This window comes from Oncorhynchus mykiss, chromosome 1, assembly GCF_013265735.2.
Source record: "Oncorhynchus mykiss isolate Arlee chromosome 1, USDA_OmykA_1.1, whole genome shotgun sequence".
Classification (NCBI taxonomy): domain Eukaryota; kingdom Metazoa; phylum Chordata; class Actinopteri; order Salmoniformes; family Salmonidae; genus Oncorhynchus; species Oncorhynchus mykiss.
The window spans coordinates 1,007,343-1,079,431 of record NC_048565.1 but is presented as its reverse complement, the minus strand read 5'-3'; the positions used below and the strand labels follow the sequence as shown (position 1 = coordinate 1,079,431).

General features: G+C 47.9%; 1 protein-coding gene across 1 annotated transcript; it reads left to right on the top strand.

The window, feature by feature from the left end:
* Positions 1–39,375: 39,375 nt before the first annotated feature.
* chst7 (carbohydrate (N-acetylglucosamine 6-O) sulfotransferase 7) lies at positions 39,376–63,690 on the top strand. The gene is made up of 2 exons (XM_021584115.2): positions 39,376–40,743; positions 63,235–63,690. The coding sequence occupies exon 1, from the start codon at positions 39,465–39,467 to the stop codon at positions 40,710–40,712; it is 1,248 nt and encodes a 415-aa protein (XP_021439790.2). The 5' UTR covers positions 39,376–39,464; the 3' UTR covers positions 40,713–40,743; positions 63,235–63,690.
* The last annotated feature ends 8,399 nt before the right edge of the window (positions 63,691–72,089 follow it).

Here is a 72,089-nt window from a genome sequence, read left to right as displayed (position 1 = left end):
AGGGGGGTGAGCAGGGGGGTGAGCAGGGGGGATGTAAATATTCATTATGGAAATGTTCTGCCCTTGTGAAGTACCATTAATTATAACAAAGCGACCAAATGTATCTTTCACACAATTCAAGACCTTAAGTGGTAAGTTATTTTTCACCAGAATTGCTACACATCTACTTCTGGATGTAAATGATGAGAAAAACACTTGATCAAACCCCCCTTGTTGTAATTTCAGGTGCTCCTTATCATCCAAATGAGTTTCTTGCAACAGGGCAATATCAATATTTTCTTTTTTCAAAAAAGACAGTACCTTCTTCCTTTTAATGGGGTTATGGCTCCCTCTAATGTTCCATGTACATACACGCAGTCCGTTACCTGCCATTGTGTCTTGACCATTCAATATCCAGACTGGATCCTACTGTAAAAGTGGGGTGGTACCTTTTTCCATGTGTTGAACTCTCCTCTATCTCACCGAGCATAAACAAACGATATGAACCCTGAACTCAAACTGTACTAAACCCAAAAATGAAACATGTAAAGATCCAAAAGGGGGTTTTCCCACTAGCTAACATGCAGGGGATTTCAACTCTCCAATGTAGACTCTTAAGTCCGCATTGCCGCTCAATAGCCTCATCCTTTATATGTATGGAAAAGAAAATCAATAGAAGAAGATTGAGGCTCTTCCACCTAAAACCAAACCTGGGCACCAATATGGATTCACACATATCTCAGCCTGAGCTATAGCGGCTATTACTTTAGCAAGAAAAATAATAAAGATACAAATATTACTGAGCCGGAGTACGTGAGGACTCACGTCACTGTTTCATGATCAGATTCAACCAAAAATAAACAAAGTTATCCAATGCTGCTGAGGTGCAGCTTAAAAGTTATTTACCCGAGAGAGTCAATAAACGCAGCAGCCTCTTCAGGTGTGTAGAGCTTTTTAGGCGATCCGTTGACCATAATCTTCAATGTGGCCGGGTACAACAATGCGTAGTCCATTTTCATTCTCCTGAGTCGAGCCTTCGCCTCATCAAACGCTTTGCGTCTTCGTACAACCGCAGTGGAATAATCATTGAAGAATGAGACCTTTGGAATTTACGTTGACTACCATCAGAGCCGATGTTTCTAGCCGCGTCCATGGCGCTCTGCTTGTCGGTGAAGTTGTGGAACTTTATAACCACTGGCCGTGGGCGCTGATTGGGACCGGGTATCGGTGCTTGAGAGCGATGGGCTCTGTCCAGCTTCACACGGCCAGCCTTAGTGTCCATTTGTAGGTAGCCAGGGATCCATTCCTCAAAGAATTTTACTGAACGTGTCCCTTCAGAATTTTCCGGGAGTCCCACAACACGAATATTGCATCTGCGTCCTCGATTATCCAAGTCGTCAATGTGCTCCGCCATTTCGCACACCTGTTTCTCAAGTGCTTTTATCTTCTGGCTGCCCCCAGGTGGTAAGGATAGGTAACAACACATCCGCCGTGCTGATTCTCAACATGGGGGCCCCTCAGGGGTGTGTGCTTAGTCCCCTCCTGTACTTCCTGTTCACCTATGACTGAGTGGCCAAACACGACTCCAACACCGTCATTAAGTTTGCTGACGACACAACAGTGGTAGGCCTGATCACCGACAACGATGAGACAGCTTCTAGGGAGGAGGTCAGAGACCTGGCAGTGTGGTGCCAGGACAACAACCTCTCCCTCAATGTGAGCAAGATAAAGGAGCTGATCGTGGACTACAGGAAAAGGAGGGCTGAACAGGCCCCCATTACCATTGACGGGGTAATGGGTAGAGAGTTTCAAGTTCCTTGGTGTCCACATCACCAACGAACTATCATGGTCCAAACACACCAAGACAGTCGTGAAGAGGGCAAGACAAAACCTATTCCCCCTCAGGAGAATGAAAAGATTTGGCATTGGTCCTCAGATCCTCAAAAGGCTCTACAGCTGCATAACATAGTTGGTCAGAAGAACGATCAGAATTATCAGTGGGATCAGTGACCCTGCAGGACTCCTGGAGATTCTCTGTCCAGCAGGCAGGAAGAACTGCTTGTGTGTGTGTCTACGTGTGTCTACGTATGTGTTTTACATACCTTCACCCTGCCTGAAGCCAATTTGCGTGGTCACCTGGGAGAGGCTGAGCTTGTTGTGTTTCAGTCCATTACTTTTCAACCACAGCTGAGGAGATCATGGTTTACACTTCCTCCTCCATATTTCCAGACCATTACACAGCCACCGGGCTATGCAATGACCCTGCTTGTATGGACAGAGGAGGGGGAGAGAGATGACAGGGGAGGAAAAGAAAGGAGGGGGAGAATGGAGGGTAGAGGAGGGAGAGAGAGTGAAGGGTGAGAGGAGGATTAGATATACCGTAACGTTATATAGAGAGAGAAAAGGGGGAGAGGGGGCTAGAGAATATACTGTAACGTTATATATATAGAGAGAAAAGGGGATTAGAGGATACACTGTAACGTTATGTATATAGAGAGAAAAGGGGATTAGAGAATATACTGTAACGTTATATATATATAGAGAGAAAAGGGGGTTAGAGAATATACTGTAACGTTATATATAGAGAGAAAAAAGGGGGTTAGAGAATATACTGTAACGTTATATATAGAGAGAGAAAAGGGAGTTGGAGAATATACTGTAATGTTATATATAGAGAGAGAAAAGGGGGAGACGGCGTTAGAGAATATACTGTAACGTTAAACAGTATATATATAGAGAAAAGGGGGTTAGAGAATATACTGTAACGTTATATATAGAGAGAGAAAAGGGGGAGAGGGGGTTAGAGAATATACTGTAACGTTATATATAGAGAGAGAAAAGGGGGAGAGGGGGTTAGAGAATATACTGTAACGTTATATATAGAGAGAGAAAAGGGGGAGAGGGGGTTAGAGAATATTCTGTAACGTTTTATATATAGAGAGAAAAGGGGGTTTAAGAATATACTGTAACGTTATATATAGAGAGAGAAAAGGGGGAGAGGGGGTTAGAGAATAAACTGTAACGTTATATATATATACAGTGTCTTGCGAAAGTATTCGGCCCCCTTGAACTTTGCGACCTTTTGCCACATTTCAGGCTTCAAACATAAAGATATAAAACTGTATTTTTTTGTGAAGAATCAACAACAAGTGGGACACAATCATGAAGTGGAACGACATTTATTGGATATTTCAAACTTTTTTAACAAATCAAAAACTGAAAACTTGGGCGTGCAAAATTATTCAGCCCCCTTAAGTTAATACTTTGTAGCGCCACCTTTTGCTGCGATTCCAGCTGTAAGTCGCTTGGGGTATGTCTCTATCAGTTTTGCACATCGAGAGACTGACATTTTTTCCCATTCCTCCTTGCAAAACAGCTCGAGCTCAGTGAGGTTGGATGGAGAGCATTTGTGAACAGCAGTTTTCAGTTCTTTCCACAGATTCTCGATTGGATTCAGGTCTGGACTTTGACTTGGCCATTCTAACACCTGGATATGTTTATTTTTGAACCATTCCATTGTAGATTTTGCTTTATGTTTTGGATCATTGTCTTGTTGGAAGACAAATCTCCGTCCCAGTCTCAGGTCTTTTGCAGACTCCATCAGGTTTTCTTCCAAAATGGTCCTGTATTTGGCTCCATCCATCTTCCCATCAATTTTAACCATCTTCCCTGTCCCTGCTGAAGAAAAGCAGGCCCAAACCATGATGCTGCCACCACCATGTTTGACAGTGGGGATGGTGTGTTCAGCTGTGTTGCTTTTACGCCAAACATAACGTTTTGCATTGTTGCCAAAAAGTTCAATTTTGGTTTCATCTGACCAGAGCACCTTCTTCCACATGTTTGGTGTGTCTCCCAGGTGGCTTGTGGCAAACTTTAAACGCCACTTTTTATGGATATCTTTAAGAAATGGCTTTCTTCTTGCCACTCTTCCATAAAGGCCAGATTTGTGCAATATACGACTGATTGTTGTCCTATGGACAGAGTCTCCCACCTCAGCTGTAGATCTCTGCAGTTCATCCAGAGTGATCATGGGCCTCTTGGCTGCATCTCTGATCAGTCTTCTCCTTGTATGAGCTGAAAGTTTAGAGGGACGGCCAGGTCTTGGTAGATTTGCAGTGGTCTGATACTCCTTCCATTTCAATATTATCGCTTGCACAGTGCTCCTTGGGATATTTAAAGCTTGGGAAATCTTTTTGTATCCAAATCCAGCTTTAAACTTCTTCACAACAGTATCTCAAATCAAATCAAATCAAATTTTATTTGTCACATACACATGGTTAGCAGATGTTAATGCGAGTGTAGCGAAATGCTTGTGCTTCTAGTTCCGACAATGCAGTAATAACAAGTAATCTAACTAACAATTCCAAAACTACTGTCTTGTACACAGTGTAAGGGGATAAAGAATATGTACATAAGGATATATGAATGAGTGATGGTACAGAGCAGCATAGGCAAGATACAGTAGATGGTATCGGGTACAGTATGTACAAATGAGATGAGTATGTAAACAAAGTGGCATAGTATAGTATAAAGTGGCTAGTGATACATGTATTACATAAGGATACCGTCGATGCTATAGAGTACAGTATATCCGTATGCGTATGAGATGAATAATGTAGGGTAAGTAACATTTATATAAGGTAGCATTGTTTAAAGTGGCTAGTGATATATTTACATCATTTCCCATCAATTCCCATTATTAAAGTGGCTGGAGTTGAGTCAGTGTCAGTGTGTTGGCAGCAGCCACTCAGTGTTAGTGGTGGCTGTTTAACAGTCTGATGGCCTTGAGATAGAAGCTGTTTTTCAGTCTCTCGGTCCCAGCTTTGATGCACCTGTACTGACCTCGCCTTCTGGATGATAGCGGGGTGAACAGGCAGTGGCTCGGGTGGTTGATGTCCTTGATGATCTTTATGGCCTTCCTGTGACATCGGGTGGTGTAGGTGTCCTGGAGGGCAGGTAGTTTGCCCCCGGTGATGCGTTGTGCAGACCTCACTACCCTCTGGAGAGCCTTACGGTTGAGGGCGGTGCAGTTGCCATACCAGGCGGTGATACAGCCCGCCAGGATGCTCTCGATTGTGCATCTGTAGAAGTTTGTGAGTGCTTTTGGTGACAAGCCAAATTTCTTCAGCCTCCTGAGGTTGAAGAGGCGCTGCTGCGCCTTCTTCACGATGCTGTCTGTGTGAGTGGACCAATTCAGTTTGTCTGTGATGTGTATGCCGAGGAACTTAAAACTTGCTACCCTCTCCACTACTGTTCCATCGATGTGGATAGGGGGGTGTTCCCTCTGCTGTTTCCTGAAGTCCACAATCATCTCCTTAGTTTTGTTGACGTTGAGTGTGAGGTTGTTTTCCTGACACCACACTCCGAGGGCCCTCACCTCCTCCCTGTAGGCCGTCTCATCGTTGTTGGTAATCAAGCCTACCACTGTTGTGTCGTCCGCAAACTTGATGATTGAGTTGGAGGCGTACGTGGCCACGCAGTCGTGGGTGAACAGGGAGTACAGGAGAGGGCTCAGAACGCAACCTTGTGGGGCCCCAGTGTTGAGGATCAGCGGGGAGGAGATGTTGTTGCCTACCCTCACCACCTGGGGGCGGCCCGTCAGGAAGTCCAGTACCCAGTTGCACAGGGCGGGGTCGAGACCCAGGGTCTCGAGCTTGATGACGAGCTTGGAGGGTACTATGGTGTTGAATGCCGAGCTGTAGTCGATGAACAGCATTCTCACATAGGTATTCCTCTTGTCCAGATGGGTTAGGGCAGTGTGCAGTGTGGTTGAGATTGCATCGTCTGTGGACCTATTTGGGCGGTAAGCAAATTGGAGTGGGTCTAGGGTGTCAGGTAGGGTGGAGGTGATATGGTCCTTGACTAGTCTCTCAAAGCACTTCATGATGACGGATGTGAGTGCTACGGGGCGGTAGTCATTTAGCTCAGTTACCTTAGCTTTCTTGGGAACAGGAACAATGGTGGCCCTCTTGAAGCATGTGGGAACAGCAGACTGGTATAGGGATTGATTGAATATGTCCGTAAACACACCGGCCAGCTGGTCTGCGCATGCTCTGAGGGCGCGGCTGGGGATGCCATCTGGGCCTGCAGCCTTGCGAGGGTTAACACGTTTAAATGTCTTACTCACCTCGGCTGCAGTGAAGGAGAGACCGCATGTTTTCGTTGCAGGCCGTGTCAGTGGCACTGTATTGTCCTCAAAGCGGGCAAAAAAGTTATTTAGTCTGCCTGGGAGCAAGACATCCTGGTCCGTGACTGGGCTGGGTTTCTTCCTGTAGTCCGTGATTGACTGTAGACCCTGCCACATGCCTCTTGTGTCTGAGCCGTTGAATTGAGATTCTACTTTGTCTCTGTACTGGCGCTTAGCTTGTTTGATAGCCTTGCGGAGGGAATAGCTGCACTGTTTGTATTCGGTCATGTTACCAGACACCTTGCCCTGATTAAAAGCAGTGGTTCGCGCTTTCAGTTTCACACGAATGCTGCCATCAATCCACGGTTTCTGGTTAGGGAATGTTTTAATCGTTGCTATGGGAACGACATCTTCAACGCACGTTCTAATGAACTCGCACACCGAATCAGCGTATTCGTCAATGTTGTTATCTGACGCAATACGAAACATCTCCCAGTCCACGTGATGGAAGCAGTCTTGGAGTGTGGAGTCAGCTTGGTCGGACCAGCGTTGGACAGACCTCAGCGTGGGAGCCTCTTGTTTTAGTTTCTGTCTGTAGGCAGGGATCAACAAAATGGAGTCGTGGTCAGCTTTTCCGAAAGGGGGGCGGGGCAGGGCCTTATATGCGTCGCGGAAGTTAGAGTAACAATGGTCCAAGGTCTTTCCTCCCCTGGTTGCGCAATCGATATGCTGATAAAATTTGGGGAGTCTTGTTTTCAGATTAGCCTTGTTAAAATCCCCAGCTACAATGAATGCAGCCTCCGGATAAATTGTTTCCAGTTTGCAGAGAGTTAAATAAAGTTCGTTCAGAGCCATCGATGTGTCTGCTTGGGGGGGGATATATACGGCTGTGATTATAATCGAAGAGAATTCTCTTGGTAGATAATGCGGTCTACATTTGATTGTGAGGAATTCTAAATCAGGTGAACAGAAGGATTTGAGTTCCTGTATGTTTCTTTCATCGCACCATGTCACGTTAGTCATAAGGCATACGCCCCCGCCCCTCTTTTTACCAGAAAGATGTTTTTTCCTGTCTGCGCGATGCGTGGAGAAACCTGTTGGCTGCACCGCTTCGGATTGCGTCTCTCCAGTAAGCCACGTTTCCGTGAAGCAAAGAACGTTACAGTCTCTGATGTCCCTCTGGAATGCTACCCTTGCTCGGATTTCATCAACCTTGTTGTCAAGAGACTGGACATTGGCAAGAAGAATGCTAGGGAGTGGTGCGCGCTGTGCCCGTCTCCGGAGTCTGACCAGAAGACCGCCTCGTTTCCCTCTCTTTCGGAGTCGTTTTTTGGGTCGCTGCATAGGATCCACTCCGTTGTCCTGTTTGTAAGGCAGAACACAGGATCCGCGTCGCGAAAAACATATTCTTGGTCGTACTGATGGTGAGTTGATGCTGATCTTATATTCAGTAGTTCTTCTCGACTGTATGTAATGAAACCTAAGATGACCTGGGGTACTAATGTAAGAAATAACACGTAAAAAAACAAAAAACTGCATAGTTTCCTAGGAACGCGAAGCCAGGCGGCCATCTCTGTCGGCGCTGGAAGTATCTCGGACCTGCCTGGTGTGTTCCTTGTTCTTCATGATGCTCTCTGCGCTTTTAACGGACCTCTGAGACTATCACAGTGCAGGTGCATTTATACGGAGACTTGATTACACACAGGTGGATTGTATTTATCATCATTAGTCATTTAGGTCAACATTGGATCATTCAGAGATCTTCACTGAACTTCTGGAGAGAGTTTGCTGCACTGAAAGTAAAGGGGCTGAATAATTTTGCACGCCCAATTTTTCAGTTTTTGATTTGTTAAAAAAGTTTGAAATATCCAATAAATGTCAATCCACTTCATGATTGTGTCCCACTTGTTGTTGATTCTTCACAAAAAAATACAGTTTTATATCTTTATGTTTGAAGCCTGAAATGTATACGAATACTTTCGCAAGGCACTGTATATATATATATATATATATATATATATATATATATATATATATATATATATATATATAGAGAGAGAGAGAGATTCAGTTGTAGTGGGAAGTTTACATACACTTAGGTTTTAGTCATTAAAACTCGTTTTTCAACCACTCCACAAATTTCTTGTTAATTAACAAACTATAGTTTTGGTAAGTCGGTTAGGACATCTGCTTTGTGCATGACACAAGTAATTTTTAAAACAATTGTTAACAGACAGATTATTTCACTTATAACTCACTGTATCACAATTCCAGTGGGTCAGAGGTTTACATACACTAAGTTGACTGTGCCTTTAAACAGCTTGGAAAATTCCAGAAAATTATGTCATGGCTTTAGAAGCTTCTGATATTTGACATAATTTGAGTCAATTAGAGGTGTACCTGTGGATGTATTTCAAGGCCTACCTTCAAACTCAGTGCCTCTTTTCTTGACATCATGGGAATATCAAAAGAAATCAGCCAAGACCTAAGAAAAAATATTGTAAACCGCCACTAGTCTGGTTCATCCTTGGGAGCAATTTCCAAACGCCTGAAGGTACCACGTTCATCTGTACAAACAATAGTACGCAAGTATAAACACCATGGGACCACGCAGCCATCATACCTTTCAGGAAGGAGACGTGTTCTGTCTCCTAGAGATGAATGTACTTTAATGCGAAAAGTGCAAATCAATCCCAGAACAACAGCAAAAGACCTCGTGAAGATGCTGGAGGAAACAGGTACAAAAGTATCTATATCCACAGTAAAACAAGTCCTATATCGACATAACCTGAAAGGTCGCTCAGCAAGGAAGAAGCCACTGCTCCAAAACTGCCATAAAAAAGCCAGAATACGGTTTGCAACTGCACATGGGGACAAAGAACACCATCCCAACCGTGAAGCACGGGGGTGGCAGCATCATGTTGTGGGGTGCTTTGCTGCAGGAGGGATTGGTGCACTTCACAAAATAGACGGCATCACGAGAAGGAAAATTATGTGGATATATTGAAGCAACATCTCAAGACATCAGTCAGGAAGTTAAAGCTTGGTCAAATGTGTTTTCCACATGGACAGTGTCCCCAAGCATACTTCCAAAGTTGGGGCAAAATGCCTTAAGGACAACAAAGTCAAGTTATTGGAGTGGCCATCACAAAGCCCTGACCTCAATTCTATAGAAAATTTGTGGGCAGAACTGAAAAAGCGTGTGTGAGCAAGGAGGCGTACAAACCTGACTCAGTTACACCAGCTCTGTCAGGAGGAATGGGCCAAAATTCACCCAATTTATTGTGGGAAGCTTGTGGAAGGCTACCCGAAACGTTTGACCCAAGTTAAACAATTTAAAGGAAATGCTAATACTAATTGATTGTATGTAAACTTCTGACCCACTGGGAATGTGATGAAATAAATCATTCTCTCTACTATTTTTCTTAAAATAAAGTGGTGATCCTAACTGACCTCAAACAGGTCATTTTTATATGGATTAAATGTTGGGAATTGTGAAACTGAGCTTCAATGTATTTGGCCAAGGTGTATGTAAACTTCCCACTTCAACTGTTCTCTCTCTCCCTCCTCCACCCTCCATTCTCACTGCCTCCTTTTGTTTTTCTCCCCTGTCATCTCTCTCCCCCTCCTCTGTCCATACAAGCAGGGTCATTGCATAGCCCGGTGGCTGTGTAATGGTCTGGAAATATGGAGGAGGAAGTGTAAACCATGATCTCCTCAGCTGTGGTTGAAAAGTAATGGACTGAAACACAACAAGCTCAGTCTCTCCCAGGTGACCACGCAAATTGGCTTCAGGCAGGGTGAAGGTATGTAAAACACATACGTAGACACACGTAGACACACACACAAGCAGTTCTTCCTGCCTGCTGGACAGAGAATCTCCAGGTGTCCTGCAGGGTCACTGATCCCACTGATAATTCTGATCGTTCTTCTGACCAACTATGTTATCCATAAGAAATGTGCTTAGGGAATGATTAAAGACGCACTTCAGCTATATTGAAAAACAATATCCCACGTATAAGTACAGTAACGTGCCAACCATGTTTTACGATAAATGCGAATCCGACCATCACCCCCGGTGAGACAAAACCGTGACTCGTCAGTGAAGAGCACTTTTTGCCAGTCCTGTCTGGTCCAGCGACAGTGGGTTTGTGCCCATAAGCGATGTTGTTGCTGGTGATGTCTGGTGAGGACCTGCCTTACAACATGCCTACAAGCCCTCAGTCCAGCCTCTCTCAGACTATTGCGGACAGTCTGAGCACTGATGGAGGGATTGTGCGTTCCTGGTGTAACTCAGCAGTTGTTGTTGCCCTCCTGTACCTGTCCCGCAGGTGTGATGTTCGGATGTACTGATCCTGTGCAGGTGTTGTTACACGTGGTCTGCCACTGCGAGGATGATCAGCTGTCCATCCTGTCTCCGTGTAGCGCTGTCTTAGGCGTCTCACAGTACGGACATTGCGATGTATTGCCCTGGCCACATCTGCAGTCCTCATGCCTCCTTGCAGCATGTATAAGGCACGTTCACGCAGATGAGCAGGGATCTTGTGCATCTTTCTTTTGGTGTTTTTCAGAGTCAGTAGAAAGGCCTCTTTAGTGTCCTAAGTTTTAATAACTGTGACCTTAATTGCCTACTGTCTGTGAGCTGTTGTGTCTTAATGACCGTTCCACAAGTGCATGTTCATTAATTGTTTATGGTTCATTGAACAAGCATGGGAAACAGTGTTTAAACCCTTTACAATTAAGATCTGTGATGTTATTCGGATTTTTATGAATTCTCTTGATAGACAGGGTCCTGAAAAAGGTATGTTTTTTTTTGTTGCTGAGTTTATATAGGGGAGGTAATCAGGGAAGTGATGGAGTCCAGGTGAGTCTGATGACGCGCAGGTGCGCGTAATGATGGTGACAGGTGTGCGCCATAACGAGCAGCCTGGTGACCTTGAGTCCAGAGAGTGAGCACAAGTGACAATATAGTTGTTAAATAGGAGTTACGAGTGTGTTGATATAACGGTAATATTGTCTAAATTCTGCTTTTGAACAACCATCAGAAATGGTTAAAAAAGGTTATGAATACATATCAGGCGATAATTAAAAGAACGCTAAGTGATCATGTGATCATGTGATCATGTAGAAACTCTATCAAACGTTTTAAGATGTCCGGTCACATTCACCGTCTGAACCTACAGAGTTCAAAGCTGCTGATGCCTCATTGTGATTGGTTATTCTCCATCATTTGCAACATTGTCAATGAGCATCAACACTATCTTTCCTTTGCTGTACCTCAAACTGTCGTGATTAGCAGCTGAGATAAACTTTTATGAGTTGATTTTAATCCTGGCTCAGAGTTTGTCTGGGCAGTGTACAACATCATCCTAAAATCAAATTTCAAATCAAATGTATTTATATAGCCCTTCTTACATCAGCTGATATTGAAAAGTGCTGTACAGAAACCCAGCCTAAAACCCCAAACAGCAAGCAATGCAGGTGTTGAAGCACGGTGGCTAGGAAAAGACAGGATAAGACAGGAGAAGTACTCCAGATATAACAAACTGACCCTAGCCCCCTGACAGGGGGACACTGTGGCCCCATCCGATGATACCCAAACAGCCAAACAGAAAGGATATAACCCCACCCACTTTGCCAAAGCACAGCCCCCACACCACTAGACGGATATCTTCAACCACCAACTTACCATCCTGAGACAAGGCCGAGAATAGCCCACAAAGATCTTCGCCACGGCACAACCCAAGGGGGGCTACCAACCCAGACAGGAAGATCACGCCAGTGACTCAACCCACTCAAGTGACGCACCCCTCCTAGGGACGGCATGAAAGAGCACCAGTAAGCCAGTGACTCAGCCCCTGTAATAGGGTTAGAGGCAGACAATCCCAGTGGAAAGAGGGGAACCGGCCAGGCAGAGACAGCAATGGCGGTTCGTTGCTCCAGAGCCTTTCCGTTCACCTTCACACTCCTGGGCCAGACTACACTAAATCATATGACCTACTGAAGAGATGAGTCTTCAGTAAAGACTTAAAGGTTGAGACCGAGTTTGCGTCTCTGACATGGGTAGGCAGACCATTCCATAAAAATGGAGCTAGCTCTATAGGAGAAAGCCCTGCCTCCAGCTGTTTGCTTAGAAATTCTAGGGACAATTAGGAGGCCTGCGTCTTGTGACCGTAGAGTAGGTGTAGGTATGTACGGCAGGACCAAATCGGAAAGATAGGTTGCTTTGTAGTTTAGCAGTAAAACCTTGAAATCAGCCCTTGCCTTAACAGGAAGCCAGTGTAGGGAGGCTAGCACTGGAGTAATATGATCAAATTTTTTGGTTCTAGTCAGGATTCTAGCAGCCGTATTTAGCACTAGCTGAAGTTTATTTAGTGCTTTATCGGGGTAGCCGGAAAGTAGAGCATTGCAGTAGTCTAACCCAGAAGTAACAAAAGCATGGATTAATTTTTATGCATAATTTTTGGACAGAAAGTTCCTGATTTTTGCAATGTTACGTAGATGGAAAAAAGTTGTCCTTGAAACAGTCTTGATATGTTCGTCAAAAGAGAGATCAGGGTCCAGAGTAACGCCGAGGTCCTTCACAGTTTTATTTGAGACGACTCTACAACCATCAAGATGAATTGTCAGATTCAACAGAAGATCTCTTTGTTTCTTGGGACCTAGAACAAGCATCTCTGTTTTGTCCGAGTTTAAAAGTAGAAAGTTTGCAGCCATCCACTTCCTTATGTCTGAAACACAGGCTTCTAGCGAGGGCAATTTTGGGGCTTCACCATGTTTCATTGAAATGTACAGCTGTGTGTCATCCGCATAGCAGTGAAAGTTAACATTATGTTTTCGAATGACATTCCCAAGAGGTAAAATATATAGTGAAAACAATAGTGGTCCTAAAACGGAACCTTGAGGAACACCGACATGTACAGTTGATTTGTCAGAGGACAAACCATTCACAGAGACAAACTGATATCTTTCCGACAGATAAGATCTAAACCAGGCCAGAACTTGTCCGTGTACACCAATTTGGGTTTCCAATCTCTCCAAAATAATAATCCATCCACCTGACAGGTGTGGCATATCAAGAAGCTGATTAAACAGCATGATCATTGCACCACAACCTTGCCTCCTGAGCCCGTTGGGGAGTTGCAGCGATGAGACAAGATCATAATTGGGGAGAAAAAGGCAGTAAAATACAACAACAAAAAAATCATGGAATGAATAGAGCACACACTGTTCCATATGGGATCTATACATTTATATCAAAACATTCTGTAAATGTCCAGTCTCCTTAATGTCTATTTCCCCAGGTGTACATAATCAAGTCAAACCAATTCTATTTTGTACAGCACAGGAGGTTGGTGACACCTGAATTGGGTAAGACAGGTTTGTGGTAATAGCTTGAGTGAAATAGGTGGAATGGTACCAAATACATGTAACACATGGTTTCCATGCGTTACATGCCATTCCATTTACTCCATTCCAGCCATTATTATGAGCCGTCCTCCCCTCAGTGGACAATAGTCCATTTTATTCCACAAACAAACAAAGAAATGGGCATATCCTCCAACATAGCACACATACATAGTCAAATATTATCTCACAAGCTACAATACAGAACTAAATGGGTTCACAAGTGTAAGTAATCACCTCCCAGTCTAAGAAGAAGGACTTAGAAAACACATTTAGCTTCTAGAATTGTTGTTTCTACCAGTGATCCTAGCAAGCATTTGTTCATAAGATGCCACCTCCAACAGTGATTCTATCCACTGTTTCAGAGTAGGAGTGACCCTTCCAGATTCTAAGGATTACTACAGCTGCTGTAACCATACCAACGGTGATTCTATCCACTGTTTCAGAGTAGGAGTGGTCCTTCCAGATTCTAAGGATTACTCTAGCTGCTGTAACCATACCAACGGTGATTCTATCCACTGTTTCAGAGTAGGAGTGGTCCTTCCAGATTCTAAGGATTACTCTAGCTGCTGTAACCATACCAACGGTGATTCTATCCACTGTTTCAGAGTAGGAGTGGTCCTTCCAGAATCTAAGGATTACTCTAGCTGCTGTAACCATACCAACAGTGATTCTTCCCACTGTTTCAGAGTAGGAGAGGTCCTTCCAGAATCTAAGAATTACTCTAGCTGCTGTAACCATACCAACAGTGATTATTCCCACTGTTTCAGAGTAGGAGAGGTCCTTCCAGAATCTAAGGATTACTCTAGCTGCTGTAACCATACCAACAGTGATTATTCCCACTGTTTCAGAGTAGGAGAGGTCCTTCCAGAATCTAAGGATTACTCTAGCTGCTGTAACCATAGCAAAAGTGATTATTCCCACTGTTTCAGAGTAGGAGTGACCCTTCCAGATTCTAAGGATTACTCTAGCTGCTGTAACCATACCAACAGTGATTATTCCCACTGTTTCAGAGTAGGAGAGGTCCTTCCAGAATCTAAGGATTACTCTAGCTGCTGTAACCATACCAACAGTGATTATTCCCACTGTTTCAGAGTAGGAGAGGTCCTTCCAGATTCTAAGGATTACTCTAGCTGCTGTAACCATACCAACAGTGATTATTCCCACTGTTTCAGAGTAGGAGAGGTCCTTCCAGAATCTAAGGATTACTCTAGCTGCTGTAACCATACCAACGGTGATTCTATCCACTGTTTCAGAGTAGGAGAGGTCCTTCCAGAATCTAATGATTACTCTAGCTGCTGTAACCATACCAACGGTGATTCTATCCACTGTTTCAGAGTAGGAGAGGTCCTTCCAGAATCTAAGGATTACTCTAGCTGCTGTAACCATACCAACAGTGATTATTCCCACTGTTTCAGAGTAGGAGTGACCCTTCCAGAATCTAAGGATTACTCTAGCTGCTGTAACCATACCAACGGTGATTCTATCCACTGTTTCAGAGTAGGAGTGACCCTTCCAGAATCTAAGGATTACTCTAGCTGCTGTAACCATACCAACGGTGATTCTATCCACTGTTTCAGAGTAGGAGTGACCCTTCCAGATTCTAAGGATTACTCTAGCTGCTGTAACCATACCAACAGTGATTATATCCACTGTTTCAGAGTAGGAGTGACCCTTCCAGAATCTAAGGATTACTCTAGCTGCTGTAACCATACCAACAGTGATTATTCCCACTGTTTCAGAGTAGGAGAGGTCCTTCCAGAATCTAAGGATTACTCTAGCTGCTGTAACCATACCAACAGTGATTCTTCCCATTGTTTCAGAGTAGGAGTGACCCTTCCAGAATCTAAGGATTACTCTAGCTGCTGTAACCATACCAACAGTGATTATTCCCACTGTTTCAGAGTAGGAGAGGTCCTTCCAGAATCTAAGGATTACTCTAGCTGCTGTAACCATACCAACAGTGATTATTCCCACTGTTTCAGAGTAGGAGAGGTCCTTCCAGAATCTAAGGATTACTCTAGCTGCTGTAACCATACCAACAGTGATTATTCCCACTGTTTCAGAGTAGGAGAGGTCCTTCCAGAATCTAAGGATTACTCTAGCTGCTGTAACCATACCAACAGTGATTATTCCCACTGTTTCAGAGTAGGAGAGGTCCTTCCAGATTTTAAGGATTACTCTAGCTGCTGTAACCATACCAACAGTGATTATTCCCACTGTTTCAGAGTAGGAGAGGTCCTTCCAGAATCTAAGGATTACTCTAGCTGCTGTAACCATACCAACAGTGATTATTCCCACTGTTTCAGAGTAGGAGAAGTCCTTCCAGAATCTAAGGATTACTCTAGCTCCTGTAACCATACCAACAGTGATTATTCCCACTGTTTCAGAGTAGGAGAGGTCCTTCCAGAATCTAAGGATTACTCTAGCTGCTGTAACCATACCAACAGTGATTATTCCCACTGTTTCAGAGTAGGAGTGACCCTTCCAGATTCTAAGGATTACTCTAGCTGCTGTAACCATAGCAAAAGTGATTATTCCCACTGTTTCAGAGTAGGAGTGACCCTTCCAGATTCTAAGGATTACTCTAGCTGCTGTAACCATACCAACAGTGATTATTCCCACTGTTTCAGAGTAGGAGAGGTCCTTCCAGAATCTAAGGATTACTCTAGCTGCTGTAACCATACCAACAGTGATTATTCCCACTGTTTCAGAGTAGGAGAGGTCCTTCCAGAATCTAAGGATTACTCTAGCTGCTGTAACCATACCAACAGTGATTATTCCCACTGTTTCAGAGTAGGAGAGGTCCTTCCAGAATCTAAGGATTACTCTAGCTGCTGTATCCATACCAACAGTGATTATTCCCACTGTTTCAGAGTAGGAGTGACCCTTCCAGATTCTAAGGATTACTCTAGCTGCTGTAACCATAGCAAAAGTGATTATTCCCACTGTTTCAGAGTAGGAGTGACCCTTCCAGATTCTAAGGATTACTCTAGCTGCTGTAACCATACCAACAGTGATTCTGACCACTGTTTCAGAGTAGGAGAGGTCCTTCCAGAATCTAAGGATTACTCTAGCTGCTGTAACCATACCAACAGTGATTCTGACCACTGTTTCAGAGTAGGACAGGTCCTTCCAGAATCTAAGGATTACTCTAGCTGCTGTAACCATACCAACAGTGATTCTGACCACTGTTTCAGAGTAGGAGTGACCCTTCCAGATTCTAAGGATTATTCTAGCTGCTGTAGCCATACCAACAGTGATTCTGTCCACTGTTTCAGAGTAGGAGAGGTCCTTCCAGAATCTAAGGATTACTCTAGCTGCTGTAACCATACCAACAGTGATTCTGTCCACTGTTTCAGAGTAGGAGAGGTCCTTCCAGAATCTAAGGATTACTCTAGCTGCTGTAACCATACCAACAGTGATTCTGTCCACTGTTTCAGAGTAGGAGAGGTCCTTCCAGATTCTAAGGATTACTCTAGCTGCTGTAACCATACCAACAGTGATTCTGTCCACTGTTTCAGAGTAGGAGAGGTCCTTCCAGATTCTAAGGATTACAAACATTCTCTCAATTGTAAACATTTCCAGAAATGTCCCTGGTCACCTTTTTGAAAGGAGTTCATCTGTACAATGAAGATGTTTTAATGTCTTACTCAGATTTGGTACAAACACGTTATGTGGGTGACCAGGGACATTAGGGAAGTATCCCATTTAACAGATCACAACTCTAATGAACATCATTATATAACCATGAGTAGTTACAGCCTGTGAAGTATCCCATTTAACAGGTGACATTTAGTACCGTTTCCTCTTCTTTTTGTGTTAGTTTAGTCACATGATTTCTCAGTTTGCAGTACGTTTGCCAGTCAGTTGTGCAGCCAGACTTATTTGCCATTCCTTTCACCTCAACCATGCAATTGTTCAATTCCTCATCAATCCGTGGGGATTTCAGTTTTTATAGTCATTTTCTGTAATTTTTGGACAGAAAGTTCCTGATTTTTGCAATGTTACGTAGATGGAAAAAAGTTGTCCTTGAAACAGTCTTGATATGTTCGTCAAAAGAGAGATCAGGGTCCAGAGTAACGCCGAGGTCCTTCACAGTTTTATTTGAGACGACTCTACAACCATCAAGATGAATTGTCAGATTCAACAGAAGATCTCTTTGTTTCTTGGGACCTAGAACAAGCATCTCTGTTTTGTCCGAGTTTAAAAGTAGAAAGTTTGCAGCCATCCACTTCCTTATGTCTGAAACACAGGCTTCTAGCGAGGGCAATTTTGGGGCTTCACCATGTTTCATTGAAATGTACAGCTGTGTGTCATCCGCATAGCAGTGAAAGTTAACATTATGTTTTCGAATGACATTCCCAAGAGGTAAAATATATAGTGAAAACAATAGTGGTCCTAAAATGGAACCTTGAGGAACACCGAAATGTACAGTTGATTTGTCAGAGGACAAACCATTCACAGAGACAAACTGATATCTTTCCGACAGATAAGATCTAAACCAGGCCAGAACTTGTCCGTGTACACCAATTTGGGTTTCCAATCTCTCCAAAATAATAATCCATCCACCTGACAGGTGTGGCATATCAAGAAGCTGATTAAACAGCATGATCATTGCACCACAACCTTGCCTCCTGAGCCCGTTGGGGAGTTGCAGCGATGAGACAAGATCATAATTGGGGAGAAAAAGGCAGTAAAATACAACAACAAAAAAATCATGGAATGAATAGAGCACACACTGTTCCATATGGGATCTATACATTTATATCAAAACATTCTGTAAATGTCCAGTCTCCTTAATGTCTATTTCCCCAGGTGTACATAATCAAGTCAAACCAATTCTATTTTGTACAGCACAGGAGGTTGGTGACACCTGAATTGGGTAAGACAGGTTTGTGGTAATAGCTTGAGTGAAATAGGTGGAATGGTACCAAATACATGTAACACATGGTTTCCATGCGTTACATGCCATTCCATTTACTCCATTCCAGCCATTATTATGAGCCGTCCTCCCCTCAGTGGACAATAGTCCATTTTATTCCACAAACAAACAAAGAAATGGGCATATCCTCCAACATAGCACACATACATAGTCAAATATTATCTCACAAGCTACAATACAGAACTAAATGGGTTCACAAGTGTAAGTAATCACCTCCCAGTCTAAGAAGAAGGACTTAGAAAACACATTTAGCTTCTAGAATTGTTGTTTCTACCAGTGATCCTAGCAAGCATTTGTTCATAAGATGCCACCTCCAACAGTGATTCTATCCACTGTTTCAGAGAAGGAGTGACCCTTCCAGATTCTAAGGATTACTACAGCTGCTGTAACCATACCAACGGTGATTCTATCCACTGTTTCAGAGTAGGAGTGGTCCTTCCAGATTCTAAGGATTACTCTAGCTGCTGTAACCATACCAACGGTGATTCTATCCACTGTTTCAGAGTAGGAGTGGTCCTTCCAGATTCTAAGGATTACTCTAGCTGCTGTAACCATACCAACGGTGATTCTATCCACTGTTTCAGAGTAGGAGTGGTCCTTCCAGAATCTAAGGATTACTCTAGCTGCTGTAACCATACCAACAGTGATTCTTCCCACTGTTTCAGAGTAGGAGAGGTCCTTCCAGAATCTAAGAATTACTCTAGCTGCTGTAACCATACCAACAGTGATTATTCCCACTGTTTCAGAGTAGGAGAGGTCCTTCCAGAATCTAAGGATTACTCTAGCTGCTGTAACCATACCAACAGTGATTATTCCCACTGTTTCAGAGTAGGAGAGGTCCTTCCAGAATCTAAGGATTACTCTAGCTGCTGTAACCATAGCAAAAGTGATTATTCCCACTGTTTCAGAGTAGGAGTGACCCTTCCAGATTCTAAGGATTACTCTAGCTGCTGTAACCATACCAACAGTGATTATTCCCACTGTTTCAGAGTAGGAGAGGTCCTTCCAGAATCTAAGGATTACTCTAGCTGCTGTAACCATACCAACAGTGATTATTCCCACTGTTTCAGAGTAGGAGAGGTCCTTCCAGATTCTAAGGATTACTCTAGCTGCTGTAACCATACCAACAGTGATTATTCCCACTGTTTCAGAGTAGGAGAGGTCCTTCCAGAATCTAAGGATTACTCTAGCTGCTGTAACCATACCAACGGTGATTCTATCCACTGTTTCAGAGTAGGAGAGGTCCTTCCAGAATCTAATGATTACTCTAGCTGCTGTAACCATACCAACGGTGATTCTATCCACTGTTTCAGAGTAGGAGAGGTCCTTCCAGAATCTAAGGATTACTCTAGCTGCTGTAACCATACCAACAGTGATTATTCCCACTGTTTCAGAGTAGGAGTGACCCTTCCAGAATCTAAGGATTACTCTAGCTGCTGTAACCATACCAACGGTGATTCTATCCACTGTTTCAGAGTAGGAGTGACCCTTCCAGAATCTAAGGATTACTCTAGCTGCTGTAACCATACCAACGGTGATTCTATCCACTGTTTCAGAGTAGGAGTGACCCTTCCAGATTCTAAGGATTACTCTAGCTGCTGTAACCATACCAACAGTGATTATATCCACTGTTTCAGAGTAGGAGTGACCCTTCCAGAATCTAAGGATTACTCTAGCTGCTGTAACCATACCAACAGTGATTATTCCCACTGTTTCAGAGTAGGAGAGGTCCTTCCAGAATCTAAGGATTACTCTAGCTGCTGTAACCATACCAACAGTGATTCTTCCCACTGTTTCAGAGTAGGAGTGACCCTTCCAGAATCTAAGGATTACTCTAGCTGCTGTAACCATACCAACAGTGATTATTCCCACTGTTTCAGAGTAGGAGAGGTCCTTCCAGAATCTAAGGATTACTCTAGCTGCTGTAACCATACCAACAGTGATTCTTCCCACTGTTTCAGAGTAGGAGTGACCCTTCCAGAATCTAAGGATTACTCTAGCTGCTGTAACCATACCAACAGTGATTATTCCCACTGTTTCAGAGTAGGAGAGGTCCTTCCAGAATCTAAGGATTACTCTAGCTGCTGTAACCATACCAACAGTGATTATTCCCACTGTTTCAGAGTAGGAGAGGTCCTTCCAGAATCTAAGGATTACTCTAGCTGCTGTAACCATACCAACAGTGATTATTCCCACTGTTTCAGAGTAGGAGAGGTCCTTCCAGAATCTAAGGATTACTCTAGCTGCTGTAACCATACCAACAGTGATTATTCCCACTGTTTCAGAGTAGGAGAGGTCCTTCCAGATTTTAAGGATTACTCTAGCTGCTGTAACCATACCAACAGTGATTATTCCCACTGTTTCAGAGTAGGAGAGGTCCTTCCAGAATCTAAGGATTACTCTAGCTGCTGTAACCATACCAACAGTGATTATTCCCACTGTTTCAGAGTAGGAGAAGTCCTTCCAGAATCTAAGGATTACTCTAGCTGCTGTAACCATACCAACAGTGATTATTCCCACTGTTTCAGAGCAGGAGTGACCCTTCCAGATTCTAAGGATTACTCTAGCTGCTGTAACCATAGCAAAAGTGATTATTCCCACTGTTTCAGAGTAGGAGTGACCCTTCCAGATTCTAAGGATTACTCTAGCTGCTGTAACCATACCAACAGTGATTATTCCCACTGTTTCAGAGTAGGAGAGGTCCTTCCAGAATCTAAGGATTACTCTAGCTGCTGTAACCATACCAACAGTGATTATTCCCACTGTTTCAGAGTAGGAGAGGTCCTTCCAGAATCTAAGGATTACTCTAGCTGCTGTAACCATACCAACAGTGATTATTCCCACTGTTTCAGAGTAGGAGAGGTCCTTCCAGAATCTAAGGATTACTCTAGCTGCTGTATCCATACCAACAGTGATTATTCCCACTGTTTCAGAGTAGGAGTGACCCTTCCAGATTCTAAGGATTACTCTAGCTGCTGTAACCATAGCAAAAGTGATTATTCCCACTGTTTCAGAGTAGGAGTGACCCTTCCAGATTCTAAGGATTACTCTAGCTGCTGTAACCATACCAACAGTGATTCTGACCACTGTTTCAGAGTAGGAGAGGTCCTTCCAGAATCTAAGGATTACTCTAGCTGCTGTAACCATACCAACAGTGATTCTGACCACTGTTTCAGAGTAGGACAGGTCCTTCCAGAATCTAAGGATTACTCTAGCTGCTGTAACCATACCAACAGTGATTCTGACCACTGTTTCAGAGTAGGAGTGACCCTTCCAGATTCTAAGGATTATTCTAGCTGCTGTAGCCATACCAACAGTGATTCTGTCCACCGTTTCAGAGTAGGAGAGGTCCTTCCAGAATCTAAGGATTACTCTAGCTGCTGTAACCATACCAACAGTGATTCTGTCCACTGTTTCAGAGTAGGAGAGGTCCTTCCAGAATCTAAGGATTACTCTAGCTGCTGTAACCATACCAACAGTGATTCTGTCCACTGTTTCAGAGTAGGAGAGGTCCTTCCAGATTCTAAGGATTACTCTAGCTGCTGTAACCATACCAACAGTGATTCTGTCCACTGTTTCAGAGTAGGAGAGGTCCTTCCAGATTCTAAGGATTACAAACATTCTCTCAATTGTAAACATTTCCAGAAATGTCCCTGGTCACCTTTTTGAAAGGAGTTCATCTGTACAATGAAGATGTTTTAATGTCTTACTCAGATTTGGTACAAACACGTTATGTGGGTGACCAGGGACATTAGGGAAGTATCCCATTTAACAGATCACAACTCTAATGAACATCATTATATAACCATGAGTAGTTACAGCCTGTGAAGTATCCCATTTAACAGGTGACATTTAGTACCGTTTCCTCTTCTTTTTGTGTTAGTTTAGTCACATGATTTCTCAGTTTGCAGTACGTTTGCCAGTCAGTTGTGCAGCCAGACTTATTTGCCATTCCTTTCACCTCAACCATGCAATTGTTCAATTCCTCATCAATCCGTGGGGATTTCAGTTTTTATAGTCATTTTCTGTAATTTTTGGACAGAAAGTTCCTGATTTTTGCAATGTTACGTAGATGGAAAAAAGTTGTCCTTGAAACAGTCTTGATATGTTCGTCAAAAGAGAGATCAGGGTCCAGAGTAACGCCGAGGTCCTTCACAGTTTTATTTGAGACGACTCTACAACCATCAAGATGAATTGTCAGATTCAACAGAAGATCTCTTTGTTTCTTGGGACCTAGAACAAGCATCTCTGTTTTGTCCGAGTTTAAAAGTAGAAAGTTTGCAGCCATCCACTTCCTTATGTCTGAAACACAGGCTTCTAGCGAGGGCAATTTTGGGGCTTCACCATGTTTCATTGAAATGTACAGCTGTGTGTCATCCGCATAGCAGTGAAAGTTAACATTATGTTTTCGAATGACATTCCCAAGAGGTAAAATATATAGTGAAAACAATAGTGGTCCTAAAACGGAACCTTGAGGAACACCGAAATGTACAGTTGATTTGTCAGAGGACAAACCATTCACAGAGACAAACTGATATCTTTCCGACAGATAAGATCTAAACCAGGCCAGAACTTGTCCGTGTACACCAATTTGGGTTTCCAATCTCTCCAAAATAATAATCCATCCACCTGACAGGTGTGGCATATCAAGAAGCTGATTAAACAGCATGATCATTGCACCACAACCTTGCCTCCTGAGCCCGTTGGGGAGTTGCAGCGATGAGACAAGATCATAATTGGGGAGAAAAAGGCAGTAAAATACAACAACAAAAAAATCATGGAATGAATAGAGCACACACTGTTCCATATGGGATCTATACATTTATATCAAAACATTCTGTAAATGTCCAGTCTCCTTAATGTATATTTCCCCAGGTGTACATAATCAAGTCAAACCAATTCTATTTTGTACAGCACAGGAGGTTGGTGACACCTGAATTGGGTAAGACAGGTTTGTGGTAATAGCTTGAGTGAAATAGGTGGAATCGTACCAAATACATGTAACACATGGTTTCCATGCGTTACATGCCATTCCATTTACTCCATTCCAGCCATTATTATGAGCCGTCCTCCCCTCAGTGGACAATAGTCCATTTTATTCCACAAACAAACAAAGAAATGGGCATATCCTCCAACATAGCACACATACATAATCAAATATTATCTCACAAGCTACAATACAGAACTAAATGGGTTCACAAGTGTAAGTAATCACCTCCCAGTCTAAGAAGAAGGACTTAGAAAACACATTTAGCTTCTAGAATTGTTGTTTCTACCAGTGATCCTAGCAAGCATTTGTTCATAAGATGCCACCTCCAACAGTGATTCTATCCACTGTTTCAGAGTAGGAGTGACCCTTCCAGATTCTAAGGATTACTACAGCTGCTGTAACCATACCAACGGTGATTCTATCCACTGTTTCAGAGTAGGAGTGGTCCTTCCAGATTCTAAGGATTACTCTAGCTGCTGTAACCATACCAACGGTGATTCTATCCACTGTTTCAGAGTAGGAGTGGTCCTTCCAGATTCTAAGGATTACTCTAGCTGCTGTAACCATACCAACGGTGATTCTATCCACTGTTTCAGAGTAGGAGTGGTCCTTCCAGAATCTAAGGATTACTCTAGCTGCTGTAACCATACCAACAGTGATTCTTCCCACTGTTTCAGAGTAGGAGAGGTCCTTCCAGAATCTAAGAATTACTCTAGCTGCTGTAACCATACCAACAGTGATTATTCCCACTGTTTCAGAGTAGGAGAGGTCCTTCCAGAATCTAAGGATTACTCTAGCTGCTGTAACCATACCAACAGTGATTATTCCCACTGTTTCAGAGTAGGAGAGGTCCTTCCAGAATCTAAGGATTACTCTAGCTGCTGTAACCATAGCAAAAGTGATTATTCCCACTGTTTCAGAGTAGGAGTGACCCTTCCAGATTCTAAGGATTACTCTAGCTGCTGTAACCATACCAACAGTGATTATTCCCACTGTTTCAGAGTAGGAGAGGTCCTTCCAGAATCTAAGGATTACTCTAGCTGCTGTAACCATACCAACAGTGATTATTCCCACTGTTTCAGAGTAGGAGAGGTCCTTCCAGATTCTAAGGATTACTCTAGCTGCTGTAACCATACCAACAGTGATTATTCCCACTGTTTCAGAGTAGGAGAGGTCCTTCCAGAATCTAAGGATTACTCTAGCTGCTGTAACCATACCAACAGTGATTATTCCCACTGTTTCAGAGTAGGAGTGGTCCTTCCAGAATCTAAGGATTACTCTAGCTGCTGTAACCATACCAACAGTGATTCTTCCCACTGTTTCAGAGTAGGAGTGACCCTTCCAGATTCTAAGGATTACTCTAGCTGCTGTAACCATACCAACAGTGATTATTCCCACTGTTTCAGAGTAGGAGAGGTCCTTCCAGAATCTAAGGATTACTCTAGCTGCTGTAACCATACCAACAGTGATTATTCCCACGGTTTCAGAGTAGGAGAGGTCCTTCCAGATTCTAAGGATTACTCTAGCTGCTGTAACCATACCAACAGTGATTATTCCCACTGTTTCAGAGTAGGAGAGGTCCTTCCAGAATCTAAGGATTACTCTAGCTGCTGTAACCATACCAACGGTGATTCTATCCACTGTTTCAGAGTAGGAGAGGTCCTTCCAGAATCTAAGGATTACTCTAGCTGCTGTAACCATACCAACGGTGATTCTATCCACTGTTTCAGAGTAGGAGAGGTCCTTCCAGAATCTAAGGATTACTCTAGCTGCTGTAACCATACCAACAGTGATTATTCCCACTGTTTCAGAGTAGGAGTGACCCTTCCAGAATCTAAGGATTACTCTAGCTGCTGTAACCATACCAACGGTGATTCTATCCACTGTTTCAGAGTAGGAGTGACCCTTCCAGAATCTAAGGATTACTCTAGCTGCTGTAACCATACCAACGGTGATTCTATCCACTGTTTCAGAGTAGGAGTGACCCTTCCAGATTCTAAGGATTACTCTAGCTGCTGTAACCATACCAACAGTGATTCTATCCACTGTTTCAGAGTAGGAGTGACCCTTCCAGAATCTAAGGATTACTCTAGCTGCTGTAACCATACCAACAGTGATTATTCCCACTGTTTCAGAGTAGGAGAGGTCCTTCCAGAATCTAAGGATTACTCTAGCTGCTGTAACCATACCAACAGTGATTCTTCCCACTGTTTCAGAGTAGGAGTGACCCTTCCAGAATCTAAGGATTACTCTAGCTGCTGTAACCATACCAACAGTGATTATTCCCACTGTTTCAGTGTAGGAGAGGTCCTTCCAGAATCTAAGGATTACTCTAGCTGCTGTAACCATACCAACAGTGATTATTCCCACTGTTTCAGAGTAGGAGAGGTCCTTCCAGAATCTAAGGATTACTCCAGCTGCTGTAACCATACCAACAGTGATTATTCCCACTGTTTCAGAGTAGGAGAGGTCCTTCCAGAATCTAAGGATTACTCTAGCTGCTGTAACCATACCAACAGTGATTATTCCCACTGTTTCAGAGTAGGAGAGGTCCTTCCAGATTTTAAGGATTACTCTAGCTGCTGTAACCATACCAACAGTGATTATTCCCACTGTTTCAGAGTAGGAGAGGTCCTTCCAGAATCTAAGGATTACTCTAGCTGCTGTAACCATACCAACAGTGATTATTCCCACTGTTTCAGAGTAGGAGAGGTCCTTCCAGAATCTAAGGATTACTCTAGCTGCTGTAACCATACCAACAGTGATTATTCCCACTGTTTCAGAGTAGGAGAGGTCCTTCCAGAATCTAAGGATTACTCTAGCTGCTGTAACCATACCAACAGTGATTATTCCCACTGTTTCAGAGTAGGAGAAGTCCTTCCAGAATCTAAGGATTACTCTAGCTGCTGTAACCATACCAACAGTGATTATTCCCACTGTTTCAGAGTAGGAGAGGTCCTTCCAGAATCTAAGGATTACTCTAGCTGCTGTAACCATACCAACAGTGATTATTCCCACTGTTTCAGAGTAGGAGTGACCCTTCCAGATTCTAAGGATTACTCTAGCTGCTGTAACCATAGCAAAAGTGATTATTCCCACTGTTTCAGAGTAGGAGTGACCCTTCCAGATTCTAAGGATTACTCTAGCTGCTGTAACCATACCAACAGTGATTATTCCCACTGTTTCAGAGTAGGAGAGGTCCTTCCAGAATCTAAGGATTACTCTAGCTGCTGTAACCATACCAACAGTGATTATTCCCACTGTTTCAGAGTAGGAGAGGTCCTTCCAGAATCTAAGGATTACTCTAGCTGCTGTAACCATACCAACAGTGATTATTCCCACTGTTTCAGAGTAGGAGAGGTCCTTCCAGAATCTAAGGATTACTCTAGCTGCTGTATCCATACCAACAGTGATTATTCCCACTGTTTCAGAGTAGGAGTGACCCTTCCAGATTCTAAGGATTACTCTAGCTGCTGTAACCATAGCAAAAGTGATTATTCCCACTGTTTCAGAGTAGGAGTGACCCTTCCAGATTCTAAGGATTACTCTAGCTGCTGTAACCATACCAACAGTGATTCTGACCACTGTTTCCGAATAGGAGAGGTCCTTCCAGAATCTAAGGATTACTCTAGCTGCTGTAACCATACCAACAGTGATTCTGACCACTGTTTCAGAGTAGGACAGGTCCTTCCAGAATCTAAGGATTACTCTAGCTGCTGTAACCATACCAACAGTGATTCTGACCACTGTTTCAGAGTAGGAGTGACCCTTCCAGATTCTAAGGATTATGCTAGCTGCTGTAGCCATACCAACAGTGATTCTGTCCACTGTTTCAGAGTAGGAGAGGTCCTTCCAGAATCTAAGGATTACTCTAGCTGCTGTAACCATACCAACAGTGATTCTGTCCACTGTTTCAGAGTAGGAGAGGTCCTTCCAGAATCTAAGGATTACTCTAGCTGCTGTAACCATACCAACAGTGATTCTGTCCACTGTTTCAGAGTAGGAGAGTTCCTTCCAGATTCTAAGGATTACTCTAGCTGCTGTAACCATACCAACAGTGATTCTGTCCACTGTTTCAGAGTAGGAGAGGTCCTTCCAGATTCTAAGGATTACAAACATTCTCTCAATTGTAAACATTTCCAGAAATGTCCCTGGTCACCTTTTTGAAAGGAGTTCATCTGTACAATGAAGATGTTTTAATGTCTTACTCAGATTTGGTACAAACACGTTATGTGGGTGACCAGGGACATTAGGGAAGTATCCCATTTAACAGATCACAACTCTAATGAACATCATTATATAACCATGAGTAGTTACAGCCTGTGAAGTATCCCATTTAACAGGTGACATTTAGTACCGTTTCCTCTTCTTTTTGTGTTAGTTTAGTCACATGATTTCTCAGTTTGCAGTACGTTTGCCAGTCAGTTGTGCAGCCAGACTTATTTGCCATTCCTTTCACCTCAACCATGCAATTGTTCAATTCCTCATCAATCCGTGGGGATTTCAGTTTTTATAGTCATTTTCTGTAATTTTTGGACAGAAAGTTCCTGATTTTTGCAATGTTACGTAGATGGAAAAAAGTTGTCCTTGAAACAGTCTTGATATGTTCGTCAAAAGAGAGATCAGGGTCCAGAGTAACGCCGAGGTCCTTCACAGTTTTATTTGAGACGACTCTACAACCATCAAGATGAATTGTCAGATTCAACAGAAGATCTCTTTGTTTCTTGGGACCTAGAACAAGCATCTCTGTTTTGTCCGAGTTTAAAAGTAGAAAGTTTGCAGCCATCCACTTCCTTATGTCTGAAACACAGGCTTCTAGCGAGGGCAATTTTGGGGCTTCACCATGTTTCATTGAAATGTACAGCTGTGTGTCATCCGCATAGCAGTGAAAGTTAACATTATGTTTTCGAATGACATTCCCAAGAGGTAAAATATATAGTGAAAACAATAGTGGTCCTAAAACGGAACCTTGAGGAACACCGAAATGTACAGTTGATTTGTCAGAGGACAAACCATTCACAGAGACAAACTGATATCTTTCCGACAGATAAGATCTAAACCAGGCCAGAACTTGTCCGTGTACACCAATTTGGGTTTCCAATCTCTCCAAAATAATAATCCATCCACCTGACAGGTGTGGCATATCAAGAAGCTGATTAAACAGCATGATCATTGCACCACAACCTTGCCTCCTGAGCCCGTTGGGGAGTTGCAGCGATGAGACAAGATCATAATTGGGGAGAAAAAGGCAGTAAAATACAACAACAAAAAAATCATGGAATGAATAGAGCACACACTGTTCCATATGGGATCTATACATTTATATCAAAACATTCTGTAAATGTCCAGTCTCCTTAATGTCTATTTCCCCAGGTGTACATAATCAAGTCAAACCAATTCTATTTTGTACAGCACAGGAGGTTGGTGACACCTGAATTGGGTAAGACAGGTTTGTGGTAATAGCTTGAGTGAAATAGGTGGAATGGTACCAAATACATGTAACACATGGTTTCCATGCGTTACATGCCATTCCATTTACTCCATTCCAGCCATTATTATGAGCCGTCCTCCCCTCAGTGGACAATAGTCCATTTTATTCCACAAACAAACAAAGAAATGGGCATATCCTCCAACATAGCACACATACATAGTCAAATATTATCTCACAAGCTACAATACAGAACTAAATGGGTTCACAAGTGTAAGTAATCACCTCCCAGTCTAAGAAGAAGGACTTAGAAAACACATTTAGCTTCTAGAATTGTTGTTTCTACCAGTGATCCTAGCAAGCATTTGTTCATAAGATGCCACCTCCAACAGTGATTCTATCCACTGTTTCAGAGTAGGAGTGACCCTTCCAGATTCTAAGGATTACTACAGCTGCTGTAACCATACCAACGGTGATTCTATCCACTGTTTCAGAGTAGGAGTGGTCCTTCCAGATTCTAAGGATTACTCTAGCTGCTGTAACCATACCAACGGTGATTCTATCCACTGTTTCAGAGTAGGAGTGGTCCTTCCAGATTCTAAGGATTACTCTAGCTGCTGTAACCATACCAACGGTGATTCTATCCACTGTTTCAGAGTAGGAGTGGTCCTTCCAGAATCTAAGGATTACTCTAGCTGCTGTAACCATACCAACAGTGATTCTTCCCACTGTTTCAGAGTAGGAGAGGTCCTTCCAGAATCTAAGAATTACTCTAGCTGCTGTAACCATACCAACAGTGATTATTCCCACTGTTTCAGAGTAGGAGAGGTCCTTCCAGAATCTAAGGATTACTCTAGCTGCTGTAACCATACCAACAGTGATTATTCCCACTGTTTCAGAGTAGGAGAGGTCCTTCCAGAATCTAAGGATTACTCTAGCTGCTGTAACCATAGCAAAAGTGATTATTCCCACTGTTTCAGAGTAGGAGTGACCCTTCCAGATTCTAAGGATTACTCTAGCTGCTGTAACCATACCAACAGTGATTATTCCCACTGTTTCAGAGTAGGAGAGGTCCTTCCAGAATCTAAGGATTACTCTAGCTGCTGTAACCATACCAACAGTGATTATTCCCACTGTTTCAGAGTAGGAGAGGTCCTTCCAGATTCTAAGGATTACTCTAGCTGCTGTAACCATACCAACAGTGATTATTCCCACTGTTTCAGAGTAGGAGAGGTCCTTCCAGAATCTAAGGATTACTCTAGCTGCTGTAACCATACCAACGGTGATTCTATCCACTGTTTCAGAGTAGGAGAGGTCCTTCCAGAATCTAATGATTACTCTAGCTGCTGTAACCATACCAACGGTGATTCTATCCACTGTTTCAGAGTAGGAGAGGTCCTTCCAGAATCTAAGGATTACTCTAGCTGCTGTAACCATACCAACAGTGATTATTCCCACTGTTTCAGAGTAGGAGTGACCCTTCCAGAATCTAAGGATTACTCTAGCTGCTGTAACCATACCAACGGTGATTCTATCCACTGTTTCAGAGTAGGAGTGACCCTTCCAGAATCTAAGGATTACTCTAGCTGCTGTAACCATACCAACGGTGATTCTATCCACTGTTTCAGAGTAGGAGTGACCCTTCCAGATTCTAAGGATTACTCTAGCTGCTGTAACCATACCAACAGTGATTATATCCACTGTTTCAGAGTAGGAGTGACCCTTCCAGAATCTAAGGATTACTCTAGCTGCTGTAACCATACCAACAGTGATTATTCCCACTGTTTCAGAGTAGGAGAGGTCCTTCCAGAATCTAAGGATTACTCTAGCTGCTGTAACCATACCAACAGTGATTCTTCCCATTGTTTCAGAGTAGGAGTGACCCTTCCAGAATCTAAGGATTACTCTAGCTGCTGTAACCATACCAACAGTGATTATTCCCACTGTTTCAGAGTAGGAGAGGTCCTTCCAGAATCTAAGGATTACTCTAGCTGCTGTAACCATACCAACAGTGATTATTCCCACTGTTTCAGAGTAGGAGAGGTCCTTCCAGAATCTAAGGATTACTCTAGCTGCTGTAACCATACCAACAGTGATTATTCCCACTGTTTCAGAGTAGGAGAGGTCCTTCCAGAATCTAAGGATTACTCTAGCTGCTGTAACCATAGCAAAAGTGATTATTCCCACTGTTTCAGAGTAGGAGTGACCCTTCCAGATTCTAAGGATTACTCTAGCTGCTGTAACCATACCAACAGTGATTATTCCCACTGTTTCAGAGTAGGAGAGGTCCTTCCAGAATCTAAGGATTACTCTAGCTGCTGTAACCATACCAACAGTGATTATTCCCACTGTTTCAGAGTAGGAGAGGTCCTTCCAGATTCTAAGGATTACTCTAGCTGCTGTAACCATACCAACAGTGATTATTCCCACTGTTTCAGAGTAGGAGAGGTCCTTCCAGAATCTAAGGATTACTCTAGCTGCTGTAACCATACCAACGGTGATTCTATCCACTGTTTCAGAGTAGGAGAGGTCCTTCCAGAATCTAATGATTACTCTAGCTGCTGTAACCATACCAACGGTGATTCTATCCACTGTTTCAGAGTAGGAGAGGTCCTTCCAGAATCTAAGGATTACTCTAGCTGCTGTAACCATACCAACAGTGATTATTCCCACTGTTTCAGAGTAGGAGTGACCCTTCCAGAATCTAAGGATTACTCTAGCTGCTGTAACCATACCAACGGTGATTCTATCCACTGTTTCAGAGTAGGAGTGACCCTTCCAGAATCTCAGGATTACTCTAGCTGCTGTAACCATACCAACGGTGATTCTATCCACTGTTTCAGAGTAGGAGTGACCCTTCCAGATTCTAAGGATTACTCTAGCTGCTGTAACCATACCAACAGTGATTATATCCACTGTTTCAGAGTAGGAGTGACCCTTCCAGAATCTAAGGATTACTCTAGCTGCTGTAACCATACCAACAGTGATTATTCCCACTGTTTCAGAGTAGGAGAGGTCCTTCCAGAATCTAAGGATTACTCTAGCTGCTGTAACCATACCAACAGTGATTCTTCCCATTGTTTCAGAGTAGGAGTGACCCTTCCAGAATCTAAGGATTACTCTAGCTGCTGTAACCATACCAACAGTGATTATTCCCACTGTTTCAGAGTAGGAGAGGTCCTTCCAGAATCTAAGGATTACTCTAGCTGCTTTAACCATACCAACAGTGATTATTCCCACTGTTTCAGAGTAGGAGAGGTCCTTCCAGAATCTAAGGATTACTCTAGCTGCTGTAACCATACCAACAGTGATTATTCCCACTGTTTCAGAGTAGGAGAGGTCCTTCCAGAATCTAAGGATTACTCTAGCTGCTGTAACCATACCAACAGTGATTATTCCCACTGTTTCAGAGTAGGAGAGGTCCTTCCAGATTTTAAGGATTACTCTAGCTGCTGTAACCATACCAACAGTGATTATTCCCACTGTTTCAGAGTAGGAGAGGTCCTTCCAGAATCTAAGGATTACTCTAGCTGCTGTAACCATACCAACAGTGATTATTCCCACTGTTTCAGAGTAGGAGAAGTCCTTCCAGAATCTAAGGATTACTCTAGCTGCTGTAACCATACCAACAGTGATTATTCCCACTGTTTCAGAGTAGGAGAGGTCCTTCCAGAATCTAAGGATTACTCTAGCTGCTGTAACCATACCAACAGTGATTATTCCCACTGTTTCAGAGTAGGAGTGACCCTTCCAGATTCTAAGGATTACTCTAGCTGCTGTAACCATAGCAAAAGTGATTATTCCCACTGTTTCAGAGTAGGAGTGACCCTTCCAGATTCTAAGGATTACTCTAGCTGCTGTAACCATACCAACAGTGATTATTCCCACTGTTTCAGAGTAGGAGAGGTCCTTCCAGAATCTAAGGATTACTCTAGCTGCTGTAACCATACCAACAGTGATTATTCCCACTGTTTCAGAGTAGGAGAGGTCCTTCCAGAATCTAAGGATTACTCTAGCTGCTGTAACCATACCAACAGTGATTATTCCCACTGTTTCAGAGTAGGAGAGGTCCTTCCAGAATCTAAGGATTACTCTAGCTGCTGTATCCATACCAACAGTGATTATTCCCACTGTTTCAGAGTAGGAGTGACCCTTCCAGATTCTAAGGATTACTCTAGCTGCTGTAACCATAGCAAAAGTGATTATTCCCACTGTTTCAGAGTGGGAGTGACCCTTCCAGATTCTAAGGATTACTCTAGCTGCTGTAACCATACCAACAGTGATTCTGACCACTGTTTCAGAGTAGGAGAGGTCCTTCCAGAATCTAAGGATTACTCTAGCTGCTGTAACCATACCAACAGTGATTCTGACCACTGTTTCAGAGTAGGACAGGTCCTTCCAGAATCTAAGGATTACTCTAGCTGCTGTAACCATACCAACAGTGATTCTGACCACTGTTTCAGAGTAGGAGTGACCCTTCCAGATTCTAAGGATTATTCTAGCTGCTGTAGCCATACCAACAGTGATTCTGTCCACTGTTTCAGAGTAGGAGAGGTCCTTCCAGAATCTAAGGATTACTCTAGCTGCTGTAACCATACCAACAGTGATTCTGTCCACTGTTTCAGAGTAGGAGATGTCCTTCCAGAATCTAAGGATTACTCTAGCTGCTGTAACCATACCAACAGTGATTCTGTCCACTGTTTCAGAGTAGGAGAGGTCCTTCCAGATTCTAAGGATTACTCTAGCTGCTGTAACCATACCAACAGTGATTCTGTCCACTGTTTCAGAGTAGGAGAGGTCCTTCCAGATTCTAAGGATTACAAACATTCTCTCAATTGTAAACATTTCCAGAAATGTCCCTGGTCACCTTTTTGAAAGGAGTTCATCTGTACAATGAAGATGTTTTAATGTCTTATTCAGATTTGGTACAAACACGTTATGTGGGTGACCAGGGACATTAGGGAAGTATCCCATTTAACAGATCACAACTCTAATGAACATCATTATATAACCATGAGTAGTTACAGCCTGTGAAGTATCCCATTTAACAGGTGACATTTAGTACCGTTTCCTCTTCTTTTTGTGTTAGTTTAGTCACATGATTTCTCAGTTTGCAGTACGTTTGCCAGTCAGTTGTGCAGCCAGACTTATTTGCCATTCCTTTCACCTCAACCATGCAATTGTTCAATTCCTCATCAATCTGTGGGGATTTCAGTTTTTATAGTCATTTTCTGTAATTTTTGGACAGAAAGTTCCTGATTTTTGCAATGTTACGTAGATGGAAAAAAGTTGTCCTTGAAACAGTCTTGATATGTTCGTCAAAAGAGAGATCAGGGTCCAGAGTAACGCCGAGGTCCTTCACAGTTTTATTTGAGACGACTCTACAACCATCAAGATGAATTGTCAGATTCAACAGAAGATCTCTTTGTTTCTTGGGACCTAGAACAAGCATCTCTGTTTTGTCCGAGTTTAAAAGTAGAAAGTTTGCAGCCATCCACTTCCTTATGTCTGAAACACAGGCTTCTAGCGAGGGCAATTTTGGGGCTTCACCATGTTTCATTGAAATGTACAGCTGTGTGTCATCCGCATAGCAGTGAAAGTTAACATTATGTTTTTTTTTCATTTTCTTAGTGGGTGCGTGCTTATTAGTAACTGGCTACTGGTTTAGGCTACTATATTGTGATCACTACATCCAATGGATTTAGATACTGCTATAGAGCAGATATCTGCAGCATTAGTAAAGATGTGATCAATACATGTTGCTGATTTAATTCCTGTGCTGTTTGTAACTACCCTGGTAGGTTGACTGATAACCTGAACCAGGTTACAGGCACTAGTTAGAGTTTGAAGCTTTTCCTTGAGTGGGCAGCTTGATGAAAGCCAGTCGATATTTAAATCACTCAGAAAATATACCTCTCTGTTGATGTCACAGACATTATCAAGCATTTCACACGTTATCCAGATACTGACTGTTAGCACTTGGTGGTCTATAGCAGCTTCCCACCAGAATGGTCTTTAGGTGAGGCAGATGAACCTGTAGTCATATTACTTCAACAGTATTTAACATGAGATGCTCTCTAAGTTTTACAGGAATGTGGTTCTGAATATAAACAGCAACACCTCCAACTTTGGCATTTCTATCTTCTCTGTCGATGTTATAACCTTCTATTACTACCACTGTATCATCTAAGGTATTATCTAGCTGAGTTTCAGAGATTAATGTCATCTGTTACTAGCAAATTATTGATTTCATGAACCTTTTTTAGCACTTTTCTGGGATGCTTGCTTGTTTTTATCACTTGACACTGTTCATGACTTTTCTTAGCAGATGTACATTCGTTGATTTATGGGGAGTTTCAGGCCTCGGAGAGAACATAATTGTACACTCGCAAAGCCGACTGAAAACAAGGGTGAGGGGCTTACGTTGCAATCTTCCCTTGCTTGGCTAATCATTTGGACCGCCCTCCAAGATGGCGACGGGGATTCCCCCAAGGGTAAGTGGACGAGGGTAAGTGGACGAGGATAAGTGGACGAGGGTAAGTGGACGAGGGTAAGTGGACGAGGGTAAGTGGACGAGGGTATGTGGACGAGGGTAAGTGGACGAGGGTAAGTGGACGAGGGTAAGTGGACGAGGGTAAGTGGACGAGGATAAGTGGACGAGGATAAGTGGACGAGTGCAAAGGCTTTCTTCTGGGGAAAGAGAGGCGGACCAAAACGCAGCGTGGTTACTTGTAAACATCTTTAATAAAGATGAACAATGAACAATCTACAAAACAAGAAATGTGACAAAACTGAAACAGTCCTATCTGGTGCAACAAACACAGAGACAGGAACAATCACCCACAAAACCCAACACAAAACAGGCTACCTAAATATGGTTCCCAATCAGAGACAATGACTAACACCTGCCTCTGATTGAGAACCATATCAGGCCAAACATAGAAATCGATAAACCAGACACACAACATAGAATGCCCACCGAGCTCACGTCCTGACCAACACTAAAACAAGGAAAACACACACGAACGATGGTCAGAACGTGACAGTACCCCCCCCAAGGTGCGGACTCTGAACGTACAACCTAAACCTATAGGGGAGGGTCTGGGTGGGCATCTGTCCGCGGTGGCGGCTCTGGCGCTGGACGTGGAACCCACTCCATAATTGTCTTAGTCCACCTCCTTAGCGTCCCTTGAGTGGCGACCCTCGCCGCTAACCTTGGCCTAGGAACCCTAACAACGGGCCCCACTGGACTGAGGGGCAGCTCGGGACTGAGGGGCAGCCCGGGACTGAGGGGCAGCCCGGGACTGAGGGGCAGCCCGGGACTGAGGGGAAGCTCGGGACTGAGGGGAAGCTCGGGACTGAGGGGAAGCTCAGGCAGGTTGATGGATCTAGCAGATCCTGGCTGACTGGCGGTTCCGGCAGATCCTGGCTGACTGGCGGTTCCGGCAGGTCCTGGCTGACTGGCGGTTCCGGCAGATCCTGGCTGACTGGCGGTTCCGGCAGATCCTGGCTGACTGGCGGTTCCGGCAGATCCTGGCTGACTGGCGGTTCCGGCAGATCCTGGCGGTTCCGGCAAATCCTGGCTGACTGGCGGTTCCGGCAAATCCTGGCTGACTGGCGGTTCCGGCAAATCCTGGCTGACTGGCGGTTCCGGCAAATCCTGGCTGACTGGCGGATCCTGGCTGAATGGCGGGTCCTGGCTGAATGGCGGGTCCTGGCTGAATGGCGGGTCCTGGCTGAATGGCGGGTCCTGGCTGAATGGCGGATCTGGAAGATCCTGGCTGAATGGCGGATCCTGGCAGATCCTGGCAGATCCTGGCTGACTGGCGGATCCTGGCTGATCCTGGCTGAATGGCGGAGACTGGCGGAGACTGGCTGAATGGCGGAGACTGGCTGAATGGCGGAGACTGGCTGAATGGCACTGGGCAGACTGGCGGCACTGGGCAGTCGGGTAGCTCAGGCGGCGCTGGGCAGACAGGCGACTGATGGCGCTGGACAGACGGGAAGCTCCGGCAACGCTGGAGAGGAAGGCTCTGGCGCCTCTGGAATGAGGGGCTCTGGCGCCTCTGGAATGAGGGGCTCTGGCGCCTCTGGGCTGAGGGGCGCTGGCGCCTCTGGGCTGAGGGGCGCTGGCGCCTCTGGGCTGAGGGGCGGAAACTCTGGTAGCGCCGGACAGGCGGGAGCACCTGCGTTGATGGGACGGAGAGACAGCCTGGTGCGGGGTGCCGGCACTGGTGGTACGGGGCTGCGGACACGCACCTCAGGGCGAATGCCTTGCATACTACGCCAAATCAACTGCTCTCTTTCTTCACACTCCCCCAATTCTATTAACACCTCCTCGAGTGTCTCCTCATCTCCCATCCGTTCACTCTCCTCCATTCTGTCCAATAACTCCTTGACCCTCTCAGACTCAGCTTTGCCGATAGCTCCAATAACATCCATGGCTCCTTACGGTAAACAGGGGGAGTTGGCTCAGGTCTGGCTCCTGACTCTGCCACACTCTCCCTGTGCCCCCCCAATACATTTTTGGGGCTGCCTCTCGGGCTTCCAGCCGCTCTGCCGTGCTAGCTCCTCATAATGCCGCCTCTCTGCTTTCGCTGCCTCCAGCTCGGCTTTGGGGCGACAATATTCCCCTGGCTCTGCCCAGGGTCCTTTCCCGTCAAGGATCTCCTCCCAAGTCCATTTCTCCAAATAGTGCAGCCTCTCCCACTGCTGCTTCTCCTGCTGCTGCTGCTGCTGCACCTTTTGCTTCTCCTGCTGCTGCTGCTGCACCTTTTGCTTCTCCTGCTGCTGCTGCTGCTGCACCTTTTGCTTCTCCTGCTGCTGCTGCTGCACCTGTTGCTCCTCCTGCTGCTGCTGCTGCACCTGTTGCTTCTCCTGCTGCTGCTGCTGCACCTGTTGCTCCTCCTGCTGCTGCTGCTGCACCTGTTGCTCCTCCTGCTGCTGCTGCTGCACCTGTTGCTCCTCCTGCTGCTGCTGCTGCACCTGTTGCTCCTCCTGCTGCTGCTGCTGCACCTGTTGCTTCTCCTGCTGCTGCTGCTGCTGCTGCTGCTGCTACTTCTAGTAAACTTAGTACAAACTTGCCTTTTCGCCTTATTATTTTTGGAATCGCTCTTGATAAATGATAGTTGACTTAAGTACTCGCTATATGCTCTAGAAAGAACACAAGTATGTATTTTTTAACACACACAAAGTCGCACAACACACACTCAACTCTTATTTTGAAGGCTAGGTTTGAACAGGATATGCCTTTGGCCAACGATACAAGACTATGGATTTAGCCCAACCCACATCACCAGTAATGAGAAATGGAACCGATTCGTTATTTTCTAAGATCATTATCTACCGATTAGTGCTTTTTTGTTTTCGACAATATAATATCTTCCAACTGAAAAATAAAAAAACTTGGTTTTGGTATTTCGAATTTGGACACATGAAAAGAAAAATAAATATATTATTACATGGAAATAGAACAATCTTGTTGTTTTTATATTTTGTCCGCTACTCACATTTAGAGATAAGTGGGAAATCAAAGCATTTTGCATTAGACCATTTACTGGCGTTGAAATTGACACAAGGAAAAATGTGATTTTTAAAAATTCATTTCCTCGTTTGGCCTTGCCGAGATGAAAGGAAATTTGAATTACCCATAAACCAGTTTCCATGTGTTTTTTTTCTCCAGTTGCGTTAGTTTCAAAAGCACATAGGCCTACAACCTGATCGATACTAGTGATTTATTGACTCTTGTCAAAGCAACAGGGTTTTTGGTGTGTGTGCAGTTTATAAATTGCTTGTTTAAAATATATAAGTTGTATAAAAGCCCCTTATATTTGAATTTTGAATACCACAAAATGTCATTAGATCAACAGTATTTTTAATGTAGAGATTCCGGTAAACTCTTTCATGTGTCCTACCAATTGCTATTGGATTATTCACCATGGCAACCAATTGTTAGACTAAAAACTGAACTACAGTTATTTCTCTGTTTTCATTCGGCTTTCGTTGGAGAACAGCTTTCGTTGGAGACCGCTTGACTTAAAAAAATGTTTTAACCTTTATTTAACATTTATTTAACTAGGCAAGTAAGCTAAGAACCCATTTTTATTTACAATGATGGCCTATACAACTTTTCCCACATTTTGTTACAGCCTTATTCTAAAATTGATTAAATGACATTTTCCCTCATCAATCTACACACAATATCTCATAATAACAAAGCAAAAAGAAAACATGTTTTTGGAAGAAAACCCCCAGAAATACCTTATTTTCCATATGTATTCAGGCCCTTTGCTATAAGACTCTAATTGACATAGAAACATTTATATAGGCCTAGCTATACATAAATATGATTCGAAAAAACGTTTTATAAAAAAAAAAAAAGGGAAAAAAAAGGCTACATGAATGCACACTAGACTGAAACTATATAACTGGGCTTTTATTTTGAACCTGTGACCGTGGGCTTTTATGTCGTCATTTGAGTGGGCGTGTCTAAATAATTTATTGTTCAACTCTTTCTTCTTGTTGGTCTCAGCCTTCACAGAGCGGCATCGAACCCAACAACAGCCCTGTCTATCTGTGAGAGAGGGAAATGAAAAGGAGGCTACAGAAGAAATACTTCATTTTAATTATAGGATATTCCGTGTTACTTCTGTTAATTCCGTATATGCTGGACTACAGGAGTAAATCAGGGCATATTAAACATGGCAAGCAACAGCCGAGGTGCCCCGACCTCGATGTGTGGAATAACGGGGACAAGTTCAGCAACACTACGGCTACCGTGGAAGAGACGGTAGTCAACAGGAGCCAGTCTAAAATACACGTTTATTTACATGCTACATGGAGGACGGGGTCATCGTTCTTAGGAGAGTTATTCAATCAACACCCCGATGTGTTTTACCTCTACGAGCCCATGTGGCATATATGGCAGGCTCTCTATCCAGGAGATGCGGTCAGTCTGCAAGGAGCCGTGCGTGATATGATGAAGGCGTTATTACGATGCGACTTCTCAGTTTTAAAACTGTACACAGGGAGCCAAAATATCACCACGTCTTTTATATTTGGATGGAGAAAGAACAAAGTGATCTGCTCTGAACCTCTATGCGAGGCGTACAAGAGAAACGACGTGGGATTAGTCCAAGATGACGTCTGTGGGAAGTGTCCAAGGAAAGATATCAAAGAGTTGGAGAGGGAGTGCAAGAAGTACCGCGTCGTGGTAATCAAAGGTGTGCGGGTTCTGGACCTCGGTGTACTCGTCCCGTTAATGAGAGATCCCGCTTTAAATCTCCAGATCATTCAGTTGTTTAGAGACCCGCGGGCAGTGCACAATTCACGACTGAAATCGAAACAAGCTCTGGTCAAGGAGAGCATACAGGTACTGAGGAGTAAAAAACAGACGGAGAAATACAAGCGTCTACTGGTGCCAAACAACAGGGGGAACCGGGCAGAGAATTATGTATCTAGCGCAATGGAGCTAATATGTGACAACTGGCTGAACGACATGATGCTCATGATGAACGCGCCCCCCTGGGTGAAGAGGAATTACATCAAGATCCGCTACGAGGACTTGGTTCTACACCCCATGGAGGAACTCAGGAGACTCTACAGCTTCTCCAAACTCTCCTCCTTTCCTGCCATGGATAAGTTCGTGTTGAACATGACCCACGGACACGGTTACTCCTCAGACAAACCGTTTGTAATATCGTCCAGAGACGCTAAGGAAGCCATCTTCGCATGGAGAGAGCGGTTGAACATTGAGCAGATCTCCCAAGTGGAAGACTACTGCAGTGAGGTCATGAGACAACTGGGCTATCAGAAGAACAGTGTGGATCAAACATAGACATTACAGCATCAAGATGGTGGTGATGGAGGTATGTACTGTGATGATGATGATGATGGTTTGTAGGTATGTGATGATGATGGTATGTAGGCCTGTGATGATAATGGTTTGTAGGCCTGTCATGATGATGGTTTGTAGGCCTGTTGTGATGATGGTTTGTAGGCCTGTGATGATGATGATGGTTTGTAGGCCTGTGATGATAATGGTTTGTAGGCCTGTCATGATGATGGTTTGTAGGCCTGTCGTGATGATGGTTTGTAGGCCTGTGATGATGATGATGGTTTGTAGGTATGTGATGATGATGGTATGTAGGCCTGTGATGATAATGGTTTGTAGGCCTGTCATGATGATGGTTTGTAGGCCTGTGATGATGATGATGGTATGTAGGCCAGTGATGATGATGGTATGTAGGCCTGTGATGATGGTGGTTTGTAGGCCTGTGGTGGTGATGGTGGTTTGTAGGCCTGTGATGGTGGTTTGTAGGCCTGTGGTGGTGATGATGATGGTTTGTAGGCCTGTGGTGGTGATGATGATGATGGTTTGTAGGCCTGTGGTGGTGATGATGATGATGGTTTGTAGGCCTGTGGTGGTGATGATGATGATGGTTTGTAGGCCTGTGGTGGTGATGATGATGATGGTTTGTAGGCCTGTGGTGGTGATGATGATGATGGTTTGTAGGCCTGTGGTGGTGATGATGATGATGGTTTGTAGGCCTGTGGTGGTGATGATGATGATGGTTTGTAGGCCTGTGGTGGTGATGATGATGATGGTTTGTAGGCCTGTGGTGGTGATGATGATGATGATGGTTTGTAGGCCTGTGGTGGTGATGATGATGGTTTGTAGGCCTGTGGTGGTGATGATGATGATGGTTTGTAGGCCTGTGGTGGTGATGATGATGGTTTGTAGGACTGTGATGATAATGGTTTGTAGGCCTGTGATGATGATAATGGTTTGTAGGCCTGTGATGATGATGATGATGATGATGATGAAGGATTTCACCATGAGGCCAATGGTAACTTTAAAACAGTCACAGAGTTCAATGGCTGTGATAGGAGAAACAGAGGATGGATCAACAACATTGTAGTTACTCCACAATACCAACCTAACTGACAGAGTGAAAAGAAGGAAACCAGAACATAATAAATATATTCCAAAACAAGCATCCTGTTTGCAACAAGGCACTAAAGTAAAACTGCAAAAAATGTGGCAAAGAAATTAACTTTCTGTCCTGAATACAAAGCTTTATTTTTTTGGGCAAACACATCACTGAGTACCACTCTTCATATTTTCAAGCATGGTGGTGGCTGCATCATGTTATGGGTATGCTTGTCATCGGCAAGGAATTTTTCTAGGATAAAGAGAAACTGAATAGAGCCAAACACAGGCAAATTCCTAGAGGACAACCTGGGAAAAAACTGGGAGACAAATTCAGCTCTCAGCAGGACAATAACCTAGAACAAAAGGTCAAATCTACACTGGCATTGTTTACCAAGACGACATTAAATGTTCCTGAGTGGCCTCGTCACAGTTTTGATTGAGCCTTTTACTGCAGTGGGCTAAATCAGAATCACAGTGTTTATTGGTAGTCTTAAATAAATCTACTTTAAAACAAAACACACACATGGTTATGGGCTTAAAAAGAGGACACCTGTACCATGTCAGATATAAAGTTGAAATATATAATATAGAGTTTGCATCCCAATATTACACCTTATATACATCACAGAAGACTGAACTATAACGAAACCATTTGACATAGAAACACCGGATTTGTGGCATAAAAAATAATAAGAAAAGGACATTTTTTTCTAACATTCCACCAATGAGGCCATTCGGTCATTTGACTGTAGGAAAGGGCTACATCGGCTTGGAAATGTCTGTTAAGCAATGATCAACAACCAACTTGACAGAGCCTGAAGAATGGCTTACCTAGAAAAACTTACAAAAGGACTAATTCAAGGTAAAACGGAGTTGAAGCACTTGAACTGAGAAATTGAAGAATTTAAAAAAATAACTCACATCTGTAATCGCTCTTAGAGACCAGAGCGACTACAGCTGTAATCGCTCTTAGAGACCAGGGCGACTACAGCTGTAATCGCTCTTAGAGACCAGAGAGACTCACAGCTGTAATCGCTCTTAGAGACCCAGAAAGACTCACAGCTGTAATCGCTCTTAGAGACCAGGGCGACTACAGCTGTAATCGCTCTTAGAGACCAGAGAGACTCACAGCTGTAATCGCTCTTAGAGACCCAGAAAGACTCACAGCTGTAATCGCTGCCAAAGGTGATTCTAACTCAGGGCTGTGAATACTTATGAAAATGAGAGTTCTGTATTTCATTCTCAATACATTAGCTAACATGTTTTCACTTTGTCATTATGGGGTATTGTGACGTCATTATGGGGTATTGTGACGTCATTATGGGGTATTGTGTGTAAATGGGTGAGAAACATATTGAATCCATTTTGAATTCAGGCTGTAACAACAAAATGTGAAATAAGTCAAGGGGTATGAATACTTTCTGAAGGCCACTATATGGGTCAACTGTGTGTGACTCTCCAAGACTCTGCCAAGGCAGCAGCTACTCTTCCTGGGCTCCAGCAAAATGAGGGCAGTTTTACATGTTAAAAACATTAGAATACATTCATAACAGATTTCACAACATATTAAGTGTGTGCCCTCAGGCCTCTACTCTACTACTATCACTTATCTATAACACAAAATCCATGTGTACATGTTTGTATGTTATTGTGTGTGTGTATGCATGTGCTTGTTTGTGTCTCTTCACAGTCCCCGTTGTTCCATAAGGTGTATTTTTATCTGTTTTTAAATCTGATTATACTGCTGCATCAGTTACCTGATGTGGAATAGAGTTCCATGTAGTCATGGCTCTATGTAGTACTGTGGAATAGAGTTCCATGTAGTCATGGCTCTATGTAGTACTGTGGAATAGAGTTCCATGTGGTCATGGCTCTATGTAGTACTGTGGAATAGAGTTCCATGTAGTCATGGCTCTATGTAGTACTGTGGAATAGAGTTCCATGTAGTCATGGCTCTATGTAGTACTGTGGAATAGAGTTCCATGTAGTCATGGCTCTATGTAGTACTGTGGAATAGAGTTCCATGTAGTCATGGCTCTGTGTAGTACTGTGGAATAGAGTTCCATGTAGTCATGGCTCTATGTAGTACTGTGGAATAGAGTTCCATGTAGTCATGGCTCTATGTAGCACTGTGGAATAGAGGTCCATGTAGTCATGGCTCTATGTAGTACTGTGGAATAGAGTTCCATGTAGTCATGGCTCTATGTAGTACTGTGGAATAGAGTTCCATGTAGTCATGGCTCTATGTAGTACTGTGGAATAGAGTTCCATGTAGTCATGGCTCTATGTAGTACTGTGCGCCTCCCATAGTCTGTTCTGGACTTGGGAACTGTGAAGAGACCTCTGGTGGCATGTCTTGTGGGGTATGCATGGGTGTCTGAGCTGTGTGCCAGTAGTTCAGACAGACCTCTGGTGGCATGTCTTGTGGGGTATGTATGGGTGTCTGAGCTGTGTGCCAGTAGTTCAGACAGACCTCTGGTGGCATGTCTTGTGGGGTATACATGGGTGTCTGAGCTGTGTGCCAGTAGTTCAGACAGACCTCTGGTGGCATGTCTTGTGGGATATGTATGGGTGTCTGAGCTGTGTGCCAGTAGTTCAGACAGACAGCTCTGTGCATTCAATATGTCAATACCTCTCACAAATACAATGAACTGATGAAGTTAATCTCTCCTCCTATTTGAGTCAGGAGAGATTGACATGCATGTCATTAATGTTAGCTCTCTGTGTACATCCAAGGGCCAGCCGTGCTGCCCTGTTCTGAGTCCCTCTTTGTGGCACCTGACCACATGACTGAACAGGACCTGCCTTGTTGATAGTGTTAAGAAGGCAGAGCATCGCTTTATTATAGACAGACTTCTCCCTCATTTTAGCTACTACTGCATCAATATGTTTTGACCATGACAGTTTACAATCTAGTGTTACTCCAAGCAGTTTAGTCACCTCAACTTGCTCAATATCCACAGTATTCATGACAAGATTTAGTTGAGGTTTAGTGGATGATTTGTCCCAAATGCAATGCTTTTAGTTTTTGAAATATTTAGGGCAAATTTATTCCTTGCCACCCATTCTGAGATTAACTACAGCTCTTTAATTGTTGCTGTCATTTCAGTCACTGTAGTAGCTGATGTGTATTGCATTGAGTCATCTGCATACATGGACACCATCTTTAGCATAGACTGAAAAAAGTAAGGGGCCTTGACAGCTGCCCTGGGGAATTCCTGATTCTACCTAGATTATGTTGGAGAGGCTTCCATTAAAGAACACCCTCTGTGTTCTGTTTAGACAGGTTGCTCTTTATCCACAATTTAAATTGTATTTAACCTTTTTATTTAACTAAGCAAGTCGGTTAAGAAACAAATTCTTATTTACATTGATGGCCTACCAAAAGTCAAAAGGCCTCCTGACATGTGTTGCTATGTTGCAACACATGACAACATAGCTTGGTAGCATCACAACATGACACCACAGCATGATAGCAACACAACATGACAACATAGCATGGTAGCAACATAGCATGGTAGCAACACAACATGACACCACAGCATGGCAGCAACACAACATGACCACAGCATGGCAGCAACACAACATGACCACAGCATGGCAGCAACACAACATGACCACAGCATGGCAGCAACACAACATGACCACAGCATGGCAGCAACACAACATGACCACAGCATGGCAGCAACACAACATGACCACAGCATGGCAGCAACACAACATGACCACAGCATGGCAGCAACACAACATGACCACAGCATGGCAGCAACACAACATGACCACAGCATGGCAGCAACACAACATGACCACAGCATGGCAGAAACACAACATGACAACATAGCATGGTAGCACCGCAACACATGACAACACAACATAGCATGGTAGCACCACAACATGACACCACAACATGGCAGCAACACAACATGACAACACAACATGACAACATAGCATGTTAGCAACACAACATGACACCACAACATGGCAGCAACACAACATAACCACAGCATGGCAGCAACACAACATGACAACACAACATGGCAGCAACACAACATAAAAACACAACATAGCATGGTAGCAACACACTACAGCATGGTAGCAACACAACATGACTCCACAGCATGGTAGCAACACAACATGATACCACAGCATGTCAGCAACACATGACCACAGCATGATAGCAACACAACACACCACAACATGGTAGCAACACAACATGACAACACAACATAGCATGGTAGCAACACACCACAGCATGGTAGCAACACAACATGACAACACAACATAACAACATAGCATGGTAGCAATACAACATAACAACATAGCATGGTAGCAACACAACATGACAACATAGCATGGTAGCAACACAACATAACAACATAGCATGGTAGCAACACAACATAACAACACATTATAACATGGGGTGTAAAGCCATAACACATGTTTTTCCAACAATAGACTATGATCAATAATGTCAAAAGCCGCAAGAATTCTAACAAAAACAGACCCCACAATCATTTTATCATACATTTTTCACAGCCAATCATCAGTCATTTGTGTAACTGAGCTTGTTGAGTGTCCTTCCCTATAAGCGTTATTAAAGTCTGTTGTCAATTTGTTTACTGTAAAATAGCATTGTATCTGGTCAAACACCATTTTCCCCAGAAGTTTAATAAGAGTTGGTAACAGGCTGATTGGTCGGCTACTGAGCCAGTAAAGGGGGCTTTACTATTTTTAGGTAGATAAATAACTTTCGCTTCCCTCCAGGCCTGAGGGCACACACTCTCTAGTAGGCATAAATTGAAGATGTGGCAAATATCGTCTGCTATTATTCCATCCAGATTGTCAGACCCCGGTGGCTCGTCATTGTTGATAGACAACAATAATTTGTTCTTCCATACTAACTTTACGGAACTAAACATGTAAATGCTCGTCTTTCATAAGTCCGTTTATACTTGTGCAGTGTCAGCGTTTGTTGCTGGCATGTCGTCCCTAAGTTTGTCTTGCCAATGAAAAAAATCATTGAAGTAGTTGGAAAGATCAGTGGGTTTTGTGACGAATGAGACATCTGATTCAATAAATGGATGTAATTTAAGGTGCTCCAAAGCTTTTGACTTATCTTTGTTCCATAGTGTCGGTTCTTCCCCTTTCTATTCAGTTTGGTCACATGATTTCTGCAGTACGTTTGCAATTTTGATTGTACAGCCAGACTTATTTGCCATCTATTTTGCCTCATCCCTCTACACCAAACCAGTTTTCTATTCCTCATCAATCCACAGGGATAGAACAGTTTTTACTTAGTCGTTTTCTTAATGGGTTCATGCTTATTAGTAACTGGGATAGGCAAATGTGTCAAGTGCAGCGTCTGGTTGCTCCTCATTACACACCGCAGACCAGCAGCGTCTGGTTGCTCCTCATTACACACCGCAGACCAGCAGCGTCTGGTTGCTCCTCATTACACACCGCAGACCAGCAGCGTCTGGTTGCTCCTCATTACACACCGCAGACCAGCAGCGTCTGGTTGCTCCTCATTACTCACCACAGACCAACAGCGTCTGGTTGCTCCTCATTACACACCGCAGACCAGCAGCGCCTGGTTGCTCCTCATTACACACCGCAGACCAGCAGCGTCTGGTTGCTCCTCATTACACACCGCAGACCAGCAGCGTCTGGTTGCTCCTCATTACACACCGCAGACCAGCAGCGCCTGGTTGCTCCTCATTACACACCGCAGACCAGCAGCGCCTGGTTGCTCCTCATTACACACCGCAGACCAGCAGCGTCTGGTTGCTCCGCATTACACACCGCAGACCAGCAGCGTCTGGTTGCTCCTCATTACACACCGCAGACCAGCAGTGTCTGGTTGCTCCTCATTACACACCACAGACCAGCAGCGTCTGGTTGCTCCTCATTACACACCGCAGACCAGCAGCGTCTGGTTGCTCCTCATTACACACCGCAGACCAGCAGCGCCTGGTTGCTCCTCATTACACACCGCAGACCAGCAGCGCCTGGTTGCTCCTCATTACACACCGCAGACCAGCAGCGTCTGGTTGCTCCTCATTACACACCGCAGACCAGCAGCGTCTGGTTGCTCCTCATTACACACCGCAGACCAGCAGCGTCTGGTTGCTCCTCATTACACACCGCAGACCAGCAGCGTCTGGTTGCTCCTCATTACACACCACAGACCAGCAAATATGATTTACATCAACAACATAGGAATCACTACAAAACTTATTGAATGACCTCTTATACACTATATTAGGCCCAGCCTGACCTCTTATACACTATATTAGGCCCAGCCTGTCCTCTTATTCACTATATTAGGCCCATCCTGTCCTCTTATACACTATATTAGGCCCAGCCTGTCCTCTTATACACTATATTAGGCCCAGCCTGACCTCTTATACACTATATTAGGCCCAGCCTGTCCTCTTATACACTATATTAGGCCCAGCCTGACCTCTTATACACTATATTAGGCCCAGCCTGTCCTCTTATACACTATATTAGGCCCAGCCTGTCCTCTTATACACTATATTAGGCCCAGCCTGACCTCTTATACACTATATTAGGCCCAGCCTGACCTCTTATACACTATATTAGGCCCAGCCTGACCTCTTATACACTATATTAGGCCCAGCCTGTCCTCTTATTCACTATATTAGGCCCAGCCTGTCCTCTTATTCACTATATTAGGCCCAGCCTGTCCTCTTATACACTATATTAGGCCCAGCCTGTCCTCTTATACACTATATTAGGCCCAGCCTGTCCTCTTATACACTATATTAGGCCCAGCCTGACCTCCTATACACTATATTAGGCCCAGCCTGTCCTCTTATACACTATATTAGTTCCAGCCTGACCTCTTATTCACTATATTAGGCCCAGCCTGACCTCTTATACACTATATTAGTTCCAGCCTTTGGAACTTAGGTTTTCCTGGTTATGGCTACTATATTGTGATCACATCATCCTATGGATCTGGATGCTGCTTTAGAGCCGAGTTCTGCAGCATTAGTAAAGATGTGATCACTACATCTGATGGATCTGGATGCTGCTTTAGAGCAGAGTTCTGCAGCATTAGTAAAGATGTGATCACTACATCTGATGGATCTGGATGCTGCTTTAGAGCAGAGTTCTGCAGCATTAGTAAAGATGTGATCACTACATTAATACATGTTGCTGATTTCATTCCTGTGCTGTTTACACTTTAAAGCTTTTCCTTGAGTGGGCAGCTTGATGAAAGCCACTCAATATTTAAATCATCCAGAAATATACCTCTCTGTTGATGTCACAGACATTATCAAGCATTTCACACGTTATCGAGATACTGACTGTTAGCACTTGGTGGTCTATAGCAGCTTCCCACCAGAATGGTCTTTAGGTGAGGCAGATGAACCTGTAGCCATATTACTTCAACAGTATTTAACATTATCCAGATACTGACTGTCTATAGCAGCTTCCCACCAGAATGGGCTTTAGGTGAGGCAGATGAACCTGTAGCCATATTACTACAACAGTATTTAACATGAGATCCTCTCTATTCTTTACAGGAATGTGGTTCTGAATATAAACAGCAACACCTCCACCTTTGGCATTTCTATATTTTCTGTAGATGTTATAACCTTCTATTACTAAAACTGTATCATCTAAGGTATTATCTAGCTGAGTTTCAGAATATGAATGTGATCTGTTACTAGCAAATTATTGACTTCATGAACCTTGCTTCTTAAGCTACATACAGTGCCTTGCGAAAGTATTCGGCCCCCTTGAACTTTGCGACCTTTTGCCACATTTCAGGCTTCAAACATAAAGATATAAAACTGTATTTTTTTGTGAAGAATCAACAACAAGTGGGACACAATCATGAAGTGGAATGACATTTATTGGATATTTCAAACTTTTTTAACAAATCAAAAACTGAAAAATTGGGCGTGCAAAATTATTCAGCCCCCTTAAGTTAATACTTTGTAGCGCCACCTTTTGCTGCGATTACAGCTGTAAGTCGCTTGGGGTATGTTTCTATCAGTTTTGCACATCGAGAGACTGACATTTTTTCTCATTCCTCCTTGCAAAACAGCTCGAGCTCAGTGAGGTTGGATGGAGAGCATTTGTGAACAGCAGTTTTCAGTTCTTTCCACAGATTCTCGATTGGATTCAGGTCTGGACTTTGACTTGGCCATTCTAACACCTGGATATGTTTATTTTTGAACCATTCCATTGTAGATTTTGCTTTATGTTTTGGATCATTGTCTTGTTGGAAGACAAATCTCCGTCCCAGTCTCAGGTCTTTTGCAGACTCCATCAGGTTTTCTTCCAGAATGGTCCTGTATTTGGCTCCATCCATCTTCCCATCAATTTTAACCATCTTCCCTGTCCCTGCTGAAGAAAAGCAGGCCCAAACCATGATGCTGCCACCACCATGTTTGACAGTGGGGATGGTGTGTTCAGCTGTGTTGCTTTTACGCCAAACATAACGTTTTGCATTGTTGCCAAAAAGTTCAATTTTGGTTTCATCTGACCAGAGCACCTTCTTCCACATGTTTGGTGTGTCTCCCAGGTGGCTTGTGGCAAACTTTAAACAACACTTTTTCTGGATATCTTTAAGAAATGGCTTTCTTCTTGCCACTCTCCCATAAAGGCCAGATTTGTGCAATATACGACTGAATGTTGTCCTATGGACAGAGTCTCCCACCTCAGCTGTAGATCTCTGCAGTTCATCCAGAGTGATCATGGGCCTCTTGGCTGCATCTCTGATCAGTCTTCTCCTTGTATGAGCTGAAAGTTTAGAGAGACGGCCTGGTCTTGGTAGATTTGCAGTGGTCTGATACTCCTTCCATTTCAATATTATCGCTTGCACAGTGCTCCTTGGGATGTTTAAAGCTTGGGAAATCTTTTTGTATCCAAATCCGGCTTTAAACTTCTTCACAACAGTATCTCGGACCTGCCTGGTGTGTTCCTTGTTCTTCATGATGCTCTCTGCGCTTTTAACGGACCTCTGAGACTATCACAGTGCAGGTGCATTTATACGGAGACTTGATTACACACAGGTGGATTGTATTTAACATCATTAGTCATTTAGGTCAACATTGGATCATTCAGAGATCCTCACTGAACTTCTGGAGAGAGTTTGCTGCACTGAAAGTAAAGGGGCTGAATAATTTTGCACGCCCAATTTTTCAGTTTTTGATTTGTTAAAAAAGTTTGAAATATCCAATAAATGTCGTTCCACTTCATGATTGTGTCCCACTTGTTGTTGATTCTTCACAAAAAAATACAGTTTTATATCTTTATGTTTGAAGCCTGAAATGTGGCAAAAGGTCGCAAAGTTCAAGGGGGCCGAATACTTTCGCAAGGCACTGTATATTACCGCGGGCTATTTTTAACACATTTCTGGGAAGCTTGGTTGTTTTTATTACTTTACTGGCAGAGGTAGACAGACATACTCAGGTTATTTTTTATTAATGCAGGGTGAGATGCACACAGTGGTCTTCCTACTAGGACACACCACCTCAGTGTTAACAGTGGTCTTCCTATAGGACACACCTCCTCAGTGTTAACAGTGGTCTTCCTACTAGGACACACAACCTCAGTGTTAACAGTGGTCTTCCTATAGGACACACCACCTCAGTGTTAACAGTGGTCTTCCTACTAGGACACACCACCTCAGTGTTAACAGTGGTCTTCCTACTAGGACACACTGCCTCAGTGTTAACAGTGGTCTTCCTACTAGGACACACCACCTCAGTGTTAACAGTGGTCTTCCTACTAGGACACACCACCTCAGTGTTAACAGTGGTCTTCCTACTAGGACACACTGCCTCAGTGTTAACAGTGGTCTTCCTACTAGGACACACCACCTCAGTGTTAACAGTGGCCTTCCTACTAGGACACACCTCCTTAGTGTTAACAGTGGTCTTCCTACTAGGACACACCTCCTTAGTGTTAACAGTGGTCTTCCTACTAGGACACACCACCTCAGTGTTAACAGTGTTCTTCCTACTAGGACACACTGCCTCAGTGTTAACAGTTGTCTTCCTACTAGGACACACCACCTCAGTGTTAACAGTGGTCTTCCTACTAGGACACACTGCCTCAGTGTTAACAGTGGTCTTCCTACTAGGACACACCACCTCAGTGTTAACAGTGGCCTTCCTATAGGACACACCACCTCAGTGTTAACAGTGGTCTTCCTACTAGGACACACCTCCTCAGTGTTAACAGTGGTCTTCCTATAGGACACACCACCTCAGTGTTAACAGTGGTCTTCCTACTAGGACACACCACCTCAGTGCTAACAGTGGTCTTCCTACTAGGACACACCTCCTCAGTGTTAACAGTGGTCTTCCTATAGGACACACCACCTCAGTGTTAACAGTGGTCTTCCTACTAGGACACACCACCTCAGTGCTAACAGTGGTCTTCCTACTAGGACACACCTCCTCAGTGTTAACAGTGGTCTTCCTATAGGACACACCACCTCAGTGTTAACAGTGGTCTTCCTACTAGGACACACCACCTCAGTGTTAACAGTGGCCTTCCTACTAGGACACACCTCCTTAGTGTTAACAGTGGTCTTCCTACTAGGACACACCACCTCAGTGTTAACAGTGGTCTTCCTACTAGGACACACCTCCTTAGTGTTAACAGTGGTCTTCCTACTAGGACACACCTCCTCAGTGTTAACAGTGGTCTTCCTATAGGACACACCACCTCAGTGTTAACAGTGGTCTTCCTGCTAGGACACACCTCCTCAGTGTTAACAGTGGTCTTCCTGCTAGGACACACCACCTCAGTGTTAAGTGGTCTTCCTGCTAGGACACACCACCTCAGTGTTAAGTGGTCCTCCTACTAGGACACACCACCTCAGTGTTAACAGTGGTCTTCCTGCTAGGACACACCACCTCAGTGTTAAGTGGTCTTCCTGCTAGGACACACCACCTCAGTGCTAACAGTGGTCTTCCTATAGGACACACCACCTCAGTGTTAACAGTGATCTTCCTACTAGGACACATCTCCTCAGTGTTAACAGTGGTCTTCCTACTAGGACACACCACCTCAGTGCTAACAGTGGTCTTCCTATAGGACACACCACCTCAGTGTTAACAGGGGTCTTCCTACTAGGACACATCTCCTCAGTGTTAACAGTGGTCTTCCTATAGGACACACCTCCTTAGTGCTAACAGTGTAACTCTTGTTCATAGGCACATGATTACTGCAGACAACAGCTGTAGGATCAACAGAGGCTTTCAGGCAGTTAGAGGGACATATATTAGGTGACGTACATTGTGTCTACCAACACCCCGGGTGTAATGTACATTTGCCTGAAGCATTATGACAACTCAGCGTCACAATGTTAGGGATTAACTGAGCTGGACTTGGGTCATTGATAAGTCATTGTCTCAACGCAGCCTTATAATGTAGGTTAACAGCAACAAGATATCATGATGAAACAGCAGTTTGAATTTGTTATTCTATTGGTCATATTGGTAACAATAAATAGTGATGTAGTCTTTTCAACATTGTATTAGTGAAAAAGCTGTGTGCATTAATGAAATAGATGCCTGGGGATCACTGTCCCAAGCCAATGCATATCTCCGGAGTAGGCGGTAGGCCTATTTCACTGTAGTCAGGGAATGGACTCTGTTCCATGTCAGTTAGTATCTAAGTCCTGACTAACCACTAGAGTCCACAGACTATGAAGTAACCACACACAACCACAGGAGTGTCTGATATCTCACACATATCTGTTATCACACATGAATTACCCGGTTGAACAAGCCAAGTTGTGCCCTCCGCTCTGGGGTGACTTTGTCCAGCCAAGTATTATTAGAAATATCACCTCAGTCTGAGATCAGCATGAAACATCTCAGGATGAGATCAATGGATTGTAAAACCACACTAGTACTGCAGTAAGACCCATAGACCCACTAGTACTGCAGTAAGACCCATAGACCCACTAGTACTGCAGTAAGACCCATAGACCCACTAGTACCGCAGTAAGACCCATAGACCCACTAGTACTGCAGTAAGACCCATAGACCCACTAGGACCGCAGTAAGACCCATAGACCCACTAGGACCGCAGTAAGACGTATAAACCCACTAGTACTGCAGTAAGACCCATAGACCCACTAGTACTGCAGTAAGACCCATAGACACACTAGTACCGCAGTAAGACCCATAGACCTCACAGTACTACAGTTAGACCCACTAGTACTGCAGTAAGACCCATAGACCTACTAGTGCTGCAGTAAGACCCATAGACCCACTAGTACCGCAGTAAGACCCATAGACCCACTAGTACCGCAGTAAGACCCATAGACCCACTAGGACCGCAGTAAGACCCATAGACCCACTAGTACCGCAGTAAGACCCATAGACCTCACAGTACTGCAGTTAGACCCACTAGTACCGCAGTAAGACCCATAGACCCACTAGTACCGCAGTAAGACCCATAGACCTCACAGTACTGCAGTTAGACCCACTAGTACTGCAGTTAGACCCATAGACCCACTAGTACTGCAGTAAGACCCATAGACCTCACAGTACTGCAGTTAGACCCACTAGTACCGCAGTAAGACCCATAGACCCACTAGTACCGCAGTAAGACCCATAGACCTCACAGTACTGCAGTTAGACCCACTAGTACTGCAGTTAGACCCATAGACCCACTAGTACCGCAGTAAGACCCATAGACCTCACAGTACTGCAGTTAGACCCACTAGTACTGCAGTTAGACCCACTAGTACCGCAGTAAGACCTATAACTGACCAGGTTAACATCATCACAACACTCCTCCGGCACGTCAGAGGGTAGACTGTACTATGTAGGCTTCACTGAGTCCTTCTGACGGGAAACGGAATGGTAGGGAAATATTTTCTTCCTCCTAATTTATTTAAAAAAAAATGTTTTATTTCACCTTTATTTAACCAGGTAGGCCAGTTGAGAACACCTTTATTTAACCAGGTAGGCCAGTTGAGAACAAGTTCTCATTTACAACTGTGACCTGGCCAAGATAAAGCAAAGCAGTGCAGCACAAACAACAACACAGAGTTACACATAAACAAACGTACAATCAATAACACAACAGAAATATCCATCTACAGTGTGTGCAAATAGAGTAAGGTTAGGGAGGTAAGGCACTAATGAGGGACTGATGTTTATAAAGGCCTCTGGTAGGGAGGGAGGGAGGGAGGGGGGGGTTGGCAGGAACTGAATCACACCCCCAGGCAGCAGCAGGCCTGCCCTGCTGGCGAGAACTGAACATAGGGACCATTGTATGAGTCTGGGCTCAGTCTGTCACCATACATCTCCTCTGACAAGCCCAGCCTTCAGGGCCAGGGGGGGAGGGAGGCCAGCACCAGACACCAGTCACAGGGGAGGGAGACCAGCACCAGACACCAGTCACAGGGGAGGGAGACCAGCACCAGTCACATGGGAGGAGGGAGACCAGCATTAGTCACAGGGGAGGAGGGAGACCAGCACCAGTCACAGGGGAGGAGGGAGACCAGCACCAGTCACAGGGGAGGAGGGAGACCAGCACCAGTCACAGGGGAGGAGGGAGACCAGCACCAGTCACAGGGGAGGAGGGAGACCAGCACCAGTCACAGGGGAGGAGGGAGACCAGCACCAGTCACAAGGGAGGAGGGAGACCAGCACCAGTCACAGGGGAGGAGGGAGACCAGCACCATTCACAGGAGGAGAGTTAGACCAGCACCATACACCAGTCACGGGGGGGGGGGGGGCAGCACCATTCACAGGAGGAGAGGGAGACCAGCACCATACACCAGTCACAGGGGGGAGGGAGACCAGCACCAGACACCAGTCACAGGGGAGGGAGGCCAGCACCATACACCAGTCAGGGGGGGAGGGAGACCAGGACCATACACCAGTCACAGGGGGGGAGGGAGACCAGCACCATACACCAGTCACAAGGGGGGAGGGAGACTAGCAACATACACCAGTCACAAGGGGGGAGGGAGGCCAGCACCATACACCAGTCACAGGGAGACCAGCACCAGACACAGGGGAGGGAGACCAGCACCAGACACAGGGGAGGGAGACCAGCACCAGTCACAAGGGAGGGAGACCAGCACCATACACCAGTCACAGGGGAGGGAGACCAGCACCATACACCAGTCACAGGGGAGGGAGACCAGCACCATACACCAGTCACAGGGGAGGGAGGCCAGCACCATACACCAGTCACAGGGGAGGGAGGCCAGCACCATACACCAGTCACAGGGGAGGGAGACCAGCACCATACACCAGTCACAGGGGAGGGAGACCAGCACCAGTCACAGGGGGGAGACCAGCACCATACACCATTCACAGGGGGGAGGGAGACCAGCACCATACACCAGTCACAGGGGAGGGAGACCAGCACCAGTCACAGGGGAGGAGGGAGACCAGCACCAGTCACAGGGGAGGAGGGAGACCAGCACCAGTCACAGGGGAGGAGGGAGACCAGCACCAGTCACAGGGGAGGAGGGAGACCAGCACCAGTCACAGGGGAGGAGGGAGACCAGCACCAGTCACAGGGGAGGAGGGAGACCAGCACCAGTCACAGGGGAGGAGGGAGACAAGCACCAGTCACAGGGGAGGAGGGAGACCAGCACCAGTCACAGGGGAGGGAGACCAGCACCATACACCAGTCACAGGGGAGGGAGACCAGCACCAGTCACAGGGGAGGAGGGAGACCAGCACCAGTCACAGGGGAGGAGGGAGACCAGCACCAGTCACATTGGAGGAGGGAGACCATACACCAGTCACAGGGGAGGAGGGAGACCAGCACCAGTCACAGGGGGGAGACCAGCACCATACACCATTCACACGGGGGGAGGGAGACCAGCACCATACACCAGTCACAGGGGAGGAGGGAGACCAGCACCAGTCACAGGGGGGAGACCAGCACCATACACCAGTCACAGGGGAGGAGGGTGACCAGCACCAGTCACAGGGGAGGGAGACCAGCACCATACACCAGTCACAGGGGAGGGAGACCAGCACCAGTCACAGGGGAGGAGGGAGACCAGCACCAGTCACAGGGGAGGGAGACAAGCACCAGTCACAGGGGAGGAGGGAGACCAGCACCAGTCACAGGGGAGGAGGGAGACAAGCACCAGTCACAGGGGAGGAGGGAGACCAGCACCAGTCACAGGGGAGGGAGACAAGCACCAGTCACAGGGGAGGAGGGAGATCAGCACCAGTCACAGGGGAGGAGGGAGACAAGCACCAGTCACAGGGGAGGAGGGAGACCAGCACCAGTCACAGGGGAGGGAGACCAGCACCATACACCAGTCACAGGGGAGGGAGACCAGCACCAGTCACAGTGGAGGAGGGAGACCAGCACCAGTCACAGGGGAGGAGGGAGACCAGCACCAGTCACAGGGGAGGAGGGAGACCAGCACCAGTCACAGGGGAGGAGGGAGACCAGCACCAGTCACAGGGGAGGAGGGAGACCAGCACCAGTCACAGGGGAGGAGGGAGACCAGCACCAGTCACAGGGGAGGAGGGAGACCAGCACCAGTCACAGGGGAGGAGGGAGACTAGCACCAGTCACAGGGGAGCAGGGAGACCAGCACCAGTCACAGGGGGGAGACCAGCACCATACACCAGTCACAGGGGAGGAGGGAGACCAGCACCAGTCACAGGGGAGGGAGAACGGCACCATACACCAGTCACAGGGGAGGAGGGATACCAGCACCAGTCACAGGGGAGGAGGGAGACCAGCACCAGTCACAGGGGTAGACTAGCAACATACACCAGTCACAAGGGGGGAGGGAGGCCAGCACCAGTCACAGGGGAGGGAGACCAGCACCATACATCAGTCACAGGGGAGGGAGACCAGCACCAGTCACAGGGGGGAGACCAGCACCATACACCATTCACAGGGGGGAGGGAGACCAGCACCAGTCACAGGGGGGAGACCAGCACCATACACCAGTCACAGGGGAGGAGGGAGACCAGCACCAGTCACAGGGGAGGGAGACCAGCACCATACACCAGTCACAGGGGAGGGAGACCAGCACCAGTCACAGGGGAGGAGGGAGACCAGCACCAGTCACAGGGGAGGAGGGAGACCAGCACCAGTCACAGGGGGGGAGGGAGACCAGCACCAGTCACAGGGGAGGAGGGAGACAAGCACCAGTCACAGGGGAGGAGGGAGACCAGCACCAGTCACAGGGGAGGGAGACCAGCACCAGTCACAGGGGAGGAGGGAGACCAGCACCAGTCACAGGGGAGGAGGGAGACCAGCACCAGTCACAGGGGAGGAGGGAGACCATACACCAGTCACAGGGGAGGAGGGAGACCAGCACCAGTCACAGGGGGGAGACCAGCACCATACACCATTCACAGGGGGGGAGGGAGACCAGCACCATACACCAGTCACAGGGGAGGGAGACCAGCACCAGTCACAGGGGAGGGAGACCAGCACCATACACCAGTCACAGGGGAGGAGGGAGACCAGCACCAGTCACAGGGGAGGAGGGAGACCAGCACCAGTCACAGGGGAGGAGGGAGACAAGCACCAGTCACAGGGGAGGAGGGAGACCAGCACCAGTCACAGGGGAGGGAGACCAGCACCATACACCAGTCACAGGGGAGGGAGACCAGCACCAGTCACAGTGGAGGAGGGAGACCAGCACCAGTCACAGGGGAGGAGGGAGACCAGCACCAGTCACAGGGGAGGAGGGAGACCAGCACCAGTCACAGGGGAGGAGGGAGACCAGCACCAGTCACAGGGGAGGAGGGAGACCAGCACCAGTCACAGGGGAGGAGGGAGACCAGCACCAGTCACAGGGGAGGAGGGAGACCAGCACCAGTCACAGGGGAGCAGGGAGACCAGCACCAGTCACAGGGGGGAGACCAGCACCATACACCAGTCACAGGGGAGGAGGGAGACCAGCACCAGTCACAGGGGAGGGAGAACGGCACCATACACCAGTCACAGGGGAGGAGGGATACCAGCACCAGTCACAGGGGAGGAGGGAGACCAGCACCAGTCACAGTGGAGGAGTGCTGGTCTCCCTCCTCCCCTGTGACTGGTGCTGGTCTCCCTCCTCCCCTGTGACTGGTGCTGGTCTCCGTCCCCTGTGACTGGTGTATGGTGCTGGTCTCCCTCCCCTGTGACTGGTGCTGGTCTCCCTCCTCCCCTGTGACTGGTGTATGGTGCTGGCTCCCCCCTGTGACCGGTGCTGGTCTCCCTCCTCCCCTGTGACTGGTGTATGGTGCTGGTCTCCCTCCCCCCTGTGAATGGTGCTGGTCTCCCCCCTGTGACTGGTGCTGGTCTCCCTCCTCCCCTGTGACTGGTGTATGGTGCTGGTCTCCCTCCCCTGTTACTGGTGTATGGTGCTGGCCTCCCTCCCCTGTGACTGGTGTATGGTGCTGGCCTCCCTCCCCTGTGACTGGTGTATGGTGCTGGTCTCCCTCCCCTGTGACTGGTGTATGGTGCTGGTCTCCCTCCCCTGTGACTGGTGTATTGTGCTGGTCTCCCTCCCCTGTGACTGGTGCTGGTCTCCCTCCCCTGTGACTGGTGTATGGTGCTGGTCTCCCTCCCCTGTGACTGGTGCTGGTCTCCCTCCTCCCCTGTGACTGGTGTATAGTGCTGGTCTACCCCTGTGACTGGTGCTGGTCTCCCTCCTCCCCTCTGACTGGTGCTGGTCGCCCTCCTCTGTGACTGGTGCTGGTCTCCCTCCCCTGTGTCTGGTGCTGGTCTCCCTTTGACTGGTGTATGGTGCTGGCCTCCCTCCCCAATTGTGACTGGTGTATGTTGCTAGTCACAGGGGGGAGGGAGACCAGCACCATACACCAGTCACAGGGGGGGAGGGAGACCAGCACCATACACCAGTCACAGGGGGGAGGGAGGCCAGCACCATACACCAGTCACAGGGGGGGAGGGAGGCCAGCACCATACACCAGTCACAGGGGGGAGGGAGGCCAGCACCATTCACAGGGGGTGAGGGAGACCAGCACCATACACCAGTCACAGGGGGGGAGGGAGACCAGAACCATACACCAGTCACAGGGGGGGAGGGAGGCCAGCACCATTCACAGGGAGGAGGGAGGCCAGCACCATACACAGGGGGGGAGGGAGACCAGCACCATACACCAGCCACAGGGGGGGAGAGAGACCAGCACCATACACCAGTCACATGGGGGGGAGGGAGGCCAGCACCATACACCAGTCACAGGGGGGGAGGGAGGCCAGCACCATACACCATTCACAGGGGGGGAGGGAGACCAGCACCATACACCAGTCACAGGGGGGGAGGGAGGCCAGCACCACTCACAGGGGGGAGGGGGACCAGCACCATACACCAGTCACGGGGGGAGTGGGGCAGCACCATTCACAGGAGGAGAGGGAGACCAGCACCATACACCAGTCACAGGGGGGGAGGGAGGCCAGCACCATACACCAGTCACAGGGGAGGGAGACCAGCACCATACACCAGTCACAGGGGAGGGAGGCCAGCACCATACACCAGTCAGGGGGGAGGGAGACCAGCACCATACACCAGTCACAGGGGGGGAGGGAGACCAGCACCATACACCAGTCACAAGGGGGGAGGGAGACCAGCACCATACACCAGTCACAGGGAGACCAGCACCAGACACAGGGGAGGGAGACCAGCACCAGTCACAGGGGAGTGAGACCAGAACCAGTCACAGGGGAGGGAGACCAGCACCATACACCAGTCACAGGGGAGGGAGGCCAGCACCATACACCAGTCACAGGGGAGGGAGGCCAGCACCATACACCAGTCACAGGGGAGGGAGATCAGCACCATACACCAGTCACAGGGGAGGAGGGAGACCAGCACCAGTCACAGGGGGGAGACCAGCACCATACACCAGTCACAGGGGGAGGGAGACCAGCACCATACACCAGTCTCAGGGGAGGAGGGAGACCAGCACCAGTCACAGGGGGAGACCAGCACCATACACCAGTCACAGGGGAGGAGGGAGACCAGCACCAGTCACAGGGGAGGGAGAACGGCACCATACACCAGTCACAGGGGAGGAGGGATACCAGCACCAGTCACAGGGGAGGAGGGAGACCAGCACCAGTCACAGGGGAGGAGGGAGACCAGCACCAGTCACAGGGGAGGAGGGAGACCAGCACCAGTCACAGGGGAGGAGGGAGACCAGCACCAGACACAGGGGAGGAGGGAGACCAGCACCAGACACAGGGGAGGAGGGAGACCAGCACCAGACACAGGGGAGGAGGGAGACCAGCACCAGACACAGGGGAGGAGGGAGACCAGCACCAGACACAGGGGAGGAGGGAGACCAGCACCAGACACAGGGGAGGAGGGAGACCAGCACCAGACACAGGGGAGGAGGGAGACCAGCACCAGACACAGGGGAGGAGGGAGACCAGTCACTAGACACAGGGGAGGAGGGAGACCAGCCACCAGACACAGGGGAGGAGGGAGACCAGCCACCAGACACAGGGGAGGAGGGAGACCAGCCACCAGACACAGGGGAGGAGGGAGACCAGCCACCAGACACAGGGGAGGAGGGAGACCAGCCACCAGACACAGGGGAGGAGGGAGACCAGCCACCAGACACAGGGGAGGAGGGAGACCAGCCACCAGACACAGGGGAGGAGGGAGACCAGCCACCAGACACAGGGGGGGAGGGAGGCCAGCACCATACACCATTCACAGGGGGGGAGGGAGACCAGCACCATACACCAGTCACAGGGGGGGAGGGAGGCCAGCACCACTCACAGGGGGGAGGGGGACCAGCACCATACACCAGTCACGGGGGGAGTGGGGCAGCACCATTCACAGGAGGAGAGGGAGACCAGCACCATACACCAGTCACAGGGGGGGAGGGAGGCCAGCACCATTCGCAGGGGGGAGGGAGACCAGCACCATACACCAGTCACAGGGGAGGGAGGCCAGCACCATACACCAGTCAGGGGGGAGGGAGACCAGCACCATACACCAGTCACAGGGGGGGAGGGAGACCAGCACCATACACCAGTCACAAGGGGGGAGGGAGACCAGCACCATACACCAGTCACAGGGAGACCAGCACCAGACACAGGGGAGGGAGACCAGCACCAGTCACAGGGGAGTGAGACCAGAACCAGTCACAGGGGAGGGAGACCAGCACCATACACCAGTCACAGGGGAGGGAGGCCAGCACCATACACCAGTCACAGGGGAGGGAGGCCAGCACCATACACCAGTCACAGGGGAGGGAGATCAGCACCATACACCAGTCACAGGGGAGGAGGGAGACCAGCACCAGTCACAGGGGGGAGACCAGCACCATACACCAGTCACAGGGGGAGGGAGACCAGCACCATACACCAGTCTCAGGGGAGGAGGGAGACCAGCACCAGTCACAGGGGGAGACCAGCACCATACACCAGTCACAGGGGAGGAGGGAGACCAGCACCAGTCACAGGGGAGGGAGAACGGCACCATACACCAGTCACAGGGGAGGAGGGATACCAGCACCAGTCACAGGGGAGGAGGGAGACCAGCACCAGTCACAGGGGAGGAGGGAGACCAGCACCAGTCACAGGGGAGGAGGGAGACCAGCCACCAGACACAGGGGAGGAGGGAGACCAGCACCAGACACAGGGGAGGAGGGAGACCAGCACCAGACACAGGGGAGGAGGGAGACCAGCACCAGACACAGGGGAGGAGGGAGACCAGCACCAGACACAGGGGAGGAGGGAGACCAGCACCAGACACAGGGGAGGAGGGAGACCAGCACCAGACACAGGGGAGGAGGGAGACCAGCACCAGACACAGGGGAGGAGGGAGACCAGCACCAGACACAGGGGAGGAGGGAGACCAGTCACTAGACACAGGGGAGGAGGGAGACCAGCCACCAGACACAGGGGAGGAGGGAGACCAGCCACCAGACACAGGGGAGGAGGGAGACCAGCCACCAGACACAGGGGAGGAGGGAGACCAGCCACCAGACACAGGGGAGGAGGGAGACCAGCCACCAGACACAGGGGAGGAGGGAGACCAGCCACCAGACACAGGGGAGGAGGGAGACCAGCCACCAGACACAGGGGAGGAGGGAGACCAGCCACCAGACACAGGGGAGGAGGGAGACCAGCCACCAGACACAGGGGAGGAGGGAGACCAGCCACCAGACACAGGGGAGGAGGGAGACCAGACACAGGGGAGGAGGGAGACCAGACACCAGACACAGGGGAGGAGGGAGACCAGACACCAGACACAGGGGAGGAGGGAGACCAGACAAAGGGGAGGGAGACCGGCAGGTCTGTAAGCCGGCACCTTTCACAGAGTGGAGGAGGTGGGAGGCTGTTATTACACATTGAGCAGCAGGCCTGTTACTACCCATTGAGCAGCAGGCCTGTTATTTTAGCTTGAGAAGGAATTTGCTAACTTTAGCTGCGCCATTTTTTCCTTTTCATCCAGGTGCCTGAAAATCATGGGGAAAAACTACGATGGCAGACTGGTGCCAAGGGAAGAGGAACTGAGAAGCAGCAAGACTGTTATGGGGTCTGTTTTCTTCAGCCAATCCTGTATGAACTGAAGGAGAGAGGATACACAGGGAAGGAGTCTGTCACGGGCTGGACAGAAGCATGTCAACATGAAGAGGACTTAGAGGGACATAATTGTGCTTGAGATGCTAAAATGAGTTGTGCTTCCTGTTTGTGGATCTGTCAAAAGTGTTTGATACTGCTTTTTTTATTGAACAAGTTGTCCTCCACTGGCCTGAGCTCATGACATCAATCACGATGTCCTGAGTCCGAATTTCTTGAAGTACGTAAAGGTGTTCCCCAGGGATCGATACTAGAACCTGCTCTTTTCATTATTTATATAAATGCTATTGGTCAATTTGTTTAATAAAATAATTTAACTCCTGTTTAATACGGGCGCAGCTACATGTTGTTTTCAAGTTCTCTTCTAATGATCTCAGATGATTCTATAATCAGACCAGGCCCATAAATCAGCCTTTAATGTCCGTGCACCTTACGTGAGGAGTGATCTACAATACACTTTAAATTGGAGGAATTGAAGCCTCTAGAGCATTTCAGACAGTTATTAAGTCACCTTTTTACAATTGGGTTTTGCTTTTCGTGTATAAGAACAGGTATTTTAATATGTACACTATCAGCCAAAAGTTTGGACACACTTACTCATTCAAGGGTTTTTCTTTATTTCTACATTGTAGAATAATAGTGAAGAAATCAAAACTATGAAATAACACATATGGAATCATGTAGTAACCAAAAGCTGCTGATAAAGACATGGTTTAGCTGCCTGACAGAAAGACGACATGGTTTAGCTGCCTGACAGAAAGACGACATGGTTTAGCTGCCTGACAGAAAGACGACATGGTTTAGCTGCCTGACAGAAAGACGACATGGTTTAGCTGCCTGACAGAAGGACGACATGGTTTAGCTGCCTGACAGAAAGACGACATGGTTTAGCTGCCTGACAGAAGGACGACATGGTTTAGCTGCCTGACAGAAAGACGACATGGTTTAGCTGCCTGACAGAAAGACGACATGGTTTAGCTGCCTGACAGAAAGACGACATGGTTTAGCTGCCTGACAGAAAGACGACATGGTTTAGCTGCCTGACAGAAGGACGACATGGTTTAGCTGCCTGACAGAAAGATGACATGGTTTAGCTGCCTGACAGAAGGACGACATGGTTTAGCTGCCTGACAGAAAGATGACATGGTTTAGCTGCCTGACAAAGACGACATGGTTTAGCTGCCTGACAGAAGGACGACATGGTTTAGCTGCCTGACAGAAAGACGACATGGTTTAGCTGCCTGACAGAAAGACGACATGGTTTAGCTGCCTGACAGAAAGACGACATGGTTTAGCTGCGTGACAGAAGGACGACATGGTTTAGCTGCCTGACAGAAAGATGACATGGTTTAGCTGCCTGACAGAAGGACGACATGGTTTAGCTGCCTGACAGAAAGATGACATGGTTTAGCTGCCTGACAGAAGGACGACATGGTTTAGCTGCCTGACAGAAAGATGACATGGTTTAGCTGCCTGACAGAAAGACGACATGGTTTAGCTGCCTGACAGAAAGACGACATGGTTTAGCTGCCTGACAGAAAGACGACATGGTTTAGCTGCCTGACAGAAAGACGACATGGTTTAGCTGCCTGACAGAAAGACGACATGGTTTAGCTGCCTGACAGAAAGATGACATGGCTCTCCAGAGGGTAGTGAGGTCTGCACAACGCATCACCGGGGGAAAACTACCTGCCCTCCAGGACACCTACACCACCCGATGTCCCAGGAAGGCCATAAAGATCATCAAGGACAACAACTACCCGAGCCACTGCCTGTTCACCCCGCTATCATCCAGAAGGCGAGGTCAGTACAGGTGCATCAAAGCAGAGACCGAGAGACTGAAAAAAGCTTCTATCTCAAGGCCATCAGACTGTTAAACAGCCACCACTAGCGGAGAGGCTGCTGCTAACATACAGACTTGAAATCATTGGTCACTTTAATAATGGATCACTAGTCACTTTAATAATGTTTACATATCTCTCATTACTCATCTCATATGCATGTACTGTATACTTCACTATCTATCCTTTACTATCTATTGCATCTTAGCCGCTCTGTCTGCTCATCCATATAGTTTATACTCATATATTCTCATCTCATTCCTTTACTAGACTCTTAGATATTAGGTTTTGTTGTGGAATTGTTAGATATTACCTGTTAGATATTAGGTTTTGCTGTGGAATTGTTAGATATGACATGTTAGATACTGCTGATCTAGAAGCATTTCACTACACTCACAATAACATCTGCTAATAATGTGTATGTGACCAATAACATCTGCTAACCATGTGACCAATAACATCTGCTAACCATGTGACCAATAACATCTGCTAACCATGTGACCAATAACATCTGCTAACAATGTGTATGTGACCAATAACATCTGCTAACCATGTGTATGTGACCAATAACATCTGCTACCCATGTTTATGTGACCAATAACATCTGCTAACCATGTGACCAATAACATCTGCTAACCATGTGACCAATAACTTCTGCTAACCATGTGTATGTGACCAATAACATCTGCTAACCATGTGACCATTAACATCTGCTAACCATGTGACCAATAACATCTGCTAACCATGTGACCAATAACTTCTGCTAACCATGTGTATGTGACCAATAACATCTGCAACCACGTATGTGACCAATAACATCTGCTAACCATGTGTATGTGACCAATAACATCTGCTACCCATGTTTATGTGACCAATAACATCTGCTAACCATGTGACCAATAACATCTGCTAACCATGTGTATGTGACCAATAACATCTGCTGAACAGGTGTATGTGACCAATAACATCTGCTAACCATGTGACCAATAACATCTGCTAACCATGTGACCAATAACTTCTGCTAACCATGTGTATGTGACCAATAACATCTGCTAACCATGTGACCATTAACATCTGCTAACCATGTGTATGTGACCAATAACATCTGCTAACCATGTGTATGTGACCAATAACATCTGCTAACCATGTGTATGTGACCAATAACATCTGCTAACCATGTGTATGTGACCATTAACATCTGCTAACCATGTGACCAATAACATCTGCAAACTATGTGACCAATAACATCTGCTAACCATGTGACCAATAACATCTGCTAACCATGTGACCAATAACATCTGCTAACCACGTGTATGTGACCAATAACATCTGCTACCCAGGTGTATGTGACCAATAACATCTGCTAATAATGAGTATATGACCAATATCCAAATCAAATGTATTGATATAGCCCTTCGTACATCAGCTGATATCTCAAAGTGCTGTAAAGAAACCCAGCCTAAAACCTCAAACAGCAAGCAATGCAGGTGTAGAAGCACGGTGGCTAGGAAAAACTCCCTAGAAAGGCCAAAACCTCGGAAGAAACCTAGAGAGGAACCAGGCTATGTGGGGTGGCCAGTCCTCTTCTGGCTGTGCCGGGTGGAGATTATAACAGAACATGGCCAAGATGTTCAAATGTTCATAAATGACCAGCATGGTCCAATAATGATAAGGCAGAACAGTTGAAACTGGAGCAGCAGCACGGCCAGGTGGACTGGGGACAGCAAGGAGTCATCATGTCAGGTAGTCCTGAGGCATGGTCCTAGGGCTCAGGTCAGTTGAAACTGGAGCAGCAGCACGGCCAGGTGGACTGGGGACAGCAAGGAGTCATCATGCCAGGTAGTCCTGAGGCATGGTCCTAGGGCTCAGGTCCTCCGAGAGAGAGAAAGAAAGAGAGAATTAGTGAGAGCACACTTAAATTCACACAGGACACCGAATAGGACAGGAGAAGTCCTCCAGATATAACAAACTGACCCTAGCCCCCCGACACATAAACTACTGCAGCATAAATACTGGAGGCTGAGACAGGAGGGGTCAGGAGACACTGTGGCCCCACCCGAGGACACCCCCGGACAGGGCCAAACAGGAAGCATATAACCCCACCCACTTTGCCAAAGCACAGCCCCCACACCACTAGAGGGATATCTTCAACTACCAACTTACCATCCTGAGACAAGGCTGACCAATAACATCTGCTAACCATGTGTATCTGACCAATAACATCTGCTAACAATGTGACCAATAACATCTGCTAACCATGCGACCAATAACATCCGATTTGGGTTAGCTGCCTTACAGAGGGGGATCAGGTTGGTTTGTGCTGCCATCCCATAGGACGAGAGGCCTAATCCTTCCATCCAGTAGGCTATGCTCTATCCGTCCGTCGGCCAATCAGCCAGGCCCTGTCACTGGTGTCATCAGCACTAATCCGTCTTCAATCCCCAGCAAAGACAACAAGGCCACAGTCATAATAAGCCTCAGCCTGACTCGGGGTGGCTCCAGCTGGCCCTACCTCCCCTCCCCCTTCCCTGGCCCTACCTCCCCTCCCCCTGGCCTGACCTGCCTGGCTCCAGCTGGCCCTACCTCCCCTCCCCCTGCCCTTGCCCGACCTGCCTGGCTCCAGCTGGCCCTATCCTGGCCCTACCTCCCCTCCCCCTGCCCTGGCCCTACCTCCCCTCCCCCTGCCCTACCTCCCCTCCCCCTGCCCTGGCCCGACCTGCCTGGCTCCAGCTGGCCCTACCTCCCCTTCCCTGGCCCTACCTCCCCTCCCCCTGGCCCGACCTGCCTGGCTCCAGCTGGCCCTACCTCCCCTCCCCCTTCCCTTGCCCGACCTGCCTGGCTCCAGCTGGCCCTATCCTGGCCCTACCTCCCCTCCCCCTGCCCTGGCCCAACCTGCCTGGCTACAGCAGGCCCTGCCCTGGCCCTACCTCCCCCTGCCCTGGCCCGACCTGCCTGGCTCCAGCTGGCCCTACCTCCCCTCCAGCTGCCCTGGCTCTACCTCCCCTCCCCTGCCCTGGCCCGACCTGCCTGGCTCCAGCTGGCCCTACCTCCCCCTTCCCTTGCCCGACCTGCCTGGCTCCAGCTGGCCCTATCCTGGCCGTACCTCCCCTCCCCCTGCCCTGGCCCAACCTGCCTGGCTACAGCAGGCCCTGCCCTGGCCCTACCTCCCCCTGCCCTGGCCCGACCTGCCTGGCTCCAGCTGGCCCTACCTCCCCTCCAGCTGCCCTGGCTCTACCTCCCCTCCCCTGCCCTGGCCCGACCTGCCTGGCTCCAGCTGGCCCTACCTCCCCTGCCCTTGCCCGACTTGCCTGGCTCCAGCTGGCCCTATCCTGGCCCTACCTCCACTCCCCCTGCCCTGGCCCTACCTCCCCTCCCCCTGCCCTACCTCCCCTCCCCCTGCCCTGGCCCGACCTGCCTGGCTCCAGCTGGCCCTACCTCCCTTGCCCTGGCCCTACCTCCCCTCCCCCTGCCCTGGCCCGACCTGCCTGGCTCCAGCTGGCCCTACCTTCCCTCCCCCTGCCCTGGCCCGACCCGCCTGGCTCCAGCTGGCCCTACCTCCCCTCCCCCTGCCCTGGCCTGACCTGCCTGGCTCCAGCTGGCCCTACCTCCCCTGCCCTTGCCCGACTTGCCTGGCTCCAGCTGGCCCTATCCTGGCCCTACCTCCCCTCCCCCTGCCCTACCTCCCCTCCCCCTGCGTTGGCCCGACCTGCCTGGCTCCAGCTGGCCCTACCTCCCCTGCCCTGGCCCTACCTCCCCTCCCCCTGCCCTGGCCCGACCTGCCTGGCTCCAGCTGGCCCTACCTTCCCTCCCCCTTCCCTGGCCCTACCTCCCCTCCCCCTGGCCCGACCTGCCTGGCTCCAGCTGGCCCTACCTCCCCTCCCCCTTCCCTTGCCCGACCTGCCTGGCTCCAGCTGGCCCTATCCTGGCCCTACCTCCCCTCCCCCTGCCCTGGCCCAACCTGCCTGGCTACAGCAGGCCCTGCCCTGGCCCTACCTCCCCTCCCCCTGCCCTGGCCCGACCTGCCTGGCTCCAGCTGGCCCTACCTCCCCTCCCCCTGCCCTGGCCCTACCTCCCCTGCCCTGGCCCGACCTGCCTGGCTCCAGCTGGCCCTACCTCCCCTGCCCTTGCCCGACTTGCCTGGCTCCAGCTGGCCCTATCCTGGCCCTACCTCCCCTCCCCCTGCCCTGGCCCGACCTGCCTGGCTCCAGCTGGACCTACCTCCCCTGCCCTGGCCCTACCTCCCCTCCCCCTGCCCTGGCCCGACCTGCCTGGCTCCAGCTGGCCCTACCTTCCCTCCCCCTGCCCTGGCCCGACCTGCCTGGCTCCAGCTGGCCCTACCTCCCCTCCCCCTGCCCTGGCCTGACCTGCCTGGCTCCAGCTGGCCCTACCTCCCCTCCCCCCTGCCCTGACCCGACCTGCCTGGCTCCAGCTGGCCCTACCTCCCCTCCCCCCTCCCCCTGCCCCGACCTACCTGGCTCCAGCTGGCCCTACCTCCCCTGCCCTGGCCCTACCTCCCCTCCCCCTGCCCTGGCCCGACCTGCCTGGCTCCAGCTGGCCCTACCTCCCCTCCCCCTGCCCTTGCCCGACCTGCCTGGCTCCAGCTGGCCCTATCCTGGCCCTACCTCCCCTCCCCCTGCCCTGGCCCTACCTCCCCTCCCCCTGCCCTGGCCCGACCTGCCTGGCTCCAGCTGGCCCTACCTCCCCTCACCCTGCCCTGGCCCTACCTCCCCTCCCCCTGCCCTGGCTCTACCTCCCCTCCCCCTGCCCTGGCCCTACCTCACTCCTGGCCCTGCCCTGGCCCGACCTGCCTGGCTCCAGCTGGCCCTACCTTCCCTCCCCCTGCCCTGGCCCGACCTGTCTGGCTCCAGCTGGCCCTACCTCCCCTCCCCCTGCCCTGGCCCGACCTGCCTGGCTCCAGCTGGCCCTACCTCCCCTCCCCCCTGCCCTGGCCCGACCTGCCTGGCTCCAGCTGGCCCTACCTCCCCTCCCCCCTGCCCTGGCCCTACCTCCCCCTGGCCTGGCCCTACCTCCCCTCCCCCTGGCCCGACCTGCCTGGCTCCAGCTGGCCCTACCTCCCCTGCCCCGACCCAACCTGCCTGGCTCCAGCTGGCCCTACCTCCCCTCCCCCCCCTGCCCTACCTCCCCTCCCCCTGCCCTGGCCCGACCTGCCTGGCTCCAGCTGGCCCTACCTCCCCTGCCCTGGCCCTACCTCCCCTCCCCCTGCCCTGGCCCGACCTGCCTGGCTCCAGCTGGCCCTACCTTCCCTCCCCCTTCCCTGGCCCTACCTCCCCTCCCCCTGGCCCGACCTGCCTGGCTCCAGCTGGCCCTACCTCCCCTGCCCCGACCCAACCTGCCTGGCTCCAGCTGGCCCTACCTCCCCTCCCCCCCCCTGCCCTACCTCCCCTCCCCCTGCCCTGGCCCGACCTGCCTGGCTCCAGCTGGCCCTACCTCCCCTGCCCTGGCCCTACCTCCCCTCCCCCTGCCCTGGCCCGACCTGCCTGGCTCCAGCTGGCCCTACCTTCCCTCCCCCTTCCCTGGCCCTACCTCCCCTCCCCCTGGCCCGACCTGCCTGGCTCCAGCTGGCCCTACCTCCCCTCCCCCTTCCCTTGCCCGACCTGCCTGGCTCCAGCTGGCCCTATCCTGGCCCTACCTCCCCTCCCCCTGCCCTGGCCCAACCTGCCTGGCTACAGCAGGCCCTGCCCTGGCCCTACCTCCCCTCCCCCTGCCCTGGCCCGACCTGCCTGGCTCCAGCTGGCCCTACCTCCCCTCCAGCTGCCCTGGCTCTACCTCCCCTCCCCTGCCCTGGCCCGACCTGCCTGGCTCCAGCTGGCCCTACCTCCCCTGCCCTTGCCCGACTTGCCTGGCTCCAGCTGGCCCTATCCTGGCCCTACCTCCCCTCCCCCTGCCCTGGCCCTACCTCCCCTCCCCCTGCCCTACCTCCCCTCCCCCTGCCCTGGCCCGACCTGCCTGGCTCCAGCTGGCCCTACCTCCCTTGCTCTGGCCCTACCTCCCCTCCCCCTGCCCTGGCCCGACCTGCCTGGCTCCAGCTGGTCCTACCTCCCCTCCAGCTGCCCTGGCTCTACCTCCCCTCCCCTGCCCTGGCCCGACCTGCCTGGCTCCAGCTGGCCCTACCTCCCCTGCTCTTGCCCGACTTGCCTGGCTCCAGCTGGCCCTATCCTGGCCCTACCTCCCCTCCCCCTGCCCTGGCCCGACCTGCCTGGCTCCAGCTGGACCTACCTCCCCTGCCCTGGCCCTACCTTCCCTCCCCCTGCCCTGGCCCGACCTGCCTGGCTCCAGCTGGCCCTACCTCCCCTCCCCCTGGCCTGACCTGCCTGGCTCCAGCTGGCCCTACCTCCCCTCCCTCTGCCCTGACCCGACCTGCCTGGCTCCAGCTGGCCCTACCTCCCCTCCCCCCTCCCCCTGCCCCGACCTACCTGGCTCCAGCTGGCCCTACCTCCCCTGCCCTGGCCCTACCTCCCCTCCCCCTGCCCTGGCCCGACCTGCCTGGCTCCAGCTGGCCCTACCTCCCCTCCCCCCTGCCCTGGCCCTACCTCCCCCTGGCCTGGCCCTTCCTCCCCTCCCCCTGGCCCGACCTGCCTGGCTCCAGCTGGCCCTACCTCCCCTGCCCCGACCCAACCTGCCTGGCTCCAGCTGGCCCTACCTCCCCTCCCCCTGCCCTGGCCCAACCTGCCTGGCTACAGCAGGCCCTGCCCTGGCCCTACCTCGCCTGGCCTTCCTGGCTCCAGCTGGCCCTCCCTGGCCCTACCTCGCCTGGCTTGCCTGGCTCCAGCTGGCCCTATCCTGGCCCTACCTCCCCTCCCCCTGCCCTACCTCCCCTCCCCCTGCCCTGGCCCGACCTGCCTGGCTCCAGCTGGCCCTACCTCCC

What these genes read in the sequence shown, in the direction of transcription:
- chst7 (XM_021584115.2), top strand. Translation starts at nt 39,465, where the DNA reads ATGAAAAGGAGGCTACAGAAGAAATACTTCATTTTAATTATAGGATAT.